Raw genomic sequence first — 72,089 nt, 5'->3', positions numbered from 1 at the left:
CTGCCTGACAAAGAGGAAGTATGGATGTGTACCATCAACATTAAATCTCTCTACACCTTCATTCCCCACAATCTAGGGATTGAAGCAGTCGAAGAGATCCTATTAACATCACAATTGAACTTTGATTTACAAGTGTTTCTCATGGAACTGTTAACTTTCACATTATACCAGAGCTATTTCAGATGGGAAGATGAGTACTATTTACAACTAACAGGCACTTCGATGGGCAATTGTGCTGCTCCTGTCTATGCAAATACCTTCATGAATGTTTTTGAGAACAAACATATATTGAGTTTGGACACTTGGAAGAAACATGCATGATTGTTTTTACGCTACATTGATGATATTTTTGTACTATGGCAAGGTACATATTTGGATTTGACAATGGCCCTTGAACACCTCAACCCAATCAACAAACAAATACAGTTTACCTATCAGATTGACAATACCTCGATTTCATACCTCGATGTACTATTGACAAGAAAAGGGAATAAAATTGAAGCTACCATATTCAAGAAACCCACGGACCGTAACAATCTCTTGCACTACAGAAGTTTTCACCAGCTTCCATTGAAAAATCACTTACCACTCTCGCAACTCTACAGAGTTAAAAGAATAGTATCTGAACACACTGAGTTACAGATACAGACCAAAAACATGTTGAATCGTTTCCAGGAACGTGGATATCCGAATGAAATACTGCAACAAGCAATCACGAAATGTTCTCTCAAAACTCGTAGAGAATTATTGCAACCATCAGCAAAAATTGAACAATCCAAAATGGTTGTAATATCAAAATACTCCACCATAAGTCATCAATACAAGCGCATTATTCGTACACATTGGCCACTATTGGCGGGTGAACCGGACTTCAAAGGCATTCTCAACAATGAACCAATGTTCGCCTATACAAGAAGTAGAAACATTCAAGAATTTATCAAACCAACTGTGAAATCAGATCCAATCACACATAAAGGAACCATTCCCTGCCATAATTGCAGTAATTGCAACAGCATAATCAAAGGTTACACCATCATGCACCCAACGAGAGGTACACCAATAAAATTGAATGTCACAGCCACCTGCGATACTTCAAATGTAATTTACCTTTTGAAATGCCCTTGCGGCCTAGCATACGTCGGTAAAACCAACAGAAAAATGAAAACGCGTATATTAGAACATAAGAGCAACATCAGAACGAAGAATATCAAATCAACAGTAGCCACCCACTTCAATGAGAGACAACATAACATTGCACAACTAAAATTTACTATTCTGGAAATTGTGGAAAAGACAGAATGGAGAGACAATAATAAAGTCCTCTTACAGAGGGAGAACAATTGGATTTATAGGTTAGATTCAATGAAACCGAAGGGACTCAATGATCGCTTGGAATTTGCTTGTTTCCTATGAGCACTTGCCAAAATAAGCATCTTGCCATTAATGCATTATTCATTCAGCAATTTCATGTAATATTTATGTTTATTATTACTTTTCTCAAAATGTTTCCTTTGTTTTGTCACACCTTTTTTTGAAATCTCACCTTACCGCAGCCAATATCTCAGCATTTCCTTTAGATTTATTAATAACGTCTCATATAACCATTAGCTCAAATGAACACAATCCAACCTGATGCTCAAATTTGTTTGAGAAATACGAATAGTATCTACTTTAACCTAAATATTCTCTAACTACAATCATAAACACATTGTCTTTTCAGACTACGAGATACTCTCTTAACAACTAGATGTATTCAGACGGTAAGCCAACACACACAACACACTTCAAAATGGCGCCCATTTTAGTTGTAATAACAGGGAACCAGGTCACAGGACCGCTAGTCCGCTTTCTATAGCCTTGACATACGCCCGATATGAATGGCGTCTCACACAAATCGACAAACTCAGATACTTGGAATACACTGCCAAGACGCGGCTTTAGTTACCGGAAGGTAAGATTCAGACATTTGGTATTAGGAACCGTAATACAACCTCTTCAAGAGATATTAACATGGCACGTTTTTAGAATTCACAGCGGTGTACACTGTGACACTTTATTCATTAAATTAATGCACTATTCGGCCACCCACTGAATATGCTCTAGACCCGATTTTTCAAAACGATCTATTTCACTGCACATACGCATATAATCATTACACTTTATTCAGTATCTTTTATATTATGCCATCCACGCGTTCACAAAAGAGCACTTTTCACAGCAGCGCACAACTGATGTTTCACGTTCCACTTTATTTATTTTTCCTAACAATATGGCAAGACAAGAACCACCAACTGAATGTATGACGCTTATAAATGGCACATTAACCATAATCGAATTTTTGATCTAATGTATAAGGTATATGTATCTCAGGATGTGGAACCTCATTTAGTTACATTTTTGGTTTTTATTTAGAATTCCCCTGAAGAAGTGCACATGAGTGCACGAAATGCATTGGGAACTTTTTTCAAAGAATGTTGAAACATCATTAGAAGATGATTGAAATTATACAACATACAAATGGATATTTTCATGGATTGAATTAAAGAAATATTTTTTCAATTGAATAAACGCTTTCAAATTATTGAGGACATCTATCTTGAACTGATGTGAATCGCACATGCGATCAATATCGCAGCGCCCAGAGGGTTGTCCTCTAAGACTAGAGGATGCATGCATTGTTCTGAAAGATACACTCCATGGGTCAGAGAGTGAAACCTCCGAGGCACGCGACAAAATCTCAAACTGAATACAAACAAAAGCTTGTGCGCAGCTGTCACGGGGACCACCCGGACTCCGTACTTGAAGGAGGAGAATGGTGGTCCCCTCCAGAACTGACCAATGACTTGTTTTGTGTCCCTCAGGACGACCCGTGGCCAACAGAGGCTTCAGACGGCACTAGCACGGGACTCTGTACCTTTAATTGGGACGCCTTCCAGGATAGCCCCGCCCTCTACTCCACCGTGGACGGCCGGTCGCCAATAAGAACCCAGGAAGTGAAGACCATGGCGTGTGACGACACCGGAGGACGGAAGGAGCCAGAGCACGACGGTGAACAGGAGGAGGACGGTGGGACAGAGCGAAGCGAAGGACCGAAGAGGAGCAGAGGACGCGAGGAGGAACGGAGGCCGGAGGCAGGAGACCGCGGCATTCACGCTCCGCCGAGCCACGCCCCAGGAGGAGGTGCGTGGCTATCCCAGGTACGGGATCGCTTCACGGGTTGGGTCGGGAGGCGGGAGAGGAGAGCGCGCCACTGAACGCCGCCGCTTACCGCCGTACCTAGAGCTGCACGTCCTCCCTTTCACTCACCCCCTTCACGACCGTTCGTTGAAGTGCACCCTATCACCAGTGTGTTACCCTCACTCCCCTCCCTTACATATCATGGTAATCAGAACACTCGTTCCTAACAGCCACCTCTCCTTCTTTATTTACATTGGCGCGGCGAGAGCCCTCCGTACCAGAAGCCAGGCGCCAAGAAGAAGAGGGACGCTAGCCCACGAGGACCAAGAACACGACCCCGACCCTGACGTCCCACCACCGAGGGAGAACAGATCGCAAACTTTTGTTGTGAACCTTCAATAAAACACCTCACCGCATCCTCCCGTGTTCGTGTCCTCTGCGTGACCCGCTTACAGTGGTGGAGAATGCAGGCATAGAGGACCCATCTGTACACAGAAGATGGAGGCGTTGATTCAACACATGATCAAGGGGCAAGAGAAGCTGGAGTGGGCCGTGGAACGGCAGATGTCCTCCGCCAGTGCGGATCGGGAGGTCTTTAAGGATACCATTGCCGCACAGTTGGAGGGGCTACATAAGGCGGTAGCCGATCCCCTTGCCAGCTCAGGACACGAAATAAGGCCCAGTCACCCCACCCCAGCCGGGATATCCTTGCAGAAATATGTGTCTGGGGACGACCCGGACGCTTTTCTAACGAACTTCGAGAGGGTCGCCAGGGCGTGCAGCTGGCCGCTGGAGAAATGGCCCTTCTTTCTGGCCCCTCTCCTGACTGGAGAGGCCCAAGCAGCCTATCAGGTGGCAAACGCTACCGGAGACGCTCCCTATGGTTTCATCAAGACCATCATATTGGACCATCTGGGCCTTGATGCGGAGGCCTACCGGGTACGATTTAGAAGGGAGAAGGGGGCGCCCAGGGAAAACCCAAAGACCTTGTATTTCCGGCTTAAGATGGCGGCCGACAAGTGGCTGAGCCCTGGTACCAGCACAAAGGAGGAGATCATGGAGAAGATCTACCTAGAACAGTACCTGGAGGCTTTACCCTATCACACCCAAAGGTGGCTGAGGCAGCATACGCATCTTACCGCTGAACAGGCGGTAGAGATGGCCACGACGTTCTCCAGGGCCCAACCGAAGGGGTTTGTAGTGGAACAGGAGAGACAGCGAACCCCGGCCCTACGCTCGGATAAGAAACCCAGAATCTTGGAGCAACCAAAGGTCCGGCCCCAGCGGTATGAAGTCCCCGTCCTGAAGGGCCCACAGTGTTTCGACTGCGGAGAGTGGGGACATATCGCCCGAGCCTGCCCCAAGAAACGACACACAGAGGAGCCCATGGAAGTGGGATATGTGCCCAAATCGATCCTCTACACTGCTGAAATGGGGTCCGCATATCACGTCCAGGTACAGGTAAACGGGACCCCCCTCCAGGCCCTCCTAGATTCAGGGTGTAGGCAATCGGTTATCCAAAGCATGTGGGTTTCCCTGGAGCAGATAGTACCGGACTCCTCGGTCCACATTCGCTGCGTCCATGGGGATGTCAAACCTTACCCAGTGGCAGACATCCCAGTAATTCATCCCTCTGGGGTCCATCGCCCGGTACGAGTTGGAGTCCTTGATAACCTCCCGGAGGACCTCATCATTGGAACCGATAACCCAGCGTTCCAAGACATGTTTCGCCTAGCCTTAAGCGAGTCCCAGGGGGGGAGGACGCCCCAAGGCAAGAGGGTCCCCACAGCGCCTGCCCTGATAACCCCCACACCCTGGGTGCTGGACCGGAGCTTTAGGTTCGCCCAGGCCAACGACACTACACTCTTTAATGCCTGGGAACAAGCTCACAGTGCACCCGAACGAGGTCCCTATACCTATCCCCGCTTCCTAATAACAAACGATTTGCTATATCGCCAGGGAGGTCCTTCTGAGCCCCATCAGCTGTTGGTACCCCTATCCTTCAGGGAGCAGATACTGTTTTTTGCCCATACCCACCTTACGGCAGGACATTCAGGCTCGGAGAAAACCACGAAAAACATTCTCCGACACTTCTACTGGCCTGGCATCTATAAGGATACCAAAGACCACTGTCAGACCTGTTCGGTCTGTCAACGGAGGAACACACGAGTACCACCAGCCGTTCCCCTTCAGCCTCTCCCGGTGATTGGAACCCCGTATGAAAGAGTCGGGATGGACCTGATAGGGCCCTTGCCTCGAACAAAAAGGGGTCACACGTTTGTCCTAGTGGTGGTTGACTACGCCACTAGGTTCCCAGAGGCTTTTCCTTTAGGGTCACCCACAACCCGTAACATCGCCGACCGCTTTCTGGAGCTGTTTTCGAGAGTAGGTTTTCCGAAAGAAATTCTTACGGACCAGGGTACCCCGTTTGTGTCTCGCCTAATGAAGGAAGTGTGTCGACTGCTCGACGTCCGTCAGATAAAAACATCAGTCTATCACCCGCAAACGGACGGGTTGGTGGAGCGATACAACGGAACCCTCAAGACCACTCTCAAGAAGATGCTCAGCGTAGAAGGAAGAGAGTGGGACCAGCTACTGCCACTGGCTTTGTACGTCATCAGAAGCCAGGTGCAAAGCAGCCTCGGTTGCTCTTCTTTCGAGATGCTTTATGGTCGTCAGCCCAGAAGTTTAATGGACATGACGAAAGAAGCATGGGAAAATGAAGAGAAGGTGGAGACCCAAGAGATGCTGGAATACACCCAGAGTCTACACTCCAAACTGGGGAAGCTTCGTGATTTGGCCTATTCCAACCTAGAGAGACAACAAGGGAAACAGGCGTCTTTCTATAATCGAGGGAAGAAATGGAGAACTTTGGCTGTCAACGACTGGGCGTTAGTGATGCTACCGATCGCCTCCCAGAAATTCCAGAAAGAGTGGAAGGGGCCATATAAAGTTATTGAGACCATAGGGAAAACCACCTACAGATTGCAGATCACACCCCGGAGGACCCAAGTGTGCCACATCAACCTGCTGAAGAAGTGGATAGGGCCACCCCCCCGAACCACCAGCCTAACGGTACCCACGCAACAGAAAGATCCGGAGACTCTTCACCAGCTGGTCATCAACAACGAGATAGGCACAGACAAGGCCAAAGACTTGAGGGAAGTACTACAGCTCCACGCCTCACTCTTTTCCAACATTCCTGGAAGGACTCACCTAGCAGAACATCATATAGAAACCCAGCCCGGGGCGATCATCAAACAAAGGCCATATCGAATACCTGCCGCTCGTAGAGAAGCGATACGACAAGAGGTCCAGGATATGTTGCAACTGGGGGTGATACGTCCCTCCCGCAGTGAGTGGTCTTCGCCAATAGTGATGGTGCCAAAGCCGGACGGAAGCGTCCGCTTCTGTATGGATTTCAGGGCTCTCAACACCATCTCAACCTTCGACGCCTACCCCATGCCTCGAATAGACGAGTTAATCGAGAAGCTGGGAGAAGCCGTGTACATCACCACACTAGACCTAACCAAGGGGTACTGGCAGGTGCCCTTAAGGGAAGAAGACCGCAAGAAGACCGCCTTTTCCACCCCAGACGGCCTCTACGAATTTACGGTCCTTCCCTTTGGCCTCCATGGAGCCCCGGCCACCTTTCAGCGCCTAATGAATCACGTGTTACGGGAACATCAGCCCTATTCATCAGCCTATCTCGATGATATCGTGGTTTTTAGTCCTGATTGGAAAACGCACCTACAACATCTCCGGACTATCTTCAACGCCCTGCATGAGGCTGGACTACACGTCAACGCTAAGAAGTCTAGGATCGCCTTCCAGAAAGTGAACTATCTGGGTTATGTACTGGGTCATGGTCTAATAGCCCCCAGACCGAGAAGGTGAAGGCGATTCACAACACCCCTTTCCCCTCTACAAAAAAAGAGATGAGGGCGTTCTTGGGCCTGATCGGCTACTATAGGCGATTCATCCCTAACTTTTCAGAGCAGGCTGCACCCTTAACTGACACCCTTCTGAAGAACGTAAAACCCCATGTCTTCCAAACCCCCTCCCCCGAAATGAGAGAAGCCTTTCGGACCTTGAAAGACATTATCACCTCCAGCCCGGTGTTGTCCTCTCCTGATTTTTCCAGGCCATTCATCCTGCATACGGATGCCTCTAATCACGGCCTGGGGGCGGTCCTATCCCAGGTAGCAGCCGATGGTATTGAGCACCCCCTACTTTATATAAGTCGCAAGCTGTTCCCCAGGGAGATGAGATACCCCACGATTGAGCGGGAATGCCTCGCTATTAGATGGGCCGTTGACAAGCTCAGATATTACCTGGAGGGGAGGCACTTCACCTTATATACTGATCACGCCCCTCTGCAATGGATGAGCCAGAACATCTCAAACAATCCCAGGGTGCTTCGCTGGTTTCTCACCCTCCAGCCCTTTTCTTTCACCCTAAAGCATAGGAAGGGGGCTGATAATGCTAGCGCTGACTATCTCTCACGGACTTCCCCTCTCCCCGAGCGGGAGAATCCGGGGGTGGAGGAGTGTCACGGGGACCACCCGGACTCCGTACTTGAAGGAGGAGAATGGTGGTCCCCTCCAGAACTGACCAATGACTTGTTTTGTGTCCCTCAGGACGACCCGTGGCCAACAGAGGCTTCAGACGGCACTAGCACGGGACTCTGTACCTTTAATTGGGACGCCTTCCAGGATAGCCCCGCCCTCTACTCCACCGTGGACGGCCGGTCGCCAATAAGAACCCAGGAAGTGAAGACCATGGCGTGTGACGACACCGGAGGACGGAAGGAGCCAGAGCACGACGGTGAACAGGAGGAGGACGGTGGGACAGAGCGAAGCGAAGGACCGAAGAGGAGCAGAGGACGCGAGGAGGAACGGAGGCCGGAGGCAGGAGACCGCGGCATTCACGCTCCGCCGAGCCACGCCCCAGGAGGAGGTGCGTGGCTATCCCAGGTACGGGATCGCTTCACGGGTTGGGTCGGGAGGCGGGAGAGGAGAGCGCGCCACTGAACGCCGCCGCTTACCGCCGTACCTAGAGCTGCACGTCCTCCCTTTCACTCACCCCCTTCACGACCGTTCGTTGAAGTGCACCCTATCACCAGTGTGTTACCCTCACTCCCCTCCCTTACATATCGTGGTAATCAGAACACTCGTTCCTAACAGCCACCTCTCCTTCTTTATTTACATTGGCGCGGCGAGAGCCCTCCGTACCAGAAGCCAGGCGCTAAGAAGAAGAGGGACGCTAGCCCACGAGGACCAAGAACACGACCCCGACCCTGACGTCCCACCACCGAGGGAGAACAGATCGCAAACTTTTGTTGTGAACCTTCAATAAAACACCTCACCGCATCCTCCCGTGTTCGTGTCCTCTGTGTGACCCGCTTACAGCAGCCAACCCCTATATTGCTTCTTTAACCAGGGTTTGCTACATTTGTGTCGGTAATCTGTAAAAAAACCCTCATTCACGTACACAAGTCATGAGGCAGTATATCTTGGTTCTCCGCCTTGTTTTAAAAATGTGACAGCATCATCATTGGGTTTCTTTTTTTGTCGTATGTTTTCCGCCATCCGGAGGTGGCCCACTGGTTGTTGCAGTAGTGATCAACGAAAAAAGAGAGGTGAGTGTACTCAGGTGCAGGGAATTATATTTGTGGCGTTAAAAACCTTGTGTTGCCTAGATTATATTTTAATAGGTCTAGGATCGAGGTAATTAAAAACAGTGTAGTGCGTGGGAAGACATATTATCAGTCTAACGCACTAAGGTGTCCAAAAAAGGTCGACATGTTTCAGCCCTTTGGTTTGCCCTTACGGATTAAGGGGGCTTTCTTCAGGACCTAAGAAGAGAAAGGGAGTCTGTGTATTGTCACAGTCTAAGTCTTACCGTAGGAAGAGCGAGCACAAGTCGTTCTGCACTTCGAAGCAGCAGGTTAATATGCCCGCCGGTCTCCTGAGGAAGTCCGTACTTTAGGACTACAAGCTACTAATTGACCACTTCAGAATCAAATCAACTACATCTTGATTCACTGAGACTGACAATACACAGCCTCCCTTTATCTTCTTAGGTCCTGAAGAAAGTCCCCCGACCCGTAAGGGCAAACCAAAGGGCTAAAACATTTCTACCTTTTTTGCACACCTTAGTGCGTAAGACTGATAATATGTCTTCCCACGCATGACACTGTTTTTAATTACCTCGATCCTAGACCTATTAAGATATAATCTAGGCAATACGAGGTTTTTAACGCCACAATTATAATTCACTGCACCTGAGCACACTCACCTCTCTTTTTTCGTTGATCACTACTGCAATAACTAGTGGTTCACCTATGGATGGAGGAAAGCATATGACAAAAAAAGAAAAACCAATGATGATGCTGTCACGTTTTTAAAACAAGGCGGAGAACTTAGATATACCACCTCACGACTTGTGTACATGAATGAGGTTTTTTTTTCCAGGTTACCAACACAAACGTTGCAAACCCTGGTTACTCAGGTCAAGTGATCCATTCCCTTTTGATATTTTATCTAACAAGCCCTACATGAGTTAACAGTACCTTTCTAACAAACACTGCACAGTACAGAAGTAACTGTCTAACAAGCACTGCACGGGATAGCTGTAACTCTCTAGCAAGCACTGCAAAGGACAGAAGTAACTATTAAACAAGCACTGAACAAGACAGCAGTAACTTTTAAACATGCACTGCACAAGACTGCAGTAATTCTCTAACTCGCACTGAACAGGGTTGCAGTAACTCTGCCACTATTCTGTCACTGCACAGGAGAAGGGTAATATCTGTCCTTTGTGTTTCATAGTATAGGAAACAAGTACCCCTGCAGCACACACAGCACAGGAGATGGGTAACATCTCTATTATCTGTTTCATGGTAAAGGACACCAGTACCCCTGCAGCACACACTGCACAGTAATATCTCAACTATGTGTTTCATAGTATAGGATACCAGTATCCCTGCGGCACACACTGCACAGGAGACAGGTAATATCTTCATTATCTGTTTCATGGTAAAGGACACCAGTTCCCCTGCAGCACACACTGCACAGGAGATGAGTAATATCTCAACTATGCGTTTCATAGTATAGGAAACCAGTACCCTTGCAGCACACACAGCACAGGAGATGGGTAATATCTCTATTATCTGTTTCATGGTATAGGACACCAGTACCCCTGCAGCACACACAGTACAGGAGATGGGTAATATCTCTATTATCTATTTCATGGTATAGGACACCAGTACCCCTGCAGCACACACAGTACAGGAGATGGGTAATATCTCTATTATCTGTTTCATGGTATAGGACACCAGTACCCCTGTAGCACACACAGTACAGGAGATGGGTAATATCTCTATTATCTATTTCATGGTATAGGACACCAGTACCCCTGCAGCACACACAGCACAGGAGATGGGTAATATCTCTATTATCTGTTTCATTGTAAAGGGCACCTGTACCCCTGCAGCACACACTGCACAGGAGATGAGTATTATCTCAAATATGCATTTCATAGTATGGGAAACTAGTAGCCCTGCAGCACACACGGCACAGGAGAGCAGCATGTCTCTCCAATGCTCCGCACATTTTCCTTGACTGATTGGATGGTCAGCCGGCCTTGAGATTTCTTTCCAGCCTCCCTCTTGGGTAGCTGCCTGAATGAAGGCACTATTTATCAAACTCTGACTGACAGCTGAAGCTGTTTTTCTTTGTCAACTACCAGTTGATATTTGAAAAACATACAAAGAAAAAATGTTACAAATAATAAGTAGGCCCTTGAACACAAAAGGACCATAAAAAAGATCTGATGTTGAGACGTAATTAATTTAAAGGTTTTTTTAAGATTCGTCGTAAAATTAATTTCACCTCATGGAGTCTATCATCTTTCGTTATTATAGTTTTCTGTTCTTTTAAGAACTCTAATACATTGACAATGCATTAATGTGTGTAAAGAATATAATTTCCTCTCTTCTTCCAGTACTATATAATACATACATTCCCTGTGACAATACATACAACAAAGTTTGCCTCAGTCCTTACCCAGGGATTTCACCTCAAATTCAAGGCACAGCCTCTCTTACCTTTCGCTTCAAATTTCCTCTCTTTTGGTTACCTTTTTACCCTAGGAGATTCACTGTCAGAACCTGTTTCAGAGGGCCATGTGGGTTGCATGGCTAATGGGCCCAACCGTGGTGGTTGAGACCTTTCACTCCTGATGTCCCAGGGCCCTTCTTCACTTAACTCTCAGATGAGCAGTCAAAGGCTCCCTCCTGGGGGGTTGGGCTGGGGGATGTGGGTGTAGATACCAGTAAGTGAACACGACTCATAACTCAAAGTACACACAGTATGAACAATAACTCAATGTCTAGTCCAAAACCTACTCTTTTAAGAAAAATAAGTATTTTATTTCAAATTCCACATATGCAAAGGAATAAAGATACTCATATGCAATAACATGCTTCCCTTGAGGTCGGCGCTCTAGTAGGCAAATCCTTGTCCCACCCTCTTCCGTGTAACGTGTTTGGGGTTATTCCCCATTCACTACTACCCACATCCAGGGACTCTGTTCTAGTAGGCCGTACTCAAGGTTTCCCCTCGGACTCCTTAGTTATTAATCAAAAGTGTCTATGGTGCCGCATCACTGCTAGAAGAAAATCCCCCAGGGCTCCAGTGGTATGGAAGTGTTCAATGATGCAGCGAGTGCCTACTCTGTGGGCGCTCCTGAGTCAAGATCCTGTTCAGCAAAGACAGGCTATGCGCAGTTTCCACAGCAGCACCCGACAGACGCTGGCTCTCGCCTTTGAGAAGGGCTGCTGGCTCATCCAGCGACCAGAGCTCCTCCCAATCAGCAAACATGAGGTAAGTTACTCCTCCCCTAAGTGGAGGAGTTGGGAGAGAATTCTCCGGCTTCGACTGGAGCTCCAGGGAGGGGGCGACTTCTTCGGCGGCATCCTTGTGCTCATCTGTGAATTAGTCCAGTGCAATTTTGTGTGGGGGTTCTGCTTCTTTTGAAGTGTCCACTTCTCTTTTACTTCTTTCCCCTTGAAAGGATGTCTGTCACAGCAGGCAGGACTCAAAAGCTGATTGACGTGCAACACAATTCATGGGGGTGAGCAGAGTGCACACCTGGCAGCCACAGTGATATGTGCATCAAAGAGTTAATCCCAGACTCCCAGCCCTACATTTAATGAATCCCTTATCAGCCCCATCTCCTTTCCTGAAAAGTATCCAGGCCCCTTCCTTGTGGTCTATCACAGAATCAAAGAGCATACTTTTGAAGTGTTAGTGGAGGGTCCCTTCCTCCCTCCCTTCAGTGTGTACCCACTCAGCTTACAGAAATTCAGGAACACACAAATCTATCTTGGGTGGATTCCTCTACTCCTCATGTCTACACCAAGAGGTCCTGGACTTCCCAAAATGGAACTAAGGGTCCTCCATGTAATGAACCAATGCAGGTACACTCAATCAGTGTTCATTCACAGCACAATTATTGTCCGGTACTGTCACCTCCATGCATTTTGCCACTATGGATACTCATGCATTCAGCACACACATTCAGTCTGTGCGCACTGCTCAGTACTGTAGCCTTTTGGTAGTATACCATGGTGTACTATTTGCAAACACATACTCTGCCAGCAGACACACTCCCCATGCGCGCGCTGCACAACACTTCACCCTTCATGTTTTGTACTTCAAGCAAGCACACATACACTCAGCACATGCTTTCATTGCACACACACTGCACAGAACTGCATCTTTCATGTCATATATTCCTCGCAGACATACATGCACTCCACAGTTGCACCAATCCCACATGTACTACACAGTACTGCTCTATCCCTGCTCCGTACCCTTCCCAGGCACCAATACATCCAGCACAGAATCACTACGCCTGCACTGCGCAGCACTTCACATCTTTCTGATGTAGGCAAGGGTAAGTTAAGCACACAGCATTGGAACTTTTCAAAATGGGTGTGAGCATGTAGGCCTTGTGACACAGGGTAAAAAGGACCTGTTCACTACTACTGATCACTAAACAGAATGCTGCCACCACCGTGCTCATGCAGTTTAACTGTAGGTGAAGGCGTCAGCCTTCCACCACTATGAGAATAGCGCTCTGGGCGCCCCTCCTGGCACAACAAGACCGCAAGCTCTTCAGCTTTAATTAACTGCCAAGTTTCACCCAGCATAAACCCCATCATTCCATGCATCATAGTATTCTCACAGCATCCACACTCAACATTCCACAACATGAACACTCAGTCCAAGCATCACAGATATGTCACATCACTGAATCATCCACTCTCATTACACACAGGACAGTAGAGTCGCACCACATTACTACATCGTACCATTTCCAGGTCTAAAACAACAAAATAACTCTCACCTTCTCCCCCTTTCCCACAAGCAACACACATGTCCACAAGAACAACACATCCGAGCACACAGGGAATGGCTTTCCAGCACTCCATTACACCCAGCAATCAGTCACACTAATTAGTGAAACCAACATGACCAAGTGCCAGATGAAAGAAAGCACCTAAAACTGCACTCACTACATCGTCTGAATGCTGAACAATCATCAGATGGAATGTCTCCCGTACACAAGGCTTAGAGCCTCCAGTATTGCAAGCACTGATAAATAAAACATTCTAACAACTGGGCACTCAACTACCCCCACTCCTAAAACAAGTCTAGGTCAGCGCATCAACCAAAGCCCTAAACTGCCAAGGTAAGGACCTATTTACATACTAGACCTACCATTACTCCTTATAGTGTCCAGAAATGTCATTCTTCAGATTTCCACATCCACATGTAGCGATGACTAACCGTAGTTCACAGAAACAGACACAAACAGGCAAGCGAGACAATATCTAATCTACTCTGATTCCATTATCACATACCTGTCAGTCACATTCTCACAGGATCCGCCCTCAGTACTCCTCAGCACACCCACTCAGCCCATGCATCAAAGAGACACCAAATCTCTATAGACCTCTTTACGGAAGCGATTGAAAACAGCTTTAAATACCCCACCTGACTTTTCAATGGCACCATTATTATCCCCAACTTTATATTCTTCACTTATTAGAGCAATGGAGAAAACTACCCCCATCATCTGAACCTCAGCTGATTCTAAACTGAATTCCCCATAGCAAACTACCCTGAAACTTACTGGAAGTTACCTGGTCAAAGTCCAAGTCAGACCCTGACTGAGGAGCCAACTCAACTTGGGTATGCTACTAGAATATGATGGCCTAAATGGCATCTGACAAAAATATTGTGTTCTAAGTATCATTTGGAATAATAACACATCTACACCTAATGGAGAGATATTTTGCTAAGAATATTTAGGCCACAATAATTATGGCTGATTGTCAACAGTTAAAAACAGCCCTCCTGGCCAGAAAACAGTCCCACGTACTGCTAGGAAAATGGCCTACACACTGATCTGTCAGACCACCCCATTGGGCACTTCCTGATTGCTCTATTGGCCAGTCTGACCCTGCCCACCCCAAACAGAAGTTCTGAGCCACAGCATCTGGCCTCAGCAAACATCATTGGCTTCCATCCCCACTGCCCTATCAACAAGTTACTTTCACTACCAGTCTGATGCACCATTCCTAATAAACCAAATAGCAATAATGACCCCTCTGCCATAAAATAGAATTTGCCTTCATGGAAATAGCAGATTATGGGTCGCCATCTCTGTATTTTCAAGATCCTGAAGGAGGTTCCTAGAGACTCAGCCATCAGAGACCCTTTTGAATCCAACGACAATCCGAACATGACATATAAATAATAATAATAATAGCAACTTTTTTGAACAGCGTGTCATACCATTGTGATGCTGCTGATGAGAGCAGAAAAATAATAGATGCTAGGATTAATTAGTTTATGGTGCTGAATTTACTAACCTATGAAGGAGGAAAGGCTAAACCTGCCCTGCTGAAAGTTAAACTTGTGACCTTCAGATCAGTGCATTTGTCTGCACTGAGCATTCCACACACTAAGCCATCCTGACCACTAAAACCTACCATGTGTACCATGACCCAGACTTTAACGGCTCACTATAAACTCTCATGTTCCTCTCTCAATTTGTTACTTTTGGCACACTGACCCATTACATTCTTGCCCCAAAGTTCTAGTATCATTTGAATCTGTTTGTAAGTGGATCTGTACATTCCTTGGAGACCAAAAACACTTTTTCGAGATTGTCTCTTTCCTTTTTCATGCTGAGCAGATATGCTCTGACACCTAAGCATGTAGAAATTTGCTAATGCCTGACCGGCTTATTTAACTTTTCCATAAGGCTATAATATATAGTGTGGATATACACCAACGCATGAAAAGTTTCCCCTGTGGACTGCAGCAGCTATTGTGCCTAAGTGCTGCAATGTAAAACCTACAGGGTAACATGGTAAAATAGTATTTTTTAACAGGTAAAAACCTTCCCTTTAAACATTAGTATGTCAACCCTATGTAAACCTTGCAGACCACTGGGTAGGGTGCATGGTATTTAAAAGTGGGCTTTGTAGAAAATGTATGTTACCATTTTCCCACAGTGACAAGGCTCTATAAACTATTTTCACTTTGGCAGGCCTAGCTGTCCTATTTAGAAAACCAGAGTACAGATTAAAATACTGCTATCTCTGAAATGAGAAAGCTAGAAAAATAATTAGAGCAATATTTTTAATAGTTAATAAAAATGCAACTTAATTGTGAAGTCACATTTTTAATACACATGAAGGAAATATAACTTTCAGAAAGTTACCCTTTACCTAACTGAAATGTCAGAAGACTAATTAGCATAAGCCCCTGCTGGCTCCCAGCTTGTGCTCTAGCCTGGGAATAAGTGTGATGAATTGTGAAATGCCCCCCAGGAAGAAACAATAGTCTGACCTGAATGGGCAGAGACTATTCCTCTGAACTCCTCAGTATATTCAGAGTGGGGGCTGTGGGCATCCTGCTGATACCATCCTGTCAAATCCTGCTTGACATGTCTGTATAGCCACATGTAACAATTGGTGTGTGCTTGAAAGGGAGAGAACAGGACACCAAGACAACTCTTCTGCATCCTCTGTCTAGTTGCTGAAGGGTCCTGCTTTTGTCCTACTAGACTTCGGTCCCTGGGTTTGTTGTGGGTACAGTGCTTACTTCAAACTGGAATTTTGTGTTAGATGTGGTAGGACACTGGTGATTTCCCAATGAGTCTCCTACACATAACCCAAGTCCTCAGAGCCTCAGTTAAGTGTGGCTGAAGATATTCACCATCTTGACAACACCCTTGAATATGACATTTTAGGCTTGTTAGCACTAGGGCAAAGAGGAACTACTAAAAAGGGGGGGTAGCGTTCCCCCCAGGAACTTCTACCTCATTGGTAAGGGAGTGTCCTGGAATCATCTCCACCTATTAGCTAGTTCCACACATAAATGTGGCACCCCAAAGAACCGCATCAGAACTCTGGTGGACTTGTGAAAGAATACCAAAGAGACTGAACCTGCTGTACCTGGCCTCTCTGACCTGTGAGAAGGGCCTGAGGAGATTGGAACCCCTTCCACTTGAAATCCGATTTCATGGATCAGCCTTGTGATCCATGACATTGATGGAAGTATACTGTTGCAATTGTCTGGGCATCAAAAGAAGTTTGGGGACTTTTTCAACACTTTTTCTCCAGAGCTTCAAGGGAACTGACTATCAAAAGTATGTGACCAGCAGTCCACAGCTTCGGATTGAATGTCGGGTTTGTCCCATGTGAAGAGTTTTTATTCAGAAACATGACAAGGTCTTTTTTCAGATTGGGACTTAGAAATGTTTTTGAACTTTCCTATTTCCATGCCTTAGCAGAGCTAATGTATCTGTTGTATCTTGTGCTCTATAGCGGTCAGTCTCAAATCCCGACAACTGCTAAAAAAATGGCCCACAAACTGATCTGTCAGGCCAGCCCATCAGACACTACTTGATTGCTTTATTGGCTAGTCCGACCATGCCTACACCCAAACTGAAGTTCTGAGCCACAGTATCTGGCCCTACCAATTGTCATTAGCTTCCATCCCCACTGCCCTATCAACAAACTACCTTAACTATCGGCTACCATTGGTGCTGTGCTCTTTTTAGGTGCTATATTCACTTAAATCTTTAAAATATCATATTTCTGCTTCTCCTTATAGGGCTTTTGTTTTTTGGTGTAATTTTGTTTTTCATATTTTTCTCTTTTTTATAAATTAGAGTGTGATTTTTATTGTGTTGTGTCTTCAACTTTTTATCTGTTTGGCTCTCCGAAATGCTTTACATATTTTCTTTAAATTAAGCCTGTCTGCTATGTGCCATAGCTACCAGGGATTAAACTCAGGTTTACAATAATGAAAACTTAATAGACCTAACAAGGTAGTGACATTATTACTTGAATGCTAATCCATAGGTAAGGTAACACACACAAAAGCCCTTGTCTCATACCACATATCAAGTCAAAGCTTCTTGGGTCCCCCACTGTTCAATTTCAAGCGGGGAAAGGTCTAATATATGCCAAAGAACCCACCCATTATGTGTATTTTTAACAAAATTATAAAACAGACCAGGTGCATCGTGGTGAATGCTCCATAAATGAGAAACAATGTGTGATTACAGGAAGTGCATCAGAGAAGCAACCACCAAGAAGGGATTGGCAGGTTTTCATCAAATTGCTCATTCTTTCATCATCTGCACTTTCCTATATTAGGGAACATAACCTACACCCAAAACATGAGTGGGAGTATCTTGTATGAGTGCACCCTAGAAACTACTCTTTATGTGTGGAGAAACATCTAAAAAAACTCCCTATGAGTCTCCACAAAGGGAGGAGAACTTCTTTCTCACAAGCGCAGAATACCAATCATGGCAACTAATACACCATGTTCTACCAATACTCCATTTAGTTAGAATCTCTAATCGCCTTTATTTTGCCACTCATCAAGTCATCTCTCGGTCTACCTCTACAACACCTCTGCACCCCTTATCCAAGTGGCACTTACACAAATTGGGACATTTTCTTACTAAGACTCCTCTAAAGTCTGCTGCACCTATCAACTGCAGAAACAGTTCTCTAGTACATATCAAAAACAACAATGCCAACCCCCGGTTGACTAAGACTAACAAGCAGGAGACCAGGCAGCAACAGCACTGAAAGAAGTGCACTATTTTGCATGGAGAGACATAATTTAATAAAAAAAACTAAGCATATAGGCCTCCTAACTACCACAGTCCATCACGTCTTAAAATAAACCTCAATTACAATGATTTCTTTTATTTCAGAGCCTTCATGGACGTTCCACCCTGCCTCACATATTTAGAAGTAGAGGAGGCAACACACATTTGCAAAAATGAACCATCTGGAAACCTGGACTCACGTCATATTTCTTCTAAACACCAGATGGTTTAAAAATAGCTTAAAAATATTCTCCTTCCCCATCTGAACTCAGTATCTCACTAAACCATGCATCACACTAGCAGATGCATCTGGATTTTCACTTTGAATAGCAATCATTTAGGCTAGGTCTAGGGCCAGTCTTTCTATCTCTGGTGGTGAAGAGTCACTTGACTGAATGTGTCCCAAGGATTAGCTGGAGGGGTTTGTGGTAGAATAACAAATAATGGATCTTGTATTTCTATGAGAAGTTCAGGGGAGTTGAAGTGAAGAAAGTTTGGGAAAGTGAAATGATAAATGACACATTTCCACTGAAAAAGTAAACAAATGATCTGTCGAAGATTTTTAATTTGTAAAGGAAATATATCTTTTGTCTTAGAGCACCAATAATTTACAGAGAACATAAGACACAGGCAGTAAGTCTCTACTTATTCTTTTTTTTTTTTTGTTGACTTACGCGGGTAGTGTACTCTCGGAAACTGTGGATGGGTCTGTATTTGAAATGTGCAAGACAATTAGGCCGTCATTACGAGTCGTCTGGGTATAATAATTAACTATTTTAAAAAATTGGGTTATTAGGGGAGAGGGGTGGAAGCCCCACTTCAACAATAAATGTAATCCTTGTCATAGTGAAACAAACAAATCACTAAATGAAATCCTGCTTAACACTGTGGTAGCTTGGCACAAAAGCAAACAGGCTTAACTTAGAGATAATGTGTAATGCAGCTATTTAGCACTAAAACTGCAATAAATACAACACAAGAAAAATACCAAACCATAGAGTACATTTTAATAAATGACAGCAAAACAAAAAAGTCCAATCCCTTTACCCAGAAATATTTTTTACATTTTAGTGAGAAAAGCACCAAAAAGCAGACACCATCACTCACAGTGATCTGGTAGCGCTAGTCTTGGGTAACGTCATAAGCGACCACATTGGTCTAATATACTGATCAGGTTAGTCCTGCTAAAGAGTTACCTTTTCAACTCCGGATCGAAGGGTGCTGTTCGCGTTGGCAGCGAGGGGGCGGCTTTCAGTGTGAAGAGCAGGTCGGGCATTGTAGACGGTCGTTCCTGTAGCACGAAGAGCCAGTTGTTGGCTGGAGCTTCTCCCTGGTTGATCTTCACGGATGGTCACTGTCAGTTGTTGAAGATAGTCACTGTTGGCGCAAAGGGCAGGTCTCATCAGAGCTCTGCATTTTCAGTCATCCTGGGCTGCAGAGTTTTGCCGTGAACGGGCCTGTTCAAAATCGCAAAGACCCCAAACATCAAGATTTCGACCTTTTTCTCTTGTGGAGTAGCTCTCACTGATGCCACCAAAGGTCCAGGACCTGGGGGGTCACCTCACTTCAGCAGAGGCCAGCAGCAGGACTCAGACAGGTAAGTTGGTGCTGGTCAGCTAGGCAGCAACAGGGAGGCATCTGGAATATTGTTGTGTCCCTTTAGCTCAAGCAGGAGGTCAACGAACTGCCCCCTGGAGTAGGTCTGGATAGCCTGGGATCAGGCCAAGCAGGTCCAATCTTCCTTCTTCAGACAGCAAGGCAGTCCTTCAAACATCAGGCAGTCCTTCTGGCAGCAGGGCAGTCCTTCTTAATCTTCCAAAGGGCCAGGGGTGTTCTGATGAGTGTTTCAGAAGGTCCTATTTTTATGCTGGGTGCAACCTTTGTGTGGGAGGACTCCTGAACTACCTCCAAAAAATGATTTTCATCAGTTCTTCACCTTCACCTTCTCCTGGCTGCAAGCTTTCTAGGGTGATAAAAAGAAGGGAAGACATGATGTCAGGTTCATTTGAAAAGTAATCAGGGTAGTAGTCAACTCCTCCCCAGCCATCCTGCCAGTCAGACTATCTCTTTTTTCACAGTCAGGATAAGCTTAAACACATGTCTTACTTTTTAAATACCATGCGCCCTGCCCTATGAGTGGTTAGGGCCTACTTTATGAGTGACTTATAAGTAGTAAAATGGAAGGTTTAGGCATGGTAAAATGTTTATTTTGCCAGGTCAAAATGGCAGTTTGAAACAACTGTACTACAGGCTGTAGTTGCAGGCCTGGGGCATTTTTTATAAGGCTACGTTAGTGGGTGGCACAATGAGTGCTGCATGCCAGTAGTTGCATTTCATTTACAGGTCCTGGGTACAAGCAGTATAATATACTAGGGACCTACAAGTACATTAAAGGTACCTATCAAGTGTAGGCCAATTTGACCATGTTTTCAAGGAAGAGGACAAGAACTTTACCAGTGGTTAGCAGGGAAAAAGCATAGAGTCCTAAAAGCTAACAAAAATGTGTTCAGCAAATGAAGGCACACATCTGGGGTGAACCTGCAGTGAAGGTCAAGTCCAACAATGGTCATTACTCTGGTGGTACTAGGGTAGATCAACACAAACAATCATATTTTTTAGCACAAAGCCTAATCTCTTGAGATAGCCAGACCAGGCTTTACAACAAAAACTTCCACCTACTGGAAGCTGAGAGGAAATATCTTCAATTCCCCCCAAAACAATGCATTACATGTGTGCTTCAGTGCAAAGCCTACATCTAATGCATAGGATCCATCTCAATTTATCAAGGTATAGAACTGGTTTCTACTGGAAGGGTGTGCTTCTGCACTATGTTAAGAGGATGTGCATCATTCAAAGCAGCCTATTTGTGCTTCAGCACAGGGGTTGACAGCAGCAGCAAGTCACTCTTGGTAAATGTGGCTCTGAGCTGTGTTATCCTCCTTGTGTTTGCTGATCTGTGTTACATAAACATTTGGTAAATCTCTATAATGACTTTTGAACAGGGGATTGCTGATTAACTTTCCCTGAATACTGCCATTTGGTGAATGGCATGGGAGTGCGGGTGAATCAGCAGACTCCGTTGCAAAGGCAAGGAAGATTCTAGGAATGGCCTGCTCCTTTTTACTGTGTCTCATTACTATATCAGGATATACAATTGTCGCAGTTCACTATGTCCATGAATTGGATGCCCCACCTTGGAGTTAGCATCATCCCTACATTCTATGAGTTCTGTCATCTACCACGAAGACTCTAGCTTGAAAATGGCATTTGAAAGGGAGCTACTCCAAACCAATTTCAGCACCTAAGTCAGTGGATCGACATAGCCTGTCTGTAAAGTGTATACAAGTAGGACCAAAATTATCTGAGTTTGAACAAGTTTCAAGTTCCTTTATTGACCAATGAAGGGAGTGCTCTCCAGAGTTATTGAAGAGGTGTTGTGAGACCTAGCCTGGTGTACATGACTGCCAGTCACCAGAGGAAAGAGGGCATCACCCTAACTCTGCACAACTTTCTGGAGAAGCTGAGGCCTTGCCTACCCCCAAGAAGTCTTACTGCTTGCTCTGACAGATGAGGAGAGTAGCGGGCTCTTGTAGTAAATATTTCATTACCGGTACTATTTTTTATGCGGTAAAATCTAGTAAGAATAACTCAGTAAATATAAGAGGCAGAATCCGTGGTATTAGAGGTTCTAAAAGGCTTTATTCCTTTACAAAGGAAAATACAATTCGAATTGCAGGCTTCAAATTCCATCACCACGAAAGTTCAGGAAGGAAGGCAATACATTATTGACAGGTAATCACTTTTATAAGAAATGCATTATAGTGAAACAGATGCAGGAGGCGTAACAGTTGATAAGAGAGATAAAATATTCATACGTAACCAAAAAGGCGGACATATAGGCGTAACTTAGAAAACGTCATTATACATGATGTCACAAGTGGGTGGATCCATAAGAGAATCCTGCAATGTCAGCAGAAATATTTGGCAGAGATGCGTGCGCAGCCGCATGACGTGTGATTGACGTGCAACTAGAGGGTGAAGGGGACTTGACATTTAGCTCTACATGTGGAGACAGAAGTCTGAGGGGTCATGTCAACCTAATCCCAAATCATATCTAATATCTTATGTTTAAAGAACTGTATTATCCAAAAGGAAAGGTCTCTCGGACGGAATCTATTCTATACTGACTGTTAGTGCGTGTACGAGCGTCTAAGTGTCTACATGAGATGCGAGGGGGCAGGAATCTTCCATGGTAACAGGGCTATGAATTACTTGCACGAGGACAGTGAGGCCTGGCCTCTTGCATGGTAGCTGGAGGAATGTTTACCTAAACTACTAGACAGGAATGCATCGGATGAGGAGCGGAGCAGATAATCTTGAAGGTGAAATACAGTTTTTGGCAGGCCACAGGCTGGATCAGGCACCGTTAGCCGCGCAGGGAGTAGGACAAAGTTCATGGATACAGATGCAGGCTCGGGCTGGAGCTTCCAGAGGCAGAAAGCAGGAAAGGCTTGATGGCAGAATTCAGGGCCTACTCGCCTGAATCTGTAAAATGTGGAAAGTGAACCACATAAAGTCGGTGGCCTTTCATACTTAGGAATGGAATATCTGACCCATTCATGGTGGATCTGAAAGAGGACATGTTGACGGTGGACGCACATGTATTTGCGTCTTCAAAACTGGAACTGGAGGGAACATACATGTACTTATAGCATGCACATGGAGCCGTTGGGGTCTACGATAGGGGACATAACTGATCACAAAATTCATATTTCCTCATTCCCTCCTTGTCCCCTACGGACCCTCAGGAGATATCGATCTTCATCAATCCATCGATCTGTTCATATAGCATCATTTGTTCTTCTTTCTTCTTCCGGGATTTTGAACGAAAACTTGGAGGTGGGATACACGATGTGGCACACAGGCCACAAATCGCTGGCCCACATTGTATACATAAGCAGCAACTGAATAGTATGAGAAAGCCAATACCTAGGAAGGATAGGATCCTCCATCCCCAGGCGGACAACACGCTCCAGAACCAACCGGACCAAGTCCAGGTGCCTGGACTCTGGTGTATCTGGCTCACAATCTTATGAAGGCGAGTTATGGCTTTATATACTGACGTCGAATTTTCTGGTATGAAAACACAGCAACTTGATCCGATGACCCTACAAGCTCCGCCCCTATCGGCCAGGATGACGTCAAGGACAAGACGATTTTGAAGCACAACAATCCGCATAGCAGACTGCTCTTCTGTTAAATTGCCTAAGGCGGAAGTAGTCTCGTTTACTACTGCTTCAAGGGTTCTAGTTAATCTACGTATCAGCTTACTATTAGTGACTGTACCTATATAGGGAAAGAAACCTTTATTGAAATCTGTATATTGTTCCCATGCCGTTTCAGTGTAATCGACAATCGGGAGATCTCTCTGCTGTCTATTGTGTACTAAATGGGTATTTCTGTGATAATCAGGAGGAGCTAGGAAAACAGGTGGCAGAAGGAATGCTATGTAACAGGTACCATCCCAGTCTAGAGGTAGACGTATATATGCGGTCTGGCCACATATGAAGTAGGAATGACGGGAAGCTCTAAATGTAGATTTGCCTTGATCACTGAATTTTATTACAGTGGTGCATTTACTATGGCCCATGTGTATGGAACCATTCTTTCTTACACATAATTCCCCTTTAACTGGGAATACTGACATAGCGGGCAAGATTGGTGTGGCTTCGGATTCAACATTCAGGATCATGAGGTTAAGTGTAAAATTACCTAATCCATATACTTCATTTTCTAGATCAGTTCCTGTTCTTTTGGGAAGTCCCTCCTTGTTAGGGTAGCAGACTTTAAGCAAAACTAGGTTCAGGTTTCCCCATACCCAGTTGTCTTGATAAACTGCGGAATTTGAATCTAGGGAATTAATCAAACTAAACCATGCCCCACAGGAGCCATTGTGTGTGAACGGATATGGAAAGAGGAGCAAAACTCCCTTATAGTTCTGATAGGGAGGGAGTCGGCCACATATCCAACAATTTGTAGCATTGCTGGTCTGATGGGAATGATGTAACATACTAATGAATGTGTTGTTGCGCAGCGCAAATCTATAGGACAACTCATGCGGAGGTAATTCGCTAAAAGAATGTTCAGCAGTAACATTGTAAGCACGTTTAGAAATAGGGTAATACATATGCAGCAATATACTAAAAATGATGATCAGAAGACTTAGAAAAAACAAAATTAATAATGTTACTGTGCAGTGACTACGAAGTGATTTACAATACGCATGCTTTTTAAACTGCATCTGTTGATTTCTTTCTCTATTCCGGTCTAGAGGATACATGTCAGAGACAAATTCAACCGATTCACCTTGGAGAGGACTTAAACAATCAAATTGTCTGACTTGCTAGACCTTAATTTCAGTTTATAAAGTTCCGTTTTTGTGGGTTCAACCAAGGGGAGCTTTGAGTCTGTCTGTGAGGAAATGCAGGGCTCAGTGTCCACACTGGACGGTAGTCCATAAAATTTCTTGATATGACTCGAGTGCAACCACCCTTTACGTCCCTCGATCTTCACGGCTGTCCTTGTTGCTAGTAGAACAAGTTTTGGCGATTTCCACCTAGGCTCCAGTTGGGTCTTCCGGTCGAAATTCCGCACTAGGACCATATCACCTGGAACCACGTCATGGGGCTTCACCTCAGTGTTATCGGGAAAAGCTGCAGCTACCTGTGAACGACAAGATTGTAGTGCAGACATCAAGGAAGCCAGGTAATCTGTCAGCATATTACAGTCAACATCAGTGATTTTGCGAGGTATAGGCGTCCCCCACATATTTGGTGGTCTACCGAAGATCACCTTGTACGGGGATAGCCCTGTTCGAGAATGTGCTACCATTCTCATGTAAAAGAGTGCAACTGGTAAGGCTACTATCCAATCGACACCTTTTTCTCTACATATTTTGGACAATCTAATTTTCAGAGTTTGATTATGGCGTTCCACGAGACCTGCTGCCTCAGGATGTCGGACACAGTGGAATTTCCATTGGTAGCCTAACAAAAGTGAAACGTGTTTCATTAGTTCGGATGAGAATGGCTGGCCGTTATCTGAGTAGACAACACGTGGCAAACCATACCGTGGGAAGAATTCTCGAACTAACTGTTTGGCAGTAGTCGGGGCAGTGTAATCTGAAACCGGTTAGGCTTCTGTCCAACGGGAAAGAGCACAGACAACTACGAGAACATATTTGAATCCTCGACATCGTTCCATCTGGATATAATCCATCTGGAGGACTTCAAAGGCATGATCGGGAGGTTGAAATCCACCCTGCTCTACGGGGATGCTTTTACCTGGATTAAACTGACAACATATCATACAGGTACGAACTTTTTGTTTAGCTGCGGCTCGTAAATGTTTGTTGAACCAAATGTGTTGAATGCTGTCTAGCATAGCTTTTTCTCCTAGGTGCGCTGGACTATGTATTGTGTTAATGATGACTTGAACCATGGAATCGGGAAGAAACCATATAGATTTTTCCTTCGTCATCCATCCTTGATCCGTTTGGATCCCTCCTAATTCAGTCCATTTCTTTATTTCTTCTGGTGTAGCATGTGTCTGTATGTCAATTATATCAAGGGCGGGATCCTTAACTGTCATGCAATGTGTTGGTGTCGGAACTATTGTCTTTGTCGCGTCAGTTGTATGAGTCTGGTTCTGAGCAGTCTGTTTAGCTGTTCTGTCAGCTAGGTCGTTACCCTGAGAAATGATATCGGTAACTTTTGTATGGGCTTTGCATTTCATAATCGATATGGCAGTAGGTAAATGAATCGCATCTAATAGGGCTTGAATGAGGGGTCCGTGTTGGATGTGGGCACCATGAGAAGTTAGATAACCTCTCTCTCGCCACAGCACGCCGAAGTCATGGACGACTCCGAATGCATAACGTGAATCTGTGTATATGTTGACTTTCTTATCTTTTGCTTGAGTACAGGCTTGTGTCAGAGCGATGAGCTCTGCTGCTTGAGCTGACAAAGTGTTAATACAATTTGTTTCAATGACTTCAGTGTCTGTTGTGACTGCGTAAGCGGCCACTAACTCTCCCGTACTTGTTCTCATACATGAACCATCTACATACAATGTCAGGTCCGAATCTGATAAAGGGATATCTGTCAAGTCTTGTCTGGGTTTCGTCGTGATAATAATGACTTCAATACAATCATGTGCTAATGGATCTGTTCCGTTTACTGGCAACAGTGTGGCAGGATTTAATGTATTACAACGTCTGATTTCTATGTGTGGCTGAAACAATGTTAATTCATAACCGGTGAGTCTTGCTATAGTCAAGTGTTGTGTTTGTGTGCGGTTCAAGAGAACCTCTACTGCGTGTGGTACTTGTACTGTCAATTGATGTCCTAACACTATGGCATCGCTTTGTCTGATTGCTAAAGCTGTTGCTGCCACTGATTTCAGGCACGCAGGAAGAGCCTGAGCTACTGGATCTAATGTACTAGAGAAATAAGCACATGGTTTGTGTGATCCTGCTTGTTCCTGAGTGAGTACTGACAAGGCAGTACCTTCGCGTTCTGTAACAAATAGTGTAAACTGTTTATTGTAACATGGTGTTGCTAAAATAGGTGCTTGGCATAAAGCTTTCTTTAAGCTTTCAAAGGCATATGTGTGTTCTTGAGTCCAAGGGAGGACAGTCGATGTGGCTGCCTCCTGTGTTGTCAACTGGATGAGGGGTTTAGCTAGAAATGCATATTGAGGGATCCACTGCCTACAGTATGAAGTGAGACCTATAAAAGCCCGTACCTCCTTTTGTGTCTTGGGTGGTGACATGTTAGCAATTAACTGGATGCGGTCGGGTGTAAGCTGTCTTCCCTCCTTGGACAGCGAGTGCCCAAGGTAGACAACTCGCGGGACACAGAATTGCAGCTTAGAAGGGGACACCTTGTGCCCTTTGTCGGCCAGAAATTTCAAAACCGTCAGTGACGCTGTTTCACATTCAGGTTCGCTTCGGGCGGTGATCAACAGATCATCGACATATTGAAGCAAAGCAGTGTTGACTGGCATGTGGATACTGTCAAGTTCTCGTTTTAGTGCTTGGCTATAGATGCTGGGACTGTCAGCCCATTGTACTGCTGACCTGGCTAATTCTTGTTCGTCCATAGAATCGAGCATATGGTACCCCCTTCGATCTCGGAGTAATTTATCAGCGGCTTGGAATAGGTGTTCAGGGGACCTTGTATTTAACATAGGGGTTTGAAAATGTCTGTTACATTCTGGATGTATCGGACATATCGGATCATTGAAGCCTCTAGTATTATTATGGGGTCTTCCTCTACCTACGTAAGCTATCGTTTCTATTTGTTCTGATTCTTGCTCCTCCTCTTCCTCTGATTCAATTCTGTCTGCTTCTCGTCTTTCTTTATGTATTCGTTCTACTTCCTTGCGGATCTTTCGATACATGGCGATTATACACGCCTGTCTATCATGTTTTTCTTCTGATATGTTCTGACCCCATTTGGCAAGTTTTTGCATGGTATCATGATCTGCCCCAGGCCTGTCTTGGTTCCTGATCACGCAGTTTATGAAAAAACGTAGTAGTTGTCTTTGGACATCCACTTTCTGGTATTCCATAGCTTCGTTAATACTTTCTGGGCCTCGCCCTGTTTGGACAAAGTGATATATATTGTCTAGGTGTTCAACCATTCCTGGTATTGTCATTAGATATAATGTAGCTCGTCGTATACGTAGTGATGATATTAGCAATCTGTCCTGTTTACCTGGCACTGGATCGTATCTACAATCCACAAGATGTTCTTTAAACATGTCGGATGTCACTAGTTGGGGTGTACGTTGGAGTGCTAAATCTCTAAGGGTCTGTTTATTTCGCGGCGGGGTGGCAAACATGTCTGTCGTACCTCCTGTAGCACCATCTGAGGTGCTGGGCAAGAAAGGATTCGTTGGACGTAAGATAGAAATTGTAGATGCGGGAAAAACGGTAGAAACGGACGGACCCGTGGGAATGGGTGTAGGAGTTTGTTGTTGCGGGGATACAGACGGATGATCTTGACGTTGAACACCATCGGCAAGCGGTGTGTGTGGTATGGTATTAGCATACTCGGGAGCTACGTCATCTAAATAGGAGGAAAGGAAAACGTCCTTTGCTGTTTTGGGATGTGTTTTTATCGGGAGCAATGGAGGAGTCAAGTCTTTTGGTATTTCCGGGGTGGCCTTAGGTAATCCTTCGGCCAGAAGAGGATACATACCATTCATAAGAAGGTTTCTTTGTCTATCTATTTGTTCCGATTTAACTCGGGTACCTTCCTCAATTAATAGATTTTCTCGGGCTTTATTTGAATTCTCTCTACCTTTCTCTTCCTGTCTGAGCGCTTTTTTCTGTACGTCTATATGATTCTTTACGCCATAATTCGATGGCATCTTTCTTTGACTGTCTGGCTTTCTTTTTCCATAATTCTTCTTCTACTCTCATGATGCAGTCTGCATCCCAGGTCCCCGCTGCGGGCCACCTCTGACTCTCTGGTAAATCCTTGGTGTAGTCCACCCATAAATCAAGAAATAACACGGCATCCAGGTCATGCTTATGATACATAAAGTATCCTGGAGTGTCCCTCGGTGGAATGGGAACAGCTTCTTCGAGTACCCCTTTCCTAGTTTTGATCTGTCTTAATTTCGAAAAGAGCGGCATTTTTTTAGATCTGGATACTTAATCTTAAACACACTTAATACAAATAAACACAATAATGAACAATCATTCACACCACAATATGTAGAACGTATTAAACATTTAACATTTAACAGTTTTAACGAACGATGATAACTAATAGAAAACTAGTTACTGACATAATACTAACACTAAATAATACTTAATTATATGCAAGACATACTAGATATACTGCTAAACAGTACAGATACACTGCTGAAACAGTGCAGACCGGATTTGTGTACCCAAACCCGTCTTGACCGGCACAGACTATGTGCACGTTTAAATGCCTCCCCGACAATGGTACTCACCGGGTAGCGCGGAACGGAAGGCCTCGGAACTGAACTGAAACTGGACCGGACTGGACTCGACTCGACTGGACTCGGAACTTCGGAACCTGGTGGGCCTCTGTATACCTCGGATCTTGCTCTCTCAGCTAGGCTCTGGTCGGGATACTTCGCACTTCTCACCGCCTCGTCTGGGTGTTGATCGCAGCCTCAGTCACCCCCGCTTGGCCGGAGGGAGATACAGGAAATCCTGCAGGTACGCGTTTTTGTCCGTTCAGCTGTGGCAGGAGACCGGGCCTGCAACGCACCTCCGGCGCGTGAGATGAGAAAGTGTCCCTGTTCGGGCGCCAATTTCTGTAGTAAATATTTCATTACCGGTACTATTTTTTATGCGGTAAAATCTAGTAAGAATAACTCAGTAAATATAAGAGGCAGAATCCGTGGTATTAGAGGTTCTAAAAGGCTTTATTCCTTTACAAAGGAAAATACAATTCGAATTGCAGGCTTCAAATTCCATCACCACGAAAGTTCAGGAAGGAAGGCAATACATTATTGACAGGTAATCACTTTTATAAGAAATGCATTATAGTGAAACAGATGCAGGAGGCGTAACAGTTGATAAGAGAGATAAAATATTCATACGTAACCAAAAAGGCGGACATATAGGCGTAACTTAGAAAACGTCATTATACATGATGTCACAAGTGGGTGGATCCATAAGAGAATCCTGCAATGTCAGCAGAAATATTTGGCAGAGATGCGTGCGCAGCCGCATGACGTGTGATTGACGTGCAACTAGAGGGTGAAGGGGACTTGACATTTAGCTCTACATGTGGAGACAGAAGTCTGAGGGGTCATGTCAACCTAATCCCAAATCATATCTAATATCTTATGTTTAAAGAACTGTATTATCCAAAAGGAAAGGTCTCTCGGACGGAATCTATTCTATACTGACTGTTAGTGCGTGTACGAGCGTCTAAGTGTCTACATGAGATGCGAGGGGGCAGGAATCTTCCATGGTAACAGGGCTATGAATTACTTGCACGAGGACAGTGAGGCCTGGCCTCTTGCACGGTAGCTGGAGGAATGTTTACCTAAACTACTAGACAGGAATGCATCGGATGAGGAGCGGAGCAGATAATCTTGAAGGTGAAATACAGTTTTTGGCAGGCCACAGGCTGGATCAGGCACCGTTAGCCGCGCAGGGAGTAGGACAAAGTTCATGGATACAGATGCAGGCTCGGGCTGGAGCTTCCAGAGGCAGAAAGCAGGAAAGGCTTGATGGCAGAATTCAGGGCCTACTCGCCTGAATCTGTAAAATGTGGAAAGTGAACCACATAAAGTCGGTGGCCTTTCATACTTAGGAATGGAATATCTGACCCATTCATGGTGGATCTGAAAGAGGACATGTTGACGGTGGACGCACATGTATTTGCGTCTTCAAAACTGGAACTGGAGGGAACATACATGTACTTATAGCATGCACATGGAGCCGTTGGGGTCTACGATAGGGGACATAACTGATCACAAAATTCATATTTCCTCACTCTGCAGGAGCAGACACTGTTCCGGAGAATATTGTCAGCTATGATTTAGCTGTCTGGACCACCCAGAAGAAGACAACTGACATTGGGAGCACAACTGATCCTAAGACATGAGATGTCATACAGTCTCCCTGTACAGGTAATTTGGTGAAGGAAGCTGCAAACCCAACCAACACCACTGCAATGGATCTAGAAGGACAAGAACTTTGCCCCATATGTGGCACATCCAGCATAGATCATCGTTAACACTGTAGCAAAGAAACTGCTACCCCATCCTGAGGCACCAACTTCTGAAGTCAAACAATTGCCAACCTGGCTTGCCACACTGATTCATCCAAGTGGCCCAAGTATGGCGTGAGGCTGCCATCTGTCATTGCACACCTCTCCTGAAGATGTCATAAGCTAAAACGTCAAGCTTGCCATCCAGCACTGTATCGGGCTGTGTCCCTTGCAAATAGCTAAACATGGGGCCTAGAGTCAAAAGACTGAAAGACAGTAGCTTGAACTGGAAAGATAAGTATGCCATTGGGGAAGTAACACCACTGGCAAGAACCAGTGGTGTAACAAAGTCTTAAAGGGCACCCCTGTAAGGTATGGTGAGGGGGGCTCTATACCCTCACTATACCATCAGCTGTTGGCCCACTTTAGTGATCCACTGAGCTCACCTCTATCGGGGATGTTCTGATAGTGCAAAATATATGCTTTACTGAATGCTCTGTTCAGCATCTAGTACACAGAAAGTAAACTGTAAAAAGTGAAAGAGAAAGCTCGGAGCCTATTTTGTATGCACCAAGCTAGGGTGCTAGCTTGTATGCACCTCACCTTTACCTTCTGTGCTGGGCCAGTGGGCCTCATCCTGCAAGAGGCCTCTGCTCTCCCAGCAATACCAGGACCAACGTTCCTTAATGCAGGATAAAAATGTCAGATTCTAGTTTAATTCACTACTCACTAAGGGGTTTTACACAATACTAAAGGGGACCTCACCCTCTATTCAAGGACTAGAAATGCAAGTTCTGCTGCAAATCCACGTTGTCTCAGTCAACTTTGTGAAGCCACCGCAACTTGGGCTGTTATTTTTTTAATTCAATTTCATGGCAAATCAGCTAAGGCTATGGGGCTCTCTCCTGAAATGTAAAGTGTGAGCCCCTCCACCCCCACCTACTGTGGTATCTAAGGGGGCTTTTGTTATGCCATGGCAAGAACTCGTTTTGCTCAAGATCAAACTAACTGACTAACGGGTTGCTAATGTGGTGGTTCCTTAGTATAATCTCACCTGTGGCTGTTGCTACCTATGACCTGCTTTTCCCACTAGATACCCCAGAACTTGGGGGCACTACTGTTATGGGGATTTGGACATTAAAGATGGTGGGACATTTAGCTAGAACCCATAAATGGGATCATCAAACTCTCTATTGATCCTGCATTAGTCAGTGTAGAAATATGTTATGCTGTGATACTTAAGTACTTTTATTTTTTATAAAGACAAGCACTGGGGTGGACAGTGAATTATTGTGTCTGTTTGACTGTTGAGTACTGAGGGGCTTATTTACAAGGCCCTTGCGCCACTTTTGCATAATTTTTAACATGGGAAAAGTGACGCAAAAGTGGCGCAAGGGCCTTGTAAATCTGCCCCTGAGTATTTGCTCCCCGTGCTACTTATCTGAGAAGCTTTTGACTGCTTGTCTGCACTACCCTGAAAGTCAAGTACTGAAAGGGTGTATTTGGCCCAGTTTGCAGAGGCATGGTAGGAGAGACCCAGGGACACCGGAGGGAAATTACCCAGACCATCATGGTGGTATCTCAGTAGCACTTGCCTGCCCTGTGCCCAGCACCCAAAATGGGGACTGACAGGTGTCTTATATGAATGAGTAGTATTTCCAGCCCCGGTCTTAGTCTTTGCCATCTGGTGCATGTAGGTTTGCTCTTGACATTTTAAAACCATGCCTAGAAGTCCCGGAAGGCAAGTAGTGTAGAGACCTCATTATTCGAAATGATAAACACGCAGGCTAAAAGAAAGGAAGACAATACAGAAGCCCCATGAGCAGTATGATGTTGGTTGTCATATCTCCTTGAATACACTTTTGTGTTTCAGTGGCTAGTTCAAAGACATGGCAATACAAATCTCTTACACAATTTAACTCACTGGGGCATTGCATCAGTAGTATAGTTTAGGTGATTTCTGAATGATCATGAGTACCTCATATCCCAAGTAACTGGTCCATGTTCATGCTTATGTCTATATAAAATGTGACAGGTATTGAGTCATGACTACCATCTATGGGACTGTCATGGTCATGAAAACATACGGTGCTTAAGTTATGAGCATGGTTACGACATGGTTACAGGTGAACTATTGTTAGAAATGGGGTCTCTAGTTGGCAGAGGTATGCACCCTGTCCAAATAGGGTCCATCACTCTAGTCACGGTCAGTCAGATACACAACCTAGATTAAACAGTGCTCACCCTTTGGTAGCTTGGCACAGACCTGTCATTCTTAACTTAAGAAGCAATGTGTAAAGCATTTGTGCAACACTTGAATTACAGTAACACAGTGAATCACCACAAAAGACTCCACACCAGTTTAGAAACTTAGAGAATACTAACCTGAGCAAAACAAGACCAAATTGACAAAAATCTAACCATTAGAAGTCAAGATATGAATTTTTAAAGATTAAATCCCTTAACAGTGCTTAAAAGTCAATAGCACTAAAGGATTACTTAAGGTTGCACTAGACAAGTACGGGAAACATCCTCAACACCGACTCCAGAACAACGAGTTCCGCAGTCAAGCAAGCCGAACAATGACTTAGCCTTAACCACGCATGTAGGGGTGGGGGATTCGGGTTAGTTTTTAGGGGGTGGGGGTTTGGGTTCATTTTTTGGGGGTGAGGGGGTTCGGGTTGTTTTTTAGGGGGTGGGAGGGGTTCGAGGTAGTTTTTAGGGGGTGGGGGGGGGTTAGGGTTAGTTATTAGGGGGTGGGGGTTTGGGTTAGTTTCTAGGGGGTTGGGGTTCAGGGTAGTTTTTAGGGGTGGGGGGATTTGTGTTAGGTTTAAGGGGTAGTTTTTGGGGGGTGGGAGGGTTTGTGTTAGTTTTTAGGGGGTGGGAGGGGTTTGGGTTAGTTTTTAGGGTGTGGGGGGTTTGGGTTAGTTTTTAGGGGTGGGGGTCTGATTAGTTTTTAGGGGTGGGAGGGGTACAGATTAGTTTTTAGGGGCTGAGGGTTCAGGGTAGTAGAAGGAGGGGGTTGGTAAACTTAGCCACGGAGAGCTGTTTACCATGCATGCCTTTATCACGAAAAATCATGGTAAAGGAATGCGTGATAAAGCTAGAAGGGGTTAAGACGCGGTCGTAGTATAGACCGCGTTGTTCAGGTAGGCATTGTAAAGGAACTCGCTGTTACGGCATACAACTGACAAGTACAAATCCGAAGTTCAGGCCGACCACGATGAAGGACAGGCTGGCTACAGAACCCACACAGGGTCTGCTGAAAAAGTAACTTTGTATGGCGCAAGCGTCAACGTCATAGACTTAATGCATCAATTCTGATTCACGCAGTTGGATCGATGTGTCGAAGTCAAGCCTCGTAGGTGGTTTCGAAGGATCAGCGATGAATCATCGCTGAGCCACACAGGGATATCCTCAGATCGGCGCTGCATCATCGTCGACTCGCAGTCAGGACCAGCGTCGTCGTCAAATCAACAGTGCATCATAGGGCACTGCACTAGTTCCAATCGGCGCAAAGGTGTCACTGCATCGACTTTTGCAGGAAACAGCTGCAGAAGTCACTTCTGAGGCCCATGACTGGTGGGGGCACCTCAGGCAAGGGTGGGACTCACAGATGGCAGAGTCCAACAGCACTAGCAGTGTTGCAAGAAGTCTTTTGTGTCCCTGAGACTTCGGAAAACAGGAGGCAAGTCAGTAAACCCTTGGAAAATCTTGCGTTCAAGGATGTACAGAACAGATCCATTCCTTCTCACTCCCAGGTAAGAAGCAGTAGGCCAATTCAGCAGAGCAGGTAGCAAAGTGGCAGTTCCTCGTACAGCACAGCAATCAGAAGGCAGCAGGCAAATGCAGCAATGCAGTTAGCAAAGTAGCAGTTCCATCTACAGCACGGCAGCTCTTCCTCCAGGCAGAATGTCCATGGTTCCAGTAGAGGTCTGCTTTTGTGTTGTCAGGCGTCCAGTATATATACCCATATGTGCCTTTGAAGTGGAGGAGACATCAAAGAGGCCTTTGAAGATCACAAGGTCCCTGCCCTTCCTGCTCTGACTCTAGACTCACTACAGGGGTGTATGAGGCTCTTTGTGTGGGGACAAGCATAGTCCTATTCAGGTGCAAGTGTCAGCTACTCCCTCCCAATCTACCACAGGAAGTCCCATCAGCCTGGTGATGGGACATCAGGATGTGAATGTCACCCCCATCTCTCTTTGTGTGACTGTCTAGAGGGAATGCACGAAGGCCAGTTGTCACCCAACCCAGATGTTTATTCAGAGACAGGCAGGGGCACAGAATGGTTAAAGTAAGAAAATGCCAACTTTCTAAAAGTGGTATTCTGACTTCACCATAAGTTGTGATTTTAAATTGCGAGTCTAGAGACACCAAACTCTTAAATCTCTATCTTTTCCCAATTGAAAATTACACTTAAAAGATAATTTAAGGTAATCCCAATGTTACCCTTTGGGCATTGCAGTAGTGAAAAACAAATTTAGCAGTTTTTCACTATCCGGACGTGTAAAACTCAAAAGTACATGTCTTACCTTTTAAATACACTGCATCCCTCCCACAGGGCTGCCTAGGGCCTCACTTAGTGGTGACTTATATGTAATAAAAGGTAAGGTTTGGGCATGGCAGATAGGTTAAATTGCCAGGTTGGTATGAAAGTTTAAACTGCACACAGAGGTTCTGCAGTGGCCGGCCTGAGCCATGTTTACAGGGCTACTGAAGTGGGTGACTCAATCAGTGCTGCAGGCCCACTGGTAGCATTTAATTTACAGGCCCTGGGCACATATAGTACCCTGTAAGAGAAACCCATAAGTAAATTAAACATGACAATTATGGATAAGCCAATGTTACCATGCTTTAAGTAGAGAGTGCATGCACTTTAGCACTGGTTAGCTGTGGTAAAGTGCCCAGAGTCCTAAAGCCAACAAAAACGAGGTCAGGAAAAAGTGAGGAGGAAGGCAAAATGTTTGGGGGTGATCCTGCAGCAAGGGCCTGGTCCAACAACTATACATTGCAGATAACTAAGGCATGGTCAAGACTATACTACATCATCATCCTTAAAATCCAGTTTTCCATTCAAGACAGTGGATTTGAGCACTCTACCATAAGAAGCAACGTCAAGGTCTATTGCACCAATTTCCCATGGTTGGATGCAATAAAGTAAAGGAAACATAAGACAAGACAAAAACCCTACTCCTGTTGATCACAAGAAATCTCAAGATCGATTCCCATTCAGAAACAACAGGCACCTTCCCTTGTCCCTTCCCCTCGCCTTTAGAAGGGAGGGAATTGTCATCACTTCAAACAAAAGTTCTCATTCTACTGTGACGGCCTCACTAATACTGTAAGGCCACTCTGGTGACCCCTCTAAGCCTTCAACTCCTTTTTTGTGCTCCCAATATGTACTTTTCTTTTCTGGTACCATTTTGATTTTTCTCCATGCAATGCTCCATATCATTGACTTAAATGCTTCCATATCTTGTACACTTTATATCTTTTTCTTGTTGCCCCATCTTGTATCCCACTGGTAGGACTCCAATTAGTTCTCTATTCTCACAGAAATCTCATGCAGCCTTTAACCTACATTACAGCCTGCGTCAGAAATCCCTTTTCAAGTGCACCTATCTACTGTGCAGGGCGCCATTGCTTAGTAGTTAGGCCTGTTTTAAATAAGTAGTAGCAGCCCACAAACCTAGAGCATGTGTGCTTTTAAAACCACTGGACCATCCTCATGATTACCCATGACCATACATCCTTATTGATTGAGAGATGCTCGACCATCACTAACTGGTACAATTGTGTTTACCTCACACAGACCAAGGGGCATATTTACAAGACTGTTGCACTACCGGTGCGTCACTTTTAATATGGGATAAAGTAGCATTGTGATAAACCCTCAAACGTATTTTGCATGGTCAGGAATTAAAGGATTGCACCCTACCTGTCCTTAGTGCAGTACGCTAGGATAGCCCCAAACTTCAAACACAAAATAAACTTGCATTTATTGGAAACAATTATAGCATGACACTGCTCGCAGAAGCGAGAAGCGTCAGAATAAATATACATAAAAAGGTATCAAATACCAACCAACATGAAGCATCGCAGGGAGCAGTTTAAGTGACAGTCCAATTTATTACTTGAGATTCGCAAAGATGAAAGTTGGCACGATGGCTATTGAAGATGCAGTTTGATGGAGAAGAACAATTTACTTGCTACGTATGAGATCTAAGATTCTCACCATAGCAGCATGCGTATCTCATTTCCAAACCCTAATACCAGGTTTACATAAAAACCTGAAACTACTGACTTCACATTGTAAAAGCACCTTTGTGCCAATGAGAAACATTGTTACAAACCTGTTCCTGCTGCAAGAATAAACAGCTTGTGATGCTGTGAGGAGAGGATTGGCAAGAGTAAGGGGCATATCTACAAGGCGGCGATAGAAAATTATTGCCGTTTTGGCGGCTATTTTTGGCCGAAAAGCGGCGATAATTTTATCGCCTAATTAGCAAGGTCACGCTAACGCGTGAAACCTTGTTTTAGCGCACGAAATCTTAACGCCCAGCATTGCATCTCTAATGAGATGCAAAGTGGGCATTCCTAACCTAACATGACAGGAGAAATGTCGCTAAGCGACATTTCCCCTATCATCAAGCCCCACGCTATGAAGCATAGTGGCAGGAAAAGTAGCGATAACCTCTGTTATCGCTACTTTCCTTACGCCTGCTGCAGGACTAACTTAGCCATGATATCCTATGGAAGGTGGATATCATGGCTAAGTTTGTGAGGCCCTATCAACAAGTTAACGCCACATTTCGTGAGATTATCGCTGGGTATCTCACGTTAGGCAGTTAGCGCTAGGATTTTTATCGCTTTGGAGATAAGCGTTGCTAATAGCACGCTATCTCCGTGATAAAAATCCACGTTAGCCGGCGATAATTATCCTAGCTTTAAGTGCGCTTAGCGATAATTATCGCCGGTTGTTGCTGATATGCCCCTATGATCTGTAACCCGGTGTGAGGACTGCAGAGGATAATAAGGAGTGGCAAATGCAGTGAAAAGTCTGGGTAGGCATTACTATGAAAAGTGCCTTTTACTTATCTCAGCCAATGGGATGAGTTCAATGCCATTGTTTTTGACCCACCATAGTTCCTCAGACAGGAGCCAACCATATGCAAATCTTCCTTGGCCCTGCTCCAATAGGAACAGTCCGGTCCATTTAGCCTGGTCAACTCCCCTCTGGGAACACAAATAACCCCAGATCGGTTCAGCTTATTTGGGCTTTATCAGCAGTGGGCAACTCAGTCCAAACAAAGGGCCCATTCCTAGGCACACCCATCCCAATTAAGGCATTGCACAGATGTAAGCAAAAAAATGATGCGCGGAATGTTTATAATAATCTCAGCAACTGGTAATTACTCTGGGCCCCAGTACAGTCCATTGTGTTTTTTGCTCAACATGCCACCTCAGACAGTAACCAGCCATCCATTTCAGGCACTATTTTTCAGCACATGGTTTTGGGAGCTAGGCTTTGATACTGAAAACTAGATGAGAAATTAGTGAACAGCAATCATACAGTCATCCTGTAAAAAATATAAACTACGAAATAATGTGCATATATATTTTTTTAAATCCTTACACTCACTCTGCCAGCTTGGCAGCCCAGTAACTTAGGTTTTAAAGTAGTATTTGTTTGATACAAGCCTGTTTTTTTTTCTCACCCGTAATTCTCGAACAAAATGTACATTTACGCTCCAGCTACCTTGACATATTCAGTTGAATTGCTTTGCCTTTTTGAAGTAAAAATTTTTTTTTTTAAAGCAGGAGTTAGGGTTTAAATGTTTTAAAAGGAACACATTAGCGCTTTGCCCAATTGTAGCAAAAGAAATAATAGAAAAAATAAATGTCATGTTTCAGGCACTTGGCCTCTTATGGGGTGAAAAGCTCTTGCTGGGAAATGATTAGAAAAGCAGCATGTGTTTTTGAGTTTTTAAGACATCGGTGCAAAATGTACCTTTTCACGCGCGAGTACATCTCCCATTTGAAAGAGTAAGGTCAAATCATTGCCACTCGGTGAAATACTAAAACAGTAAATTGAAACATTTATTGAAGGATTGATATGGTAACTCGTACAGCATACGTGTGGGAATTCCAATGTTTCAAACGGACTGGAAGCACTTCACCGCATCCGGACATAGGGTCTCCTATTACTCAGTAATTATGTCAAGGAACCCGGGGGAATGTAAGACGGTGGAACGAGGGGAGAACTATCTATCAATTTTATATCAACCAAACGAGTACGAAATTCGGAAACACATGGAAATGATGGACGGAGTGCTTAAACTTTTCAAACGCTCACCCCCAGTCACAGATCTGGGTTGAATCCATCATCATTCTTTAGTTCACTTTGCCACCCCAGTTCATACACAGCTATATGCAAATCAGTCTTGACCCTGTGCCTCATGGGAACAGTCCAGCCCGAACTACCAAGCCATGTCTTCCCTGGACCAGAAACAAGCATCCTGGGACCAGTTTCGGGCTAACATGCCATTGGAGTCAAGCTATCCTGGGTGAAGAGGGTTGAAAACCCGAAACCGGTCCTAGGATGCTTGTTTCCAGTCCAGGGAGGACATGGCCTGGCAGTCCGGGGCTAAACTGGAATGGCATGGTGAGCAAAAAACGATGGATTTTAGCCCAGATCTCTGTATTGGGGTGAATGTATGACATTGTTCTGCATTCTGTCCATCCATTGTTCTTTTTGCATTTGTCACCCCGAGTGGGACGGGTATGCCCAGACGTGGGTCCCGTGCTCTCCATGCCACTGGAGGCAAGCTATCCTGGCTGAAGAGGGGTGAAACCCCGAAACAGGTCATAGGATGCTTGTTTCCAGTTGAGGGAGGACCTGGCCTGGCAGTTCGGGCTGGACTGTTCCCATTGGGCGCAGGGTCAAGACTGATTTGCATATGGCTGGGTCCAAACTGGAATGGCATGGTGAGCAAAAAAACTATGGATTTTGGCCCAGATCTCTGTACTGGGGTGAATGTATGACATTGTTCTGCATTCTGTCCATCAACTGTTCTTTTTGCATTTGTCACCCCGAGTGGGAGGGGCATGCCCAGACGTGGGTCCTGTGCTCTCCATGCCACTGGAGTCAAGCTATCCTGGCTGAAGAGGGGTAAAACCCCTAAACCGGTCCTATGATGCTTGTTTCCAGTCCAGGGAGGACCTGGCCTGGAAGTTCGGGCTGGACTGTTCTCATTGGGCCAGGGTCAAGACTGATTTGATTATGGCTAGGTCCAAACTAGAATGGCATGGTGAGCAAAAAAATGATGGAGTTTGGCCCAGATCTCTGTATTGGGGTGAATGTATACATTGTTCTGTATTCTTTCCATCAATCAATCAATCAATCAATCATTTGTAGAGCGCACTACATACCCGCGAGGGTCTCAAGGTGCTGATAGAGGGGGGGCGCTACTGGTCAAACAGCCAGGTCTTGAGTAGCCTCCTGAAGGTCAGCAGGTCTTGGGTCTGTCGTAGACTCAGTGAGAGGGTGTTCCAGGTCTTGGCGGCGAGGTGGGAGAAGGATCTCCTGCCGGTGGTTGTTCTTCGGATGCGAGGGACGGTGGCGAGTGCGAGGTCGGCGGAGCGGAGCTGGCGGTTGGGAATGTAGAAGGAAAGTCGTCTGGTGAGGTAGGCTGGGCCGGTCTTGTGGAGTGCCTTGTGTGCGTGGATGAGGAGCTTGAAGGATATCCTCTGGTTGACGGGGAGCCAGTGCAGGTTTCTCAGGTGGGGGGTGATGTGGCTGTGGTGAGGAATGTCGAGGATCAGTTGTGCAGATGCGTTTTGGATGCGTTTCAGTCGTTTGATGAGCTTGGTCGGGGCTCCCGCGTAGAGGGCGTTTCCGTAGTCGAGTCTGCTGCTGACGAGGGCCTGGGTGACTGTTCTTGTATCTGTCGGGATCCACCTGTAGATCTTGCGGAGCATGCGGAGGGTGTTGAAGCAGGAGGAGGAGACGGCGTTGACTTGTTTGGTCATGGAGAGCGTTGAGTCGAGGATGATTCCCAGGTTGCGTGTGTGGTCGGTGGGTGTCGGGACTGCCCCCCGTGCCGTCGGCCACCAGGAGTCGTCCCAGGCTGAAGGGTTGGAGCCGAGGATGAGGACCTCCGTCTTGTCCGTATTCAACTTCAGTCGGCTGATCTTCATCCAGTCGGCGACGGCCTTCATTCCTTCGTGGAGGTTGGATTTGGCGGTGATGGGGTCCTTGGTGAGGGAGAGGATCAGTTGAGTGTCGTCGATGTAGGAGATTATGTTGAGGTTGTGGTGTCGGGTGATGTGTGCGAGCGGGGCCATGTAGATGTTGAACAGTGTCGGGCTGAGGGAAGATTGCTGGGGTACGCCGCAGATGATCTCGGAGGCTTTGGATCGAAATGGGGAGGCGGACACTCTGGGTTCTGCCGGAGAGCAAGGAGGTGGTCCATTCCAGAGCCTTGTCTCGGATCCCTACGGCGTGCGCGTAGTGTGCGGTGGCAGACGGTGTCGAAGGCGGCGGAGAGGTCCAGGAGGATCAGGGCAGCGGTCTCCCCTTTGTCCAGCAGGGTCCTGATGACGTCGGTGGTGGCGATGAGGGCAGTCTCGGTGCTGTGGTTGCTGCGGAACCCTGACTGGGAAGGGTCCAGGATTCTGTTTTCTTCGAGGTATCGGGTTAGCTGTCTGTTGACGATCTTCTCGATGACCTTGGCCGGGAACGGAAGCAGAGAGATGGTTCGGAAGTTCTTGAGGTCTCTTGGGTCCGCCTTGGGTTTTTTGATAGGGCGTTGATCTCAGCGTGTTTGGGAAGGTCGCGGTCTCGAGAGAGAGATTGATGACGCTGCACAGATGGGGTGCCCTGGAGCTGCTGGCTTTGTTGAAGATGTGGTGCGGGAATGGGTCTGACGGGGAGCCGGAGTGGATTGTGCTCATGGTCTTGATGGTGTCATCGATGGTCACGTTGGCCCAGGCTACCAGGGGGTCATAGTCGATGGTGTGCGGAGAGTCAGTTGTGTTGATGTCTGTTGGGGCTATCTGGGTGTTGAAGCTGTCTTGGATGTCTGCTATCTTGCGGTGGAAAAAAGTGACGAGGGAGTCGCACAGGGCTTGCGACGGCGGGATGTCATTGGTGTTGGAGCTGGGGTTGGAAAGTTCCTTCACGATGTTGAAGAGCTCCTTGATATTGTGTGGGTTGTTGTCGAGGCGGTCTTTGAAGGAGGTCCTCTTGGCAGTCCTGATGAGGTGATGGTGGTTGCGGATGGTGTCCTTGTGGGCTGTGTGGCTGTCCGGAGTCTGCTCACTGTGCCATTTCTTCTCTAGTTTCCGGCAGGCTCGCTTGGAGGCTAGGAGTTCTGGGGTGAACAATCTGGCCCTCCTGCTGGTGTCTCTGTAGGAGGGTTTCTTCAGCGGGGCGAGGGTGTTGGCGCAGTCGTCGATCCAGCGTCTGAGGCTGTGGACAGTGTCGTCGGTGTTGGAGGGTTCGGTGGGTGGGCTGAGAGCGAGGTTTGCGTGCAGTTGGTCTTTGGTGATTTTGTTCCAGCAGCGGCGAGGGATCTGTTGGGTGTGGTGGTGAGTGGTGGCTTTCTGGTAGGTGAAGTGGATGCAGCGGTGGTCGGTCCAGAAGAGTTTGGTGGTGTGTCTGAAGGAGACGTGGGAGCTTGAGGAGAAGACGGGGTCGAGCGAATGGCCGGCAAAGTGGGAAGGCGTTGTGACGAGTTGCCTCAGTCCAAGGTTGACGAGGTTATCGATCAGGGTGGTGGAGTTGCTGTTGTTCTCAAGGTGAAAGTTCAGGTCTCCGTGGAGGATGTAGTCTGTGGAGGTCAGGGCGTGCCTGCTGATGAAGTCGGCGATGGAGTTGCTGAATCCGGGATCGGAATCCGGGGGGGTCTGTAGACGAGGGTGCCTCTGAGGGTTGAGTTGGGGTCTGTGTGGATCTGGAAATGTATGTGTTCAGCGGTGCTGAGAGTGTCGTCGGTGCTGGTCGAGACCCTGATGCTGTTCTTGTGGACGATGGCAATTCCTCCGTTGGTGCGGTCTCTGCGGGTGATCTTGTAGCAGTCTGGGATGGAAATGGCGATGTCGGGTGTGGAGGAGTTGTTCATCCAGGTCTCTGTCAGGAAGGCGACATCCAGGGATGAAGTGTCGAGCAGGTCCCAGAGCTCGACGGCATGTTTGCGTGCGGAGCGGGTGTTCAGTAGGATGCATCGGAGGTGATTGTGGCCTTTCTTGGCGGGTGGTTCGACGGCTCTGAGGCTGGTGTAGCTGCAGTTCCGGCAGGTGAATGGACCCTGTGTGCGTTTCAGGGCGGCTTTGAAGCAGGTGTGGGTCCATCCAGAGTTGAGAGCATGGAGTGTGCTGGCATTGTAGCGGCGGCGGTCGTCGTGGCGGGTGCGGGGGCCAGGGGTTCTGGCACTGGGCGCGGTCTGGGCACAGACGGGCGCAGGCGGGCTTGCCTTAGGTGTGCCTTCGGCGTGCCAGCAGCACGCCCGCTGCGCGCGGCCGGCATATATGGGGAGGTGGGAGGGAGGAGCAGCTGGGAGGCGGGAGGCAGGGGCAGCGAATGGGCAGTGAGGAGGTGGGGCCACAGGGGACGCAGCGGCGGGAACGGGAGCGGCGAGTGCACCAAAGGCAACCGGGCACAAATCAGGGGGCAATGAGGGGGAACAGAAGGCAAAAGTGGGCACAGAATGAAGGGGCAATGAGGGGAACAGAAGGCAAAGAAAAACAGGCACAGAAAAGAATGCAGGCACAGGGGGGAGACAGACAACAGCGGTCACAAACACCAGAAGACAGGCACAAATCAGGGGGCAACGAGGGGGAACAGAAGGCAAAAGAGGGCACAGAATGAAGGGGCAACAAGGGGAACAGAAGGCAATGAAAAACGGGCACAGAAAAGAATGCAGGCACAGGGGGGGAGACAGACAACAGCGGTCACAGACACCAGAAGACAGGCACAAATCAGGGAGCAACGAGGGGGAACAGAAGGCAAAAGAGGGCACAGAATGAAGGGGCAACGAGGGGAACAGAAGGCAAAGAAAAACGGGCACAGGAAAGAATGCAGGCACAGGGGGGAGACAGACAACAGCGGTCACAGACACCAGAAGACAGTAAGGGCTGTACAGGGAAAGACAGCGACAGTGATACAAACCTAAGGCCTACCACTGACCACCAGGGATGAGGCACAGGTGGTAGCCTGTGGGTGGAGGAGGGCCTCAACTTCTTCAGCAATGGCAGCTGGGGCAGGGTCAGGACACACAGGCGGAGCTGTGTGGTGGGGGAGCGACCTACCTAACAATGGCTTTCACCCTTAATAAACATACAGCACAGATGTGGCTTCCTGTGCTACACATGCTACTGAATTTATGGAGATTTTACAAACAGTAAGGATATTGTTTTTGCCTGTACTTTGGCAACTTGACTATTTCCTAGTGCAACACATGCTTCTACACATAGGAAGGCTTGAACAGATTTGTGGACTATCTGCTGCCTGTTATTGTCTCTCTTACTGCACCAATGCAGACCATGCTCGGAGGTCTCTTCCTTACGATCCACTCTATTACCACCCGGTACAGATGAGTGTTGATATCTGCTTGGCCAACATTTTACACCTTTCACATCTCCTGCATGGCCGTGACAGAGTGACGCCTCATCTGCACCCCGTAATAGCAGCCAAAAAGACTTGCACTATTTGAAACTAAACCCCTTATAGTCCTTGGTTCATGTGCTGGAAACCGTTTTTATACAGTTTTGCCTTTTGCGTGTGTTGCTTGTAGCTGCAGACTCATGTCCTTATGCCATCTTATATGAGCATGCTTTCCAGTCCATTTCTCTTTTGCATTATGGAACTTGTAGTTCTGCGTATATATAGACATGTCAATGCTATGTGTACATCAATTGCAAAACCTAGTCCAGACAACTGCAAATCAGGTGTCAGCCAATCCCTGACATGCGTAGCCTTCTCCTGGTGAATGAAGTGATCCCACACTAATGTTTCTTTTGTTTTGTGTATCTCAAATAGAAAAACTACAGCCTGGAAAGTGGGGTCGGATTTTTTTTAGTTCAAGCAGCGTATCATGGCTACATTAACACCTTATTGCTCTCATAGAATATAGTATACATAAAGGTCTTAAGACCAACAGGACTACAATGTATGACACCTTAAAGACATCATATAACTGGTGACAGACCAGGTGCATTGTGATTGTGCATTGGATCAATAGGTTCTGGGTTCAGATTTCTTGACTTTGTGGACCTGGCATAAAGTGCAGGGATGTGCGTGTGAAGTCAAGGATGGCTTGTCAACGGGTTTAACACCAAGACTGGGCAGACTTAGATCACTGCATTTATGTGATGCACTGTACGAACTATGGGGCATATTCACAAGGATCTATCGTCGAGTTAACGGCACTTTATCGCAACCAAAGTCGCAATAAATTCGTCACCCCATTCACAAGCTGGTGCTAACAGCCCACAGCACCAGTTTACCTGCGATAGCAGCCGCAAAATCATCGCCACAGATGACCCCGACAACTATCACTAATGAGATGCAGAGTTGGCATTCCCGAGCAAAAAGCCGCGACAACATCACTCCGCAACATTCTCAACGACCAGCCAGATCGGCGATAACATCACAAAACATGGGATAAGGCGCGATAGCAGCAGGAAATTAACATCTGCTCAGACCTGGTGCAAAGTTACCCACAACCTGCACCAGACAAGGGAGCACAGCCCATAGCCAAACATAAAGATCACCAGATGCCCCCTGGCAACTGAACATGCAGCACGAACACCCAAGAGGGCCACAACACCCACCGACACCACACCCAGGCCCGCAACACCCCCCCCCCCCCCCCGGGCCCCCTCCAACCCCGGACAAAGAAACTGCACACTAATACCACAAATACCAAAACAAATATTTTGCCTGATGTCGCACAAGCAGGAAAATCAACATACATGCATGGGCAGAAAATGGAGAATCAGTCATACAGCAATGCAATCACCAACACAAAACACCATTCAAACAAAAGCCCAAACAACCATTCAGATGAGTCCTAGCGGGTCCCCACTGGACAATCCGTAGGACACAGCCTGGAAGACAAAATCCAAGAGAAGAAGGTGTACCATGCGCCCAACAAAGGAAAGAGAGGGAGAGAGCGAGGAAGAGAGACGGAGTGAAATTGCACAAGCAGCACAAGGCCTCTCAGGCACCTGGCTCCACATGCCAACATGTGTGTGTGTATCGCCATCCGTACACCATGAGGCCAAGGCCGTGTCCCAATCCAGCGCCAAAGCCACACCACATTCCGAAAACGCAAGTAGTAGTCAGACAAACATCAGGGAAGAAAGCTCCATTGTCCCAATGCAGAAGGCGGGAGGACACCTGCACCTCTGACCTTGGTCCAGAACGCGGCTGGAACACCCTGAGAGAGATGCCATGGCAGATGGGGATGACTCCCACACCACGCATTGCGCAAATTAACTATCCGACTTAGCCACACCCCACACACAGAAGCCCCTGCCTGAGGTACCCCCGTATGGGATGCCCTTGACACTCACGGATCAGCAACCCATTCACCCCAACGTTGCACACATTCGAATCATTGCTCAGAGCTGTGGCATATCCTCCACTCAACTGACCGGGCACATGCAGAACCCCCGTCATGAGGAACAATACCGTGCACGTATGCTGCAATTACTGGGCGCAATGCCACTGGCAGTGCTGCGGATCAGTTAGCGGCTAAGCTTCCGCATTGCCTACGTCACCTGTGTCGAGCCCTGAATTCACTGCTGAACATTCGAGTGTCCCATGGATGTCTGCCTATCCAACACAACCGTAGATGAATTGGACTATGACTTGTGTCTGCGCCCCCTGTTGGTTCACGAACAAGAGTGTAACCGAGACAGCCGTGCATGGGATGCCTTGACATACTGTGTATGTATTGGCAGTTGTGCATGGGAGATTGCACAAGTCCTCGTGTGCAGTGACCACATCGAGACGCTCCCCTACTGGGCTTTTTTGCGGATTGATGAAATGGCGTGGGCTGAGCACACCTTCTCGCACCAGTTAATGGATTGGCTCACCCTGGTGTTCCTTGAATACGACAACGACGTACTATTGGAACACATTGCACATGAAGCTGCACGGGCATTCAAGGACGAGTAACTATGTTCCTGCAGCCACAGCCGATAGTTACCCACAGCACAGGTCCCGAAAACGTGTTGCATCGTAGGGATTGCTCACATATCCCACCACAACAGAGGACATGCCTGCCTTCGTCAGGACTCTGGATGCATGTGCGTGGAACTACGTGTGTGTACACACACCTGTGCAAGGTGATGCAGGTCCATGGTCGGAGCAACACAGTGTCGTTTGGCAACGTTGCCAATTTGGACACACTGCTTGGGGCAGAGCACACACATGGCAATGTAGCACGATACGTGAACCTGTCGGACCCTTTCACCCGATCACTGTCAGCAGAGCAGACAATCGGCGCACTCCGGTGGCAGAGCACTATGCAGATCCCATGGGCAGTGAGTCGTGCCCCTTCACACGGGGCAATGGGCAGACACCAAACAACACATGACTCATCCAGCAAGGCAAGGTGGTCTGAGACCCTTGTCATCCATGATTATTGTTGTCCATTTTGGCCCCACCATTTTCTGAAGCTTGACATGTACCCATGGTGCGTGTAAATGTCTTAAGCACGTCCCTGCCTGTTGTGGCCGTTGCCTCGTCCGTACTGACACGCACATGCCAATAAAGTCTATGCCACTCCACTGGTATCTAACTGTTAGGTGTGTTGATTAGATTGTCCACTCGTGTGCCACAATGAGCATCGTCCCTACACAGGGAGGAACTGACTGACGCATGTGCAATGGGGGTGTGTCCCTGTTGCAAGCTCCACCTCTGTGAGCCAGATATTGTTTTGGGATAGGTGCTGGCCGGCATGTGCACTTACGTGACTTCAGCAATGTGAGTATTGTGTCCAACCTCTGACCATGTGGAGCAATGCCAGATATCATAACAGAATGTGCCCATCAGATGTGCGTACGTAGGTATGCGACGTGAAGTTCTGTTGTCACATGTGATGTAGGACACCACTCCTGCCCTGCTACCGATTTGGTCATTCCTACACACAACCCTATTCAACACACGGACTTGTGCCTACGTTGGGGGGTTGTGAGATTGTTGTTGATGTGCAATGGGGACACAGCTAGTACTCACCTTCACTGTTATCCAATTGGCCATGGGTCTCAGGGATACACATGCGCATAGATGTCAGTTACCAGGGTGTACATACATGTGCAATCATTGTCCCTATATCCAGCCATACTTCCATACGCGAGTGAACATTGTAATGACACATCTGTGTGATCCAGAATGTTTTATTCACATTCAGGTGATTTACGGAGCTGGAGCTGGAGCTATACACGACCATCCAAGCCCATATCACATGAAAGCCCAATGGTGGGCCAAGCAGAGTCCTTTGGGGATTTAAAAGTGATTAGGAAGAGGGGGAGTGCAGTCTGCAGCAGGATTGCTGTGTAATTGGCCAGCAGTGAAGAAATGGCAGTCCGTGTCGGGGTCCGGGTGAATGTCGCAGAGTGTTCCGGTGGTCATTGGAAGGTATTGTCCCAGGGCATGATGCATAGGTCAGAACCAGGCAGGAACAGGCCAAATGGCAGTGATGGATGCTACTGCCTCCTTCCTCACACAGTAATTACCATCCCCTTCTTACTCCCCTGATACGGGTTCTGTGTCCGGTGTGTCCGGTGTGTGTGGCGGGGTGATGGCTGCATCACTGTGTGCCTCTGACACATCAGGGGTGGGAGCTGTGTGTGTCGATGTTCCCGCTGCAGTCATCTGGGACCGGCTCAGTGGCAGTAATGGCAAGATGAGAAACTGCAGGGCATCGAAGTTCCCAGCTACTACTCGCTGGTGTCCAGCCGTGGCAGGCATACTTCCAGCCTGCCTCTGCTCCATGGTCTCCATTGACCTCTGCATCTGTGCCAACTCTGTGCTGTCATCGCTGGTGCCTGTCTGACCAGACAGTTCTTGTATTCGATTAATGGCCCCAGCGAGGTCAGCCAAAGTCTATCGTGGAGCATGGTGTGTACAGGGGGTGTCCAATAGGGACTGTACATGCTCCCTGATGGGACTCAGACACTCACGTATGGCATGGAGTTTGGCTGCCACGAGCTCGAAACCCACCCGCAGCTGTTCAGCCAACTCCATCTGGAAACCCCACACATGTTGTTGGAACTCCATGTATTGGTCAGGGGAGTCCAGGGAGACAACCGTGGTGGTGTGTGTTTCCTGCTGTGTGGTCTGTGCAGGTGGTGGGCTCACCTCAGGGCAGCTGGTCTGCCCTGCTCTTGGGGATGGGGTGCGGAGGCTGTCCATTATTCGTTGGAGGGTGTCTTGACATATGTGCAAGTTGTCCTCTTCATCATCAATGATGGGAAGTGTGGTGTGCCCTGCAGGAGTTGTTATTTGTCCCTCTGCAATGTAAAGAAGAGATGCAGGTTTACAGAGTTACACATGTATGTTGAAGATTTGCAGATGTTTACATTCAGACTGCATGCCAATTCACATTGTGACTGTTTTGGTGGAGCTGGCTATTTGATGGCAGTCAGTGTGCTTTTCGACTGCATGACGGATGTGTGGTAGTACACGTGCATTATCATCACACAGTGTCAGGCAATGCCAGATGTGAGTTACCTCGCACGTGCCAGACGTGTTGTGAGCCCTGTCCTGTTGTGTTGGTGTTGCACTTTGTACCACATTGCCGTCATTGCTGATGTTCTGTGATTGCTATGTGTGTGTGCTGCATTGTGGGGAGTTGCCCCTGCAGCTCTGATTTCGTGTAGCCTCTTCCCTTTGAGGTGGGGTGCCTTTGAATTGTGTGCTTTTCGGGGGCTGAATTGTGTTTGACTTGGGTCATATGTGATCTCTGACAGATTTTGTGGCCTGGTCCATTGTTCGCCTGCTGCGTGTATTGTACGGCATGGGTTGTGGGTGCACATGGACATTTCAGAGTGTGACTTGCTCCTTTATGAATGTGAGCTGCACTTGGCTACCTCCATGTCGATTTGTGGGCCATGTCATGTTTTTTGGCAGCTGCCATGCTATCGGGCATGCAGTGTTACTTGCATAGTCAGTGTGGGTCACAGAGCCTCTGCTTTGCTGGATTCAGCACATGTGCATGGGTCGGTTGTGATGTTGGTGATATGGAGGGGGGCCCCTTTGTGCATATTGTGGACGGGGGCCTACTTGGTGTTTCTATGTCTGCTGCAGTGTGCTGAGGCTTTCAGGGACATGTTCCACAATCATTTTGGGTGCGCAGTGTGCTACACACAATCGTGCATGTGTGCCATTGTGCCCATCTCCCCCCTGTCCCTGGTTGTTACTCACCCTGTTGCTGTTGGGTCAGGTCATATCAAGCCGTGTCCAGGACCCCAAATTCTGACACTGTCTCCACACTGCTGACTGTGGCCAACATTTCCTCCAGCTCTTACAGCTTCTCCTGTGTCGCAGGACTCCCACCTCCAGTCACCCTTGCTGCCTCCCTGTTGGCGGAGAGCTTCTCCTTGGTTTGGCTGTGCACTTCATGCCAGTGCCTCTTGACCTCCTCCAGTGACCTCCTCGACAAACCGACTGCATTGATATTGGTGACAATGGCCTGCCTTATTTCGGTTTGGATTGCCAGTGCCGCAGTGGAGGTGCTGAACAGTTGTTGATTGTGTTCTATCACCTCCGTGACGAAGATCCGGTCTTCCTGCGGACTGAACCCCGTCTTCCTCTTCCTCTTCTCCTTGCCCTTCCCCGGACACAGGGTTCCTGGCTAGACCTCCGTGGGGCTTGTGGAGTTCGGCTTGTCCTCGGCACTCGGTCCGGGTGCATCCATGTTGCTACGCAGTTTGAATTGTTTTTTAGTTTTTTTCTTTCTTTTATAGTGCATTTTCCCGCCAGACGCGGGGGATTTCCAGGCTGGTTTTCGCTGATTTTTGTACCGCAATTGACCTCATCGCATGATTTTTTGCGTTTTGCATTTTTGCGACGTGGCGTTGATTTTCATGCTGAGATTTGACCCGTTATCTGGTGACTATCGCATGCTACCACCACGTTGTGAATACTTGGTTGGCGCGACGTACTTTTCCCACGTTGGGCTGGGATGTTGAGAGTTGTATTAAGCTACTCTTGCGATAGTTATCACACGTTCTTGTGAATATACCCCTATGTGTTTATTTACCCATCTCAGTGGTACTAGTTGTATCATCCTAAGAAGCATGAGAGACTGAGCTGCCTGTTAATGATTGAACAAAGTGACCTTTATCTTAGACGCTGATTTCTGCGATTGATGCCCCCAATCAGCGAGCTCTTTTGATGGCTAGAAGGTAACCTTAGGGCTGGAGCTTGAATTCTTATGGCACCAAATGTAATTATATGTGCTGCCACACTCTGCCACCATATATAATACTACCCCATTTAACTAATCTCCCCACTTTATAATACTACCAGTAACAGCACAATATATTGCCTTTCTAAAAACAATAAGTCATAACACTTTAACAAAGCTTCAGTAACTTATATTGCACAACTATTCCCCAAGCTACAAATTACAACAAAAATAGCTTCTTATTAGCAACATGTGTTAAACCTAATGAATTTACCAATGCTTGTTTCACAAGCTTCAAAAACTTCACATTTCACGCTGTGTAAAACAAAAATTGAAAGTTGTGAATCATGTGGCTTCTCACACACCTAGAAGGAATAGGTGAATATCGGTAACCTCTCCAATTCTGTCTTTAAGTAGGAGATAAGCAAAACATAATACCCACTTGAAATACAAATCCATTTGAGATCAGTGAAAGGGCAGCAACAATTCAGGATGATGACGCTGTCCTACTGGATGGCATTCCGGCAGGAATTAGAAGTCTAAGGAAAATCCTCATATGGACCTATCAATAAACAGGTTTAAGAATATTCTTTCACAGGCATTTTTTATTGGCCAACAAAGCAATGGCCCAAACCTGAGGATGGCTACTGGCCAGTTAAATGGAGAAATGGGAGTACCAAGACGAATTAATTGTATGTAAGGCTTCAGCTTTATATTGATTATTATGTGTATTTCGCTATGTAGCTATGTAAGTCGTAATACATGGAAATGATGTGGGAGGACACAAATAGGCAGAAGAGACACACTTTCTAAGAAAAGTTTTTGAAATACTGTGCTCAACTTCTGTAGTAATAATGAGGTCGAAAACAGTAAGATAGTCAGTGGAAGCCCCAATAAAATTAAACATGACTGTATACTTTTTCCAAAAGTATCTGGCTATGGATTATCCATAAGAGACATTATTGTGATGATGAGTGCAGAGTTCAGAGAGAGTCAGAAAATCAAATATACTGCAGTATGAACATAAATGCCTTAGAGGTTTAGGAAAGCATTACAGAATGATGTAAGATGTTATGATGATCGACGAACACTATTTCACTCCATCTTCTTCTGTTCACCCCATTGACAAAAACATCTTTACTTCAACCTTACAAGCTCTTAAGTCAATAACTTTCAATAATATTGTCAAATTATGGAAAGCTCATTGATTAGGAGCACCACATGATAGGATCCTAGTGAAGATCATTTAAGAGCATCTTTTCAAACATCAACACATGTAGGTAATCTCATTGATGCTTCCCTGGCCTCAGGTGAGATTCCAGTTGAAACATGCAACAGACTCTCCTGTATTGAAATTATTGTCGCTGGAGGTTGAGACGTTAGAGATTCAAAGCTTTTTTTTCTTCCCAAATATTTGGAGAAGTTGGTCTACATGCAGTTGTAGGAACTCACTGCTCGAACTAAGTTGCATTCTAAACATATTGCTGAAAGGATAGTTGTGACATCATTTGATGAGCTTCAATGGTCTCTTATTTTTGGGGAGTATTGTTCTTCGTGTTACTACATTTGTCCACAGCTGTAGATGCTTTGGATTACAGTGCCCTCTTGAACCAATTTTATTTAGCAACAATCCAGGATCAGGCCCTGATATATGTTTTTAGCTGAATGTTCCTTTGAGGGGTTGCATGCCAAAATATAGTTGTCATAAATATAATTTGTTGTGAATGTTGTGTCTTAAATATTCTTTATAAAAATGTTCTTTCTTTTGAGGTAAAGATCCCATAATAAACTTTAGTGCGATTATAGTTTTGTAGATTTGTAAATGATATTTAAGACACAATAATGAGGCCAGACGATACTCTGACAACAATAATCTGATACCTTACCCTTTGAGGTGGCTTCAACTCTACGAACATCTTGAAAAGACAAATGTTGGATTGTGGAGTGCCGCGGGCTTCACACCTTTCCATGTGCTCTTTATTTTGTATGTGAGCTTCATCCAAGTTGGTCATTTGGATTTACATATTTGTGCATACAGATGACATGCAGTTACAATATTTGTGCATACAAATGCCATCCAGTTACCCGTAAAGGTTGATATCAAAGCAAAATTCTTCTTATCAACCTTTCATGAAGGAATCAGCTTTCAGTGCTTACATTCCTAAAACTGGAAGATAGGAAGATTAAGATCTTGTTACCCTTTCAATTAGTTAGTCTCCTTTCTCAGAATGCTTGGCCATCTCACCTGTGGAAAGCCTCCATTGCTAAAAAGATGGTGAAATCCTTGGTGTAAAGTTTGGCCCTGATCTTTTCTTATTGGCACAAATAAAATTGGTAACCAGTGCATGGTTTTCTCAGCCGTACCTGCGCTGGCATTTTCTTTCTCATTTTTACTTTTCGCACCTAGTAGCAATAATGAATGTGTTCATTTAATTTCCTTTAGACTATTCTGACAGTCAATTTGGTAACATCAAAATATTATTTTCAAACTGCACTTAGTACAAAACACAGCTGTGCTTGTGCTTCTCAAATTAAAGAGGACTAGACACGTTCTCCAGCCTGGCATCCCCTCACTGGTAATCGGTTAACTTTGGGATCAAATTAGGATCTCTCTACCTTGTCCATGAAGTAATTTACAAGACAGTTTCTCCTCTGCCAGCACACTTTCAACTTTATAACTCTACAAGAACTGTGTGATGAAGGGGTGCAATGTACTTGAAATTCTGTATGTTAAAACATCTAGACTCAGCAGTGACTTCAAAACAGTAGAATATCCTTCATGATTCAATGAGACTCAACTCTAGTTTAATTGAGAGCTAAGGTTACACAAACAAGTGTATTCCCTCAGCAATAGCTGACATACTTGCAAAGAGTGATTGCAATACCCATCGGGTGAAGAAAATTCTGCATAAATTCCATTATAATTTATTACTGTAAGCAGCAGGGCTGTTCAAAATATTGATTTGTTTCTAGCCTTATCTTTGATGCCACTGGTGGGAGATTAACCTAATATTTTAGAAGATGAGGCATTTCCCAGAAGATGCTAAACGGCACCACAGTGGAAGCAACCATGCAACATTCACATTAAAGCCTCAGTTCACTCTACCTGCAACATCAGTAGAGATGAAAGCAGTTTCACTATGCAATTCACAACTAAGGATTGCTAAAAAGATCCTAAAGCAGAAGTTAACCTCTTCGATAACCTTTTGATTAGTAAAAATAAGAATTAAGTATAAGTGCTTTGGTTCTTTGTCTTTGATTTGGTTATCGCAATTACCAAAGCCGAGGGGTTGGTTTCTTGGTTTGTTGATTTGGTCATTGCAATTACCATACCCAAGGGTCTCGCATATTTGCGAGTATATTGGTAGAGATAAACCCTTGAAGTTAGAAGCTAGATTAGTGAGCTATAAGATGCCTGATCTTAGCAAGTTTGAAATGTAGCTTTGGAACTGTGAAATTTGTGTTGGCCAACTTTTGGTTTGTATAGGTTTGATATGCGAATTGCAATTTGTGTAGGCAGGTAATGAGGAGATATTTCTCCATTTGGTTTAGTTGAACGGTGCACGTACGAAAAATACCTTAAGCACCATTTTGATTATAATACTTGCGTTTTCCGCAGTATTTTTGACATGCCTGTTTGTAAGCTCACATGGAAAAATGTGTTGCTTTCTTTGGAAGGTACCATAGTTAAAATCGGTTAGATTTGAAAACATATTTCTTCCTTGGTGATTTTGTACCCCCAGGGAATTAAAATATGACATAATACAAAACAAGGATCCTTCGTTCTGCGCAGTTTTATGAATAAAGATATGCAGAACGATTTTGTGTGGTGTTCTGCTAGGCAAAGCTAGTGAATTGAGCGCATTCACTACTTCTTGGACATACATCTGTCTGTTGGGCTGTTTATGCAGCCTTTTGGAATACTATTGAGAAGTGTTTCTTGTAAATATGACTTACAACTAGTATTTGCAAATGGTTTGGTTCAAGTATAGTCTGTGAGCTGTTCTTTCTTTCTGTCATGCGTATTGATTTGTAAGTCAACTGTGTGTTTAAATGTCTATGTGGTTTTCTCATTAGTGCAACTTCTGTAAGTAGATCTCTCTACCTTGTCCATGAAGTAATTTACAAGACAGTTTCTCCTCTGCCAGCACACTTTCAACTTTATAACTCTACAAGAACTGTGTGATGAAGGGGTGCAATGTGCTTGAAATTCTGTATGTTAAAACATCTAGACTCAGCAGTGACTTCAAAACAGTAGAATATCCTTCATGATTCAATGAGACTCAACTCTAGTTTAATTGAGAGCTAAGGTTACACAAACAAGTGTATTCCCACAGCAATAGCTGGCATACTTGCAAAGAGTGATTGCAATACCCATCGGGTGAAGAAAATTCTGCATAAATTCCATTATCATTTATTACTGTAAGCAGCAGGGCTGTTCAAAATATTGATTTGTTTCTAGCCTTATCTTTGATGCCACTGGTGGGAGATTAACCTAATATATTAGAAGATGAGGCATTTCCCAGAAGATGCTAAACGGCACCACAGTGGAAGCAACCATGCAACATTCACATTAAAGCCACAGTTCACTCTACCTGCAACATCAGTAGAGATGAAAGCAGTTTCACTATGCAATTCACAACTAAGGATTGCTAAAAAGAACCTAAAGCAGAAGTTAACCTCTTCGCAACACAATATGGAATGCAAGGGAGACTTGACTAGCAACCTAGAAGTATACTTAAGCATCAGCAATGATACCTGATGGGTTCAGTGGATTATTGGGAATGGGCCACTGTTCCTTTGGAATATTCCAAATATCCCTACCGTATGTAAGCATTGTTGGCAGGATCGGTAGAAGCACCACCACTGTGAACTAGGATCAAGTTTTAGAGAATCAGAAGGTACTCCTCCACATCCCAGATTCTTAGGAAAACGTGCCCAGAAGAAAAGGCTGCCTAGCTGTATTAGAACCAAATTATCATGAGTTGACTCCAAAAATGTATCATACAGAAGCATAATACATGTAAATATAGACATGCAGGATAACCTTAATGCAAAATCTACATCCTGGAAACGTGAACCTCTTCCTGACCTGATGGTGAACCAAACAGGGATTTAAGATGCTCTGGAAATACAAAGAATAATGAAACGCAATCTAGCATGGTACACAATAAATAAGTAATGCTTCCTTTGAATATTTAGGAAAAATAAGCATGGATGAAATGTGCATAATATTCTTTGCAAAAAAAAAATGAAATGACTGCAAAATTATTAAAAATATTGACCTCAGAAGTTTGCACACATTTTTAGTGTGAAATGCATCTCAATCTCACTATTTGGTGCAAAGACACATTTCCGGCTAAATGAAGCACCACCTTGAGCGACACACAAACAGTTACATTTGTTTGGATTCTTCCGGTGCTTTTGCAATAGGATTTGCATCCCAACAAGCACTCAATTACGCAACATTGCAGAACTGCAGGAACGTTAAGTACCAACCATAACGTGAAATGCTAGAAAGTATGTGAGATGACGTCATTGTAAATGCCATTTTGCCCAGGCCTCAAGATACGTCCTTTATTTAAATAGTTACTTCTAAGAAGGTCCTTTTACTGGACACTAGTATACGAGAGGGGACAACCTTCAAGTGGCAAACGTTTTTAAACTTAGTGCCACTTTACCACCTGTGAATAGCCTTTTCAGAATCATGGATCAATTAGAATCCATTCCAGTGGTATTAGTAAATACCCAATATCAAGAGATGCAAACATTAATACAAATGTTGACAAATATTACTAATAAGCTCGAATTAGAATCTGCATCAGACAGTTTCAGTTGAGAGAAGGATTCCAGGAACCAGGTTTAGGGGATGGAAGATAATCAAGTACTAACCTAATTAATTTTGAACAAATCAAACACAACATTGTATTAAAAAGTATGCATGCAACTACTTCAGACAACTGTATCCCACACAATGTTCTTCCAATGAAGCTAGTGATACTATGATGTGCTAGTTCTGTGATAAGCTAAGTGTTCATTGCTGTACATGTTGATATCACTACTTCTACCATAACTAGTCTACACGTTGGGGACATATGAAAAAATAAAAAATGGTCTCCAAAAATCCATAGTCCGTAGTAGGACTACAATCTGAAAACTACAGTCAGTCTCGACTGGAAGTATTTTTCTTCCACTGAACAGGTTTGGCCAGGCACAAAGAATGAGATAAAGTCACTCCAATATGCTGCCCAATCAAGTATCTTTTTTAAATAATTATTTTCTACTTAACCAACCCGTAGGCAGCCATCTAAAATTAAAGGAGGAAAATTTTGAATGATATTAAGAAGCAATCGCCTCCTAGTGAAATTAGTATGGGCGAAATATGCAAGGGAAAAGCTGGGAAAAGGAATGTGCTATTCTTGGTAATATGGTGGGGAGAGGAGAGATTAGTGTGGGGTGGGGGGGTTGTGTGTGTCTCAATAAAACTGAAAATGCTGTTTGCTTAAGGTGCCCTCTCGAGAGTGCTACATGCGGTAAGAGGGAGCCATTGTTGGATAACTCTAACATCTGCTCCTGACTACAGTGCGGCTAGGTGAGAAGGCCGGAATATGAGCAAGCCCAATGCATGATACAAGGGTAAAAATAACTTGACAGATGTTTATGACAAAACACCGAGATGATACCATAATTTGGAAGGTAAAACTATGTATATTAAAATTGTAAGAATCTTTACCATTTTTGTATTGTGTTAAAGGTGTTGTGGTACTTTGAAATTTGGAACCGTGTAGGAGGCAGGGCCCTACCCCTGTCTATTCGGGTATTAGTGAACCGCGAATGGCCAATGCGTTATGTACAAGTGCTTTTCATTACATTTCATCGATAAATGCACTATGTATACGATATTATACATTGACTTCATGGGTTCCATCTTAGAGCAGTGGCCATCTTATGGTTGCCCTCACATAGGCTACACATTACAAACAAGTACGGGCCTTTAGAACACATGTACTTTCTGTTTGACTTCTCTTTGACCTGTACAGCTTGGCTCCGCTGCCCCAGGTCAGTCCGGTCCCACGAGCTCCCCGTCCTTCGGCCACCTGTGATTAGCATCAGGGCTTGACACACCATAAAGCCTTTTCATCCTACACAAGCCTCCAGCTAATCTCTTTCACACCTGACTATTCCTGCTTTATGGCTTGTTTTCTAAACAGGAGATGCTCATGTTTATTGGGGCCTATCGATATCTGATGTGGGATCTGAGCCTTGCTGGGTAAATAATTGCGGGCTGGCTTAACTGGAATGTGGGATGGTCATCATGACTCTGCCTTTTCTTTGAAGCCAAAATATGTGAATGACCACTTGTGAAACAGGGGCGGTGTTGCCCAAAGCGTAATATTCTGTATAAAAAGGGAAGACTGGTTTTTGTTCTGGAGACTGCCTCATTCAGTTGCTAAGGCTTCTGTGCGACGTAGTCTCACTCATTTGAGTTTAATAAAGATGTCTTTTCATATTTCAGCTTCTTTGCCAAGTTCTTTGTTATATTACCATGAGAGTGGAATTTTATAATACTACGCCAACATGGAAAACAAAGTCATAGGGTGCTACCCCTGGCACCGCTGGGGTCCTAAAATCCCCGGTACTTCAGTATTTGATATTGTGCAAATCTACTCTTGACGGGCCGCACATACAAATGCATTGTGTGTATGTTGGGGGGTATCCAGTTGAACCAGAGTGTAATGGAGGGAGGGATCTGAATATGTAATTGGGATAGCTAGAGAACACAGCTATTTATTTACCTCACATATTTTTAGACGTTGCATAAGAACACAAATACATTCTGGTGTAGAAGAGACCAATAACTGTCTACAAATGCCTGGAGTTTATTTTCTTACTATTTTCTAATTACAGGAGTGTTATGATGTCACATGTTTTCTTATGCCCACAATGTCTGCCATATTTTGTGTTTGATGTCTTGAAACCTCGTTTTTACAGTCTTCCAAATTTTCATGTACTGTTTGCCAAATGTCTTCAAATTGTTCTCTGCCTAGTCTGAAGGGGCGCATTATATATCCTTTTAAAAATCTCATAGGAGGAAAGATAATCCATTGTATTGTTCATTCCATACGAAGTCTTCGAATTTAGGCCATTTAATCCACCAGCATTGATTCGTTAACAGTAACAGCAATCAATGTCCAACTCTCAGTGGTTGCTGAACTAATACATAAATTAGAAATTTCATTTGTGAAATTAGGGGATGATTCTCTAAAAAATTATCTGTTATAATTGACCTCCTAGGGTGCATTCTTGCAGTCGATTTATGTTCTGCTGTTCTTGTTATTAATATGCATGTCTGGTCCACATGAACACAACACATATTAAATATCACAAACATTTATTAAATACATTTGATTTGAAGAATTGCATTTCCCAAAAAAAGGGAAACAATCGGAGGAAATTGTATTTCAAAACCTAGCATTACATTACCAAATGTATGGCATGGAAGAGGTCTTTGTGTGGGAGATGTCGGAGTCTTCTGAATTAATTTTGTTTTGAGGTATTCTGCCTTCATGAAAAACGATTTGCTTATTGATTCACAGGACCCTGACGTTTCCTAAACTTGGTTTAATCAATTTAGAATGTGAGATGGTCTGACCCTGCCATACATTCTAACGAACAATATAACACATAGTGGGAAATAGAGAGACTTATAAAATGTGTTCATCTTTTGAGCAAATCAATATGATGCTGCTTCATCTAATGCAGACTTTTATCAAGTCTTTATGTATAGTCTATACAAAGAGTAATCAAAATAAATTGAGATTTGCAAAATGTTTTGTGCAAGAGATCGCACAAAACCCAATAGCAGATAGGGCAGCCAATTAGAAATGCAAGCTATTGAGGTAGGATTATTTTCCAATTTTAACATGACAACCACATTTTATTCGCTATTCATAATTGAGAATTAGAAATAACTAGTTCAAGATGCTTATGGATAAACACAATATCTCCATAATAAATGATAGGGTAGTCATTAATTGTGAACTAATTTCGGTGCAGTCCTTTAATATGCTTCGACTATACAAAATTACTCTAAAAATTGAGAAATTGACTTCCATCACGATTCTAGTTGCTCTCTGGTAGAGTGGCATCCATCATTTTGACACATATTTTAGGGACGTACTTAAAACATATTCTATTTAGTTTTTCCCAAATGTTAAGTACTACGACCATAAATCCTGCCAGGCCTAGCAATGAAGTTATTTTGTATTATTTTATATTCCTCTAAATTAAATGTCTGATCCCTGAGTCTGAAATTGTTTTAGACATCATTAATGCAAGACACATTTTCATGAGGAACTGGGGACTGAATAACTATCGTATACTAATAGCTGAATATGGGAAATACTTTTTAAATCAATGAAATGCATTTGGCAATTAATTTGATTTTATTCAAGTAAAACAGTAAGCCATTTAAAAACATTGAGGGCCTAATTTCAAGAAAAACACATGCTGAAATCAAATTATGATTGGACTGGGAAAAATCATCTAATGCAATAAATATTGTAGGTTAAAGGCTAAAGCTAGACATAAACCACGTGGTTGCCTATTTCTGCTTTTGCAATCAGTTCCCAGAAGTATGCATGATCCCCCCTCCAAGATGGAACCACTATTGATGGCGACAGTGTACATAGTGAACACTTCAGTAACAAGCGTTTGTTTAATTTGAATAAATGTGCACACATCAGGCAGCACTGGCGTTTTCCTCTTTGTGTTCACAATAAATTCTCTTTATTGTTAGTAGTTATGAACATCTCAAGAAAACTCTTCAGTTGAAGGGTGCGGCAACAACCTTAAACACACTACAATTCACTGGTTATGGCGAATTATGAGAATGGAAAAAACATTATAAAATAAAGAAAATATGTAGTAACACCGACGGCTAATAGGTGTCTGCTCACATAAACTGGCAGTTAAATGGTAAGAAATGGGGCTTCAGAAAGGTTATCTAGAGACATATATTTTATGGCCACTGACCACTACTGCATGTTGCCACATTTGATTTATAAAGAGAGAGAAAAGACTGCAGTACAACTTCCCGTTACCAGACGTCACAAGGCTTTTGTAAACAGAGAAGCCAGGATCCGGGACCAATGGTCATTTTTAGAAGTCCCAGCAGGTGCTGATACAGTAGAAAGGCTGCAATACCATTACAATGCGTACTTGCATCATTTACTATATGCAATGAAAGACAATTACATGATCTAAATGACACACTATGTTCCAACATGCTGTTTTTTCTCCAAAAGTAGATTAACTACCCAAATTGTATTGCCTATGATAAAGCTGTCATAATTAAAAAAAAGATCTAGTGTCTTCAAATACAGTTCACCTATATTTTAAAAAATAATTATGGACTTACGATATGCCATTGTGAGATAATTAATATAATGGTGCTCGGAATGTACCATTACATCATAATTAATATGACTAGAAATAAGTGGCCCCATCATTTAAAATTATAATTATATAGACAACGTTTTTACTGTACATCCATTTTCCTACATACCATTACTAGGATGACATTTATCACCACCAGTAACCTTTGCTATCTGACTGACAATCTCACCATCTCAAGAAGCTCTCAGCACACTCAACGTCAGGACACCATCTGACTGGAGACAAAGCATGCAAAAAAAAGAAAAGAAATGTAACAGGCCTTATCCATCCATACAAATGAATCTGGAATAGCACCCCTGTGTGTATACAGACTGTCCAACCCTGCACCAATTCATTGAAGACCTGAATACACTCCTCGGTGATGAACACTGCATCACAGCGCAGTATCCGTCCTCTTGTACTTTCAGGACCCGTGCTCCAAACCCAATATATTTGCTTTTAACCCTGTACAGCACTTTTTGGCTAGGTTACGCTATACAAATAGCATCGGCATAAAAACATACATATGTTTTTGATATCACATGTGAAGCCACAAGCAGTGCATTCACTGTGGTTTTCGGCACACTTCGCTGAGAATAACTAGTGAATTTCCATGTGTTTTTCAGGTGTCGGTAGTAAATATTACCATTAATATTCAGATGTATCCACCACTAGAATTATTTCACATATATGTCTTTTCAGGGGATGAATTTGCGTTAATATACTGAATCGGCTCCGATATATATTAAACACTAGAAAGAAATCATAGTAATGTTTAAAAAATAATTGATTCATCAGAAGGTAAGGGTGTCCCAATAAAATTGATTCAGACAATGGTGTCCTACTTGAATCAAGGTTCATGAAGGATTTCTTAGAAACAAATGTAATCAGACCCCGGGGGACTTCTCTTTATCATCCATAAGCTAAAGGGCTTGTGGAAAAGATGAACCGTAACATTGATGGATTGCGTCCACTGGTCCATCCAGAATAAAGTTGAAGTGTTGGAAGCAGTGGATTGCATGTTATGGGCACTTCAGTCGTGCCCGAATGGTGCCACTGGTACGAGTCCGTTTGAAGTTATGAGAGGGCGTCCCCCAGTGTCCAAAATGGGTCTGGGATGGCTGCAAAAGTTTAAACTCAAAACTGTCCACGAGAAACAAATTGATAGTATCATCCAACCTAAAATTGAGGCTTCCCAAGCTAAAATGAAGGGTTGATTTGATGACAGGCACAAGGTTAGAAATGATTTCCTTTGGATAAAAGTAGGAGACTGGGTGTGAATTAAAGATCCTACTTATGTGTTCAAAGTATGTCCAAGTTCAGGACATGGGTTCAAGTAGAGGCTGTGTCTGGCAATGCAGTCTTGGTCAAGGGGACTGAATAGTGGAACATGGAGTGGGTTGTGGAAGTGAGTTATGATGCGAAATTTTCTGTGGGGGGGTGAGGGGGGGGGAGGGGGGTCAGGATGTTTCCCTGCATTGGAGCATAAAGAAACAGCCTTCTGAATTGGATATACAATTCAAAGTTGGTAGGCGCGGAAGTGCAATATCTGGTAAGAGTTCATTGTGATTGCCACCATAGCCAAACCATTATAGACTTGTCAGGTAGAGTGCTGCACCATTGCGCTTGGGCTAGGTCAATATTGCTACGCAGCCCTTGGTTGTTGTTTGGGTTGGGGAGACTGTCTTTCCAGTTGTTGAATCTGCATTTCCAGTTCCCATGTTGCCTGCTCTTTCCTGCAATTTATTTGCTGTCAAGTAACTAGTAATCTCTTCTCTGAGGGTCGCAAGTAGGGCTTCCCACAGGGTACTGGGGGATTCTACAGTGTGTGTGAATTATTGATATATTGTTTCTGCTTTGTGTGAGGTAAGCTTAGTGTGGTGGCAGAACCAAGCCAAAAATCAACACCGTAGGGGGAATTGGTGTTGACCTGCTCATAGGTTAAGTATGATGGGTAAGTGTTCGGAGAGGCTCTGAGGAAGGGTTTGTGTGTCAAGCACTTTATCCATTTCTGTTTTAAGAATAAAGATGTAATTGAGGTGGGATGACATGCTGTGTGCCCCAGAATGAAAGGTGTAGCCTCTCTCACTTGTTGGTGAAACAGGCGACAAACATCCAATAGGCCTAATGCCTCTAGAAATGGCTGTAACAGGGAGCAACTGCTACCTGCTCCCTGGTGGATCCGAAGTCTGTTGCCCTCATCATCCACTACTCCATTCCAATCCCCTCTCAGTATTAAGAGACCCAAGGGGAGTTTGCACATGAGTCTTGTGATCATTTCCAAGAAGGATGTAGTTAATGGGGGTAGGGTGTGGATGTTTACGTCGGGTCCCCATTAAGAAGACCTGTGATTGCCACATATCTTCTCCATGGGTCAGACCATGATTTTGTGACTCACAGCGGAGTTGGCTCTTCAGTAATATTGCCAACCCTCTAGAGCCTGTCATGAACCCAGAGTGAAAAACCTGATTGTAGCCATATCTAGCGAGGAAGGGTATTTTGTTTCCCAGTAGATGTGTCTATTGGAGAAAAGGGATGTCTGCCTTTAGTTCCTTAATCATGCGGAGAACCGCAGTTCTCTTAATCTTGTCCAACAGATCCTTGACATTCCAGGACATAAGGCATATCTCAGTGTCTAGGGCTGTGTTCTCGCTCATGGTCATTGAGCAGGGATAAGTGTGTGGGAAAGGTAGGTGCAGCACTGACCACTGAGTTTATTGTGCCACTATCAGAAGAACAGACTGAGATAACAACCAGCAACATTCCCCCTTACCTCCCTATACTTCAGAATAATGACACATCTGTCAATGGGCAGAGTGACCCACTAAGCCAATGGGGTGCTGCTGGCATCATGCTCTATGTGTTACCACCCAACAAAAATGAATGCCAGTGACTGCGTTCCAGTGTGGTGCCTTAGGTGGTGCAAGAACTGAGGGTCTCTGCCATTGAGGATGAGCGTGCTATCAAGTCGTTAATTGCATGCCATCCCGTTTCATGTCCAGGGTGTACAGGCATCTATTTGCGCCTATTTATTTAGTTCAGTATCGTCATGCAGGGGGAGGCTTCAAGAAATCTGGATTGTGTACCACTGTACCCAGGCGGTGATGAATGCAAGGCTGTTCCCATTCTTTCTGCTGTGCGAGTAAGGAGGGGACCTTGGTGGAATTCCCTTTGCTCCAGCCAAGGCCTTGCCATGTCAGGCCCTCATAGATTATCGGGGTGTTTGAGTCTATCCAACTAGAATGAATGGGAGTGATGTCCACGTTTTCCCCAGGCCGCAGAAGGCCAAGTGTGTGACCACTGCACCCTCCAGATAGGGAAGGTCGTACCCCCCTCGAACGGTGCAAGTGGACGGGCAGTATCTTCTCGTCTGTCCACTGGAATACCTCCTCTGGGGTGTCAAAAAAGATGCCCTCATCCTAGTAGATAACCTTGGGTTTGGCCAGGTATAACAACATGCAATGGATGCTCAAATTCCCTAGTATTTTATGGGGCACAATGAAAGATTTCCGTTGGTCATGGACCAGTTTAGTTATGGGATTGGAACATTATTACTCCTTGCGTACGAGCCTGACAAAGAATCATATCTCTGTCCACATAGATTAGTATGCAAGCAATCATAGGGCAAGCAGGAGCTCCGGGGGGCAGCTTTTGGACCAGGGCCCGATGAGTCCTTTCAATAATGAAGCAAGGTGAGAGGTATTTCGTCGGTAACAAGGAGCATAGCCACTGGTCAAGGAATTTTTCAGGGGAAGGCCCCTTGCGGCCTTTAGGGAATCCTACAAAATGGAAACTATTTCTGCAGGCCCTTCCCTCTACTTCTTCCATGCACACAGCAAATTCCCTGGTAGTTGAAGTAAGTCACAAGATTGTCCGCTGCATGTTGGCCTTAGTATCTTCCAGATTCCTAACACATACCTCAGCTTCTGCTATTCTATCCACAGCCCTGTGTAAGTCTTGTCTGATTAGTGTGACATCAGTACAGACAACCGCAAAAAGAATAATTGATGGACAGAATGCAGAACAATGGCATACATTCACCCCAGTACAGAGATCAAGGACTACATTCATCTTTTTTTTTGCTCACCATGCCATTCCAGTTTGGACCCAGCCATATGCAAATCAGTCTTGACCCTGCGCCCAATGGGAACAGTCCAGCCCGAACTGCCAGGGAAGACCTGGCTTGGCAGTTCGGCTGGACTGTTCCCATGAGGCACAGGGTCAAGACTGATTTGCATATAGCTGGGTCTGAACTGAGGTGGCGAAGTGAGCTAAAGAATGATGATGGATTCAACCCAGATCTGTGACATGGGCGTTAGTGTCTGAAAAGTTATAGCGCTCAGTCCATCATCTCATTGTGTTTGCTTTGTTCGCCTTAAGTTGGCAGGGTATGCTCGGACGTGGGTCCCTTGCTCACTTTGCCACTGGATTCAAGCCAGCCTAGCTGATGAAGGGTGTTATCCAGAAACCGGTACCAGGATGCTTGTTTCTGGTTCAGGGAAGACCTGGTTTGGCAGTTCGGGCTGGACTGTTCCCTTGAGGCACAGGGTCAAGACTGATTTGCATATATCTGGGTCGGAACTAAGGTGGACGAAGTGAGCTAAAGAATGATGATGGATTCAACCCAGATCTGTGACATGGGTGTTAGTGTCTGAAAAGTTATAGCGCTCTGTCCATCATCTCTCTGTGTTTGCTTTGTTCGCCATAAGATGGCAGGGTATGCCCGGACATGGGTCCCTTGCTCACTTTGCCACTGGATTCAAGCAAGCCTGGCTGATGAAGGTTCTTACCCAGAAACCGGTACCAGGATGCTTGTTTCTGATTCAGGGAAGATCTGGCTTGGCAGTACGGCTGGACTGTTCCCATGAGGCACAGGGTCAAGACTGATTTGCATATAGCTGGGTCTGAACTGAGGTGGCGAAGTGAGCTAAAGAATGATGATGGATTCAACCCAGATCTGTGACATGGGCGTTAGTGTCTGAAAAGTTATAGCGCTCAGTTCATCATCTCATTGTGTTTGCTTTGTTCGCCCTAAGTTGGCAGGGTATGCTCGGACGTGGGTCCCTTGCTCACTTTGCCACTGGATTCAAGCTAGCCTAGCTGATGAAGGGTGTTATCCAGAAACCGGTACCAGGATGCTTGTTTCTGGTTCAGGGAAGACCTGGCTTGGCAGTACGGGCTGGACTGTTCCCTTGAGGCACAGGGTCAAGACTGATTTGCATATAGCTGGGTCTGAACTGAGGTGGTGAAGTGAGCTAAAGAATGATGATGATTTCAACTCAGATCTGTGACTGGGGGTGAGTGTCTGAAACGTTTCAGCGCTCCGTCCTTAATCTCTTTGTGTTTGATCAGTACAGACAACTCCAATTTTGGCATCTAGGGCATCATGTGTTTGCGCAATGGCCGCAAGTATCGTGGTGTGTGAGGTACACTGGAGGGCGATGCACCTCTGTGTTCAAGTTGGCCATCTGCAATTTACTTGGCCGCCTGGGTGAACTTCTCTAGTGTGCCTTATTTGCTGGCATGCCATGGTGAGTGGGGTGTCTGAAGTTCTCAGCAACCACTTCAACCCAGAACCGCCAACCCTCAGGGTCACCCAAGTAGGCATGAGCAGTCCGGCAAGCTCCACAGTGGTCACAGAGGCAGTGAGCGGTTAGGTCTCTTGGGGCTCCAGGTGAGAAGCGGAGAAGAGAGATCCCAGTCCCCACTAACCAGGTGCAGAAGGGAGTATCTAAAGGGTGAACAGTCAAGGCCCCATGCTCTAATAAGCCCAGTGCCACTGGAAGGGGCCAGAAAGTGGCCCGGTAGGCCAGGGCCACGCAGAGTATTTTGTCATTATGTCAGTGAAGGAACCTCACCTGTTGTCCATGTGGCAGCAGTATTATCATCCGGGGGCCCTGGAAGTCCACAGCCCCAAGCCAGGACCCTGGAGACCAATATTGAGTGGCACTCTGGTGTCTCCTGAGGCTCTGTGACTACTTCGGCTCGACCCCTCTCGCGCTGTTGCTTGTGGTCGGGGACGTGACCATGATGGAGCGGGTAAAATGTTTTCCTTTTATATACACAATCCATTTATGTATGTTTGTATTACAACGATTAATAATGAATCATAATAATTAACAGTTTGTTGAATGGGAAACTAATCAACCTTATTAACCGAGAGAATACATGTGGGATTGCTGTGCATGGCTAAAATAATATGTAAACTAAGTTTGTATGCATATTTATAGGATAAACGTTGCTTATGTGATGTTTTCGTGAATTATGCTTAAATAAATAAGTATTAATGGCTTTGACCATTGCATATGGCTAGATAAATGCACACACATATGGGTATTAGCAAGGGAAATAACACTGTTTAACCATTTCAATGTATTAATTACGTTTTTGTGTTTCTTTGCTCAAGTTAACCATTTGGGCCTGCTATAAAATGGCCGCCGACTGAATCAGACATTTATGAAGTAATACCAATGAAGGGAAAGGAGAAATGCGCCTGCGTAAACTTCAGCAGCTGCGACCTGCCGGTGAACTGTCATCGCTGTGCCCATCAAGGCTGCTCCGGGCAAAAGGCCAACCCTTCAACAGAAATTGTTGCAACCTGAACTATGGATTGCTAATATTCCCATACATTCGTTTTGGAACTTTTAATATGTGGGAACGACATTGAATGTTTCCTGATGCATTAGAATGTATTTCAGTGGACCAATAAGAATCTCTGAAAATATCATTTGCAACATTTGGAATGTAAATTTTAGTATAAATAATAGTAGACTAGAGAGGTGTCTACTATTATTAGTATCCTGATGTTATGCTGACGGAGAGGACGGTGACTCTGCATGATAGAACAGAACTTTGACGAATTGACTGAGGACCAGATTCTGACTTAGAAAACGACAATTAGCCAGAATAGGTAAATATGACAACAGATGAAATGTATTAACTAGGATTTAACCTGCATTTGAATTAGATAAAGAAATATTAATTGAGCTCATGTGTCGGGTTGTTCTTTATTTGAAATGTATTATTGAATAATTTCAGAGAATTAAGGAGTCATTAAGCTAATCCCAACTAAATGATTCATTGACCTATATTTCCTTGATGGGAAGAGAAGCGAGGGTTTTGATGGCAGAGGGAAAGTGATAAAGTTCCCATCAAGGGAAAGCAGTGCAGTTCGGAACCAAATGGTTTTCCCCGTCTGAGTAAGGTACGGATAGATTGATTAGAATGAATGTTGGTGTTATGGGCCCCACCAGCGTATGATGTGTGTGTGTGACTGCGAAATCACTCTGTCCGTGGTAGTAGGGGGAAATTGAAGAACCCGAACTGCACCAACCACAGATAACAGGATGTCCTAAATCCAGCCCGTGCAAGCCTCTCAGCTCTGTCACATGCAGTTGCACTAGTTCCCTCCTCAGGAGCAGCATCTTCAGTCTCTGCCCAGGGCCATACTTCCAAAGCACCGGCCATTAAAGTTGCACTCCAGCCGACACCCGTGCCTCTCTGGGCCCCGCAGCGGCAGCCCCAGCCCAGGCGGACACCAGTCCTCACACCTCTGGCTTCACAGTCTCTAGCGCAGACCGCCACCCAGCCTCAGGGACTGCTGGTCCCTCTCCTCCCCATAGGGGCTGCAGGAGTTATTTAGTCGTGCCAATAGGCATGATGCAGAAGTATTAGTGGCAGGCAGCACAGAGCCAAGTTGACTGAAGATCAGCATCGTAGGTGGCCAGGCCATGCCCCCCAAATTCTAAAACAAATTTTAATAAATAATTTAGTGAGAAAGCAAGAAGGTGAATAAAGCAGTGTTGAACATGTAGTCTTGAAATATATTAACACATTAAAATCTGCCCCATGTCTTACTGCATTATTATGATCAGCAGTTACTCTGGGTTGCAAATTGCACAGTGCAACATCTTCAGGCCCTTTAAAGTGTGTGCTTGCTCACAGTTGACTTTCAAAGAAAATACTTTAACTAGGCTTGGGAAAGCACCCACAGCTACTGGCTGCAATCAGTCAGACAGACATATGTTCAGCCAGGATTTTAAATGGGGTGAGAAATGTTGGGATCTCTAAGAGTGGTGTTGGCTTAAACACATGTAAACTACATTTCTCTTATTCCCATAGTGTGCCACTGGTATTTAGGTTTCTATCTGAGCTTTCTGTTAAGGCATCCAGATACATAACAAAACAACTGACATACGGCTAAAGCGGCGATAATTTTAACGCTTTGCTTGATAATATGCCCCCAAATCACTGACATGCATTACCTTGCCGTTTTGAAAAATTCCTTGTTCGGAAATATATCAGTGTTTTTGACATTAATGTTAAAGGCATGAATAGAGGGCTAGACACAGATCCGTTTCAATGTCTATTTTAATACTATATGACAGAGCCCCAAAATTCTAGGGGTTTGCCCTATTAATCCAACCACATCTGGGCAATGCCAAAACTTGTATAAACAAAAATAATGTGTAGGAACTAATTCAGGAAACTTTTTATAATAGAGAAAACATGAATTAGTTTCTATTACTGGGTATTGTTGTCCCAACCAACCTACATTGGTTTAATTTCAAACTCTTGAGCAGACACCAATTCCAAGTATTCAAAAGTATTTAGCGGGCAAAAAAACATTTAATTACATGAACAAAAAAACACAATAATATAATGTGCAAAAAGATTTTCTCTTCCATGTGCAATCACTTTTTAAATATATATGGCTGAAATCTTCAATAGTCCATGACAGTCCATAAGGAAGGTAGTCCAATATCGATACACACCCGAGGAAACAACAGGGCCTTCAAACCTATATGGTGTGTATTAAAATATATATACAAATGTAATACTTAGTTGGACTCCTTCATTCCAAATGGTCCACGCGTTTTGGCCAAACTCTCCAGGCCTCTTCAGGATGAAGGAAGAGGGAAAAACAAAATCGTTATCATAACATAAAGTTCCTGCCGGGTGGAGAATGGCAGATGGTGACCCTTTCAACAACTGGCATCGCACATGTACAACTTCGCCAGGGAGCAAAAGCCCTGCACAACTGTTTGGCCAACTTTGCTGGGGAAAAAATACAGCAGCTCCACTTCTAAAAGGGCCAGCAAACTACAGCCACGGTCTGGGGTCTCACTGTGGGGGAAGGCAGGTTGACCACGTATCTCAGCACAATATACCTAATGCAAGGTTAGCATTAACACTTACCATTACAGAGAACAAGATGCCAAATCTCACTTACCGCGCTTGCATTCAATCCTACTGTGTAACGAATGGAAAAGGGTGGCATCTATGCCTGTGAATGACATCTGGCCTCATGTAGGGTTGAAGCCTGAAACCCTGAAACTGTGACTCCAGCAGTATCACTGGCATACACTCCCACGTCACTGAAGGGTTTTAGACAGGTAAGACTGATTACACATAACAGAAGCTGATTTCCTGCCTGGCTTCTTGCCACTTTTTCAGAGTGAGGTGGGGCAGTCTGCCTGGGATAGGCAGCCCATACTTAAATACATCAATTTATTTAGGGATATGATATTTAATATCTTTTTGCAGGAATTTGTTGGGATTTCTAGGGGGCGCTGCCCCAGAGCCCTAGAGCAGAAACAGACACTCAAGTATCCACAGCTGCCACTACAGGTCTTCATAGACCAAGGGCACTGTCTTGTTTAGTGGCTGAAAATGATAAATTCCCTTGAAAATGTAGTGACAGAATGTCTAATTCATAAACACATATGATTGAAAAAAAGTGTGAGAGCATATGCTCCTTTCATTGAGTTGTATTGTTGAATATTGGTGTTGATAGAGCATTAGGCACTCTTAAAGTTAGTAAGGGTTGATTATACTCATGGACAAACTGCACTTGCATATATTCTGTTGTTTGCTGTAATTCGTGTTATTAGAATGAAGCTTATATCGCCATATCAAGACAATAGAATTAATTTTGTAATGTTCTATACAGGCATGATTAAGATTTCACACATGTTTAGAGAAATCGTGTAATCATGCATGTGCATTATGAATATTACGCAATATAAATGTATCCACTGTTCATAAATGATTCATATAGAGA

Source organism: Triturus cristatus, chromosome 4_2 (genome assembly GCF_964204655.1).
Source record: "Triturus cristatus chromosome 4_2, aTriCri1.1, whole genome shotgun sequence".
Taxonomy (NCBI): domain Eukaryota; kingdom Metazoa; phylum Chordata; class Amphibia; order Caudata; family Salamandridae; genus Triturus; species Triturus cristatus.
The sequence above is the reverse complement of the archived record's forward strand: the minus strand, read 5'-3'. Positions refer to the sequence as shown.